The sequence below is a fragment of the Silene latifolia genome, chromosome Y (genome assembly GCF_048544455.1).
Source record: "Silene latifolia isolate original U9 population chromosome Y, ASM4854445v1, whole genome shotgun sequence".
Taxonomy (NCBI): domain Eukaryota; kingdom Viridiplantae; phylum Streptophyta; class Magnoliopsida; order Caryophyllales; family Caryophyllaceae; genus Silene; species Silene latifolia.
The window spans coordinates 208188968-208261056 of record NC_133538.1 but is presented as its reverse complement, the minus strand read 5'-3'; the positions used below and the strand labels follow the sequence as shown (position 1 = coordinate 208261056).

Genomic DNA, 72089 nt, shown 5'->3' with positions numbered 1-72089 from the left:
TAAGAAAAGAGGTACAGAAAATTACTTGATGCCGGTATTATCTTCTCTATATCTGATTCTAAATGGGTCAGTCCTGTCCAAGTTATACCTAAGAAGGGAAGTACAATATTATTAAAGAATGATAGGAATGAATTGATTGCTACTAGACTTGTTACAGGGTGGAGGATGTGCATTGACTATAGGAAGTTGAACACGCCTACTAAGAAAGACCATTTCCCACGTCCTTATATTGACCAAATGTTAGAGAGATTAACATGTCATAGTTATTTCTGTTACGTAGATGGCTACTCCGGTTTCTTTCAGATACCCATTCATCCTGACGATCAGGAAAAGACCACTTTCACATCCCCATATGGTGTATTTGCCTATAGGAGGATGCCTTTTGGTTTATGTAACGCTCAGCGTTGTATGATGGCCATATTTTCTGATTACATAGAGTCTATCATGGAAGTCTTTATGGATGATTTCAGTGTATATGGTACTAATTTTGATGTTTGCTTGAGAAACTTGACTAAGGTTTTGCAGCGCTGTGAGGAGAGCAACCTTGTTCTCAACTGGGAGAAGTGCCACTTCATGGTTACTGAAGGGGTGGTACTCGGTCACTTGTTGTCAGGTAAGGGTATTCAAGTGGACAAAGCTAAGGTTGAGGTAATTGAGCAACTCCCCTACCCGGTTAATATTAAAAGTGTGCGTAGTTTTCTTGGTCATGCAGGGTTCTATCGCCGCTTTATTAAGGATTTCTCTAAAATTGCTCAAACTCTAACTCGGCTACTTCATAAAGATACACCTTTTGTGTTTACTGATGAGTGTGTTAAGGACTTAAACAAGCTCTTATCTCAGCTCCCACAATCCGATCTCCGGATTGGAGCCTTCCTTTTGAGATTATGTGCGACGCCAGTGACTATGCTGTTGGAGCTGTTTTAGGGCAGCAAAAGGATAAGGTGTTACATGCCATCTACTATGCAAGTAAGACTCTTGATGATGCGCAGATCAACTATGCTACTACGGAGAAGGAGCTTCTTGCAGTTGTCTATTCTTTAAACAAATTTAGAGCTTATGTTGTTGGTTCTAAAGTTATTGTTCACACTGACCATGCAGCTTTAAAATATCTTTTAACCAAACAGGAGGCTAAGCCACGACTTATTAGATGGATTCTATTATTACAAGAGTTTGATTTAGAAATTCGTGATAAGTCTGGTGCTGAGAATGTTGTTGCAGATCATTTGTCTAGGCTGAGACTTGCAGGAAGAGAGATCTTGCCCTTTGATGACTCTTTTCCAGATGACCAACTTCTAGCTGTAGCTGCAAATAATCCATGGTTTGCAGATTATGCCAATTACTTGGTAGGAGGTACGCTTCCTCTTGATTTATCTTATCAGCAGAAGAAGAGATTTTTGCATGATGTGAAGCGGTATTTCTGGGACGATCCATACCTGTTCCGGGAGTGCGCAGACGATATCTACAGACGATGTATTCCAGAGGGTGAGGTATGTGCCATCCTTTCTCATTGTCACTCTTCTTCTTATGGTGGTCATCATGGTCCTTCTAGGACATTTGCTAAGGTAATGCAATCGGGTTTTTATTGGCCTACTATCTTAAAGGATACTACTAATTTTGTTCGTTCTTGTGATGCATGTCAAAGAATGGGTAATATCTCGCAAAGGCATGAGATTCCTCAAACTGGAATCTTAGAAGTAGAGATTTTTGATGTTTGGGGCATTGATTACCAAGGGTCGTTCCCTACTTCTCATGGGAATCAGTATATATTAGTAGCGGTATATTATGTTTCTAAATGGGTGGAGGCAATTGCCACCCCCACTTGTGATGCTAAATCTGTTGTTAAGATGTTTCAGAAAACTATCTTTCCACGGTTTGGAATGCCTCGCGCGGTGATTAGTGATGGAGGAAAGCATTTCAATGAGCGTCATCTTAATTCTCTCTTGAAGAAATATGGCGTTACACACCGCAGAGGATTGGCTTATCATCCTCAAACCAGTGGACAAGTAGAGGTTTCTAACAGAGAGCTGAAACAGATCTTAGAAAAGGTAGTAAGCAAGAACAGAAAGGTTTGGAGTCGGAAGCTAAATGACACCTTGTGAGCTTACCGTACTGCATTCAAGACGCCGATTGGAGCATCACCTTACCGTCTAGTCTATGGCAAATCTTGCCATTTACCTATGGACCTTGAGTACAAGGCTATGTGGGCCATAAAGGAGCTGAATATGGATCCCTCACTGGCGGGTGAGAAACGACTGATGCAGTTGAATGAGCTCGATGAATTTCGACTGCATGCCTATGATAGTGCTCGAGTGTACAAGGAGCGTACGAAGAAGTGGCATGACAAGCATATTTTGCAAAGGGAATTTCATGTTGGTGAGAAAGTTCTATTATTTAACTCTCGTTTGCGTTTGTTTCCAGGTAAGCTGAGGAGTAGATGGTCTGGACCGTTCACTGTTGCTGATGTGAACAAATTTGGGTCAGTTACGCTGCAAACTGACAAAGGAGAGACCTTCAAAGTGAATGGGCAGCGACTGAAAGTCTACTATGAAGGAGATCATATTGGGGTAATATAAGCTCTTGACCTCTTTACCATTGATTCTTCTTACTGATGAAGAATTACGATCGTGCGGGACCGCAAAAACCAGCGCTATCGAGAGGCAGCTCGGATATTGTAGTTTATTACTTTGTAAATTAGGATTTAAATTTAAAGTATTGCATTTATTTTCATTGAACTTTGAGAGATGAGGAGAGGGAAATTGATATGATTTCAAGTATTTTGTGCAGATTTGACGGAATTTGAAGTTAAGAATAACAAAGAACGAAAAAAAGACGCCAGCAGTAGGTTCCTCGATTGAGTCAGGCATGGCTCAATCGAGGAACCAACGTGCTCGATCGAGTGCAAGTGGGGCTCGATCGAGGCACCTAGAGAGGAATTAAAATCAAGTTAAAACGAAAGTTGGCTATTCCTGATTTTGGTTCCTCGATCGAGTCACCTCAGGCTCGATCGAGGCACCTAATTGAACCGGGTTCCGCATTTTTCCAAGCCGGTTTTGTGCATTATTTGTTCTTAATTTTTCCAATTTCTTTCTTCATTCCGTCACTTTGTTTGCCTATTTCGACTGCAATACCCCTCTTTCTCTCTTAATTCTTCATCATTCATTATCAAATCTCTCTTAAAACTTGTGTTTGTTTGCTTATTAAGTGCTTACATCAATCTATTGTGCTTATATTTGCAATTTCATTGCTCTATTTGCTAAGGCATGTCCCGATTTGCTCTCTTTTTGTCCCGGAAAATCTGACATTTCTTGCTTAAAACTTGATTTTATTGCTCTGAATCTTCCATTGCTCATATACAATTGCTATTTCCTTACTTTTTAGCCCTTTATTTGTTGAATTTCATGCCTAATTTGCTAATTTGGGAATTAGGGTTCTCCAAAATCCAGGTTGAATTTATGCATTAAATTGGTTAGATATTGTGTTCTTATGCTTAGAATCTTCTTTATTTGATATATAATCATGCTCCCCTAGCTTTTTGGATGGTTTACTTATGATTTTCGGTCTTAAAAATCGATTTTTCGACCCATATTTGCCAAAAAAACGGGACTGTTTTTGTCTTTTGATTGGGGTATGAGTGTATACTTGTCTATTTTGCAGATAATATCTTCTACTAGGCAAGGAAACAAGAGGACACGGGAGAGAAGCGCTCCCATACGTCAACCAGAGGTGATACCGGAGGTAGTGGAGTCTTCCGAGGAGGAGGACTTATCACCTTTTGATGACTATCCTTTTGTTGAGTTCCGTGACAAGGAACAAAGGGACAGGTTCGAGTTTTTGATGACTAAATCCATGAGTGCTACTAGGTGTGTGGATAGGATAATTTTACGAAATTTGAAGATTGATGATATTATGTTAGGCATGTTCGTTGAGATTGGTTTACAGGGTCTTTTTCTGCTTCGTGAGTTGTCCTACCCTGCTCTGACCTTTGAGTTTTTGAGCTCATATGCCTACTTCCCCAATGACCATCTTATTCGGTTTTGATTGCTTAATGTAGAACGGTCTTTGACTTTTGACCGTCTTTCCGAAATTCTGGGGATTGATAAGCACACTGATGGAGATTTATATAATGCTAGTGGGATGTCTGCAATCCGATACTTTCCCTTGTTTACTGGCTACGCGGATGCAGATGTTAGTAGTATGTCTTTGTTGGATGTCCAACATGTCTGTCTTCGATTGTTTCTACGGTATTTGAGCTACTTATTTTATAGGAGGCACGACAAGAGCAAGGCCTCCACCATAGAGGTCTTGATTCTTGCTAGTTACCTGAACCCATTTCAGGAGAGGACATTCTAGTTTTCTCCCCCTGCTCTTGTGTGCTCCGCCTTTGACCGTATGATCGGGAGATATGGGGACCTAGATTGTGGTGCCCTCATCACTAGGATTGCTCGGGTTGTATGTGATTTTCAAGGAGATGACCCCTATGAGCCTATGGATGACGACCACTTGCGTTATGATATATCTTACATTGGCATTACATGAAACATAGTACGACCCAAAGTAACCGAAACAAAGGAGAATAGTAGCTTACGCTACTCAAAATGGTCTATAAATGCGTGCAAAATGGCAATATAAAACATGTAAATGAAGCACGCATCAAAGCTCCCCAAACCAAAACCTTTCTTGTCCCCAAGCAAGCAAAAAGTAGAGATAAAAACAACTAATGGAACGCTAGACAGTCTCAGAGATAAGTATGTTTCATACGCCCAAACCACGTTTAATGCTAGTAGCCAAAACCGAAATACAAATTCAATTGCAAACGAGTTATACGTATGAATCAACTTATTGAACCTTCAACCTTGCAAGACTAATATATATCGGACTCTCACGGGTCGCTCATCACTCGTTAAAGAACATGGTGAGTATATAATGTAAGATAGAAAGAAATATAGCCACTCACCTAACTGCAACCTATAAGAACGTGCATGCAATCTAACATGATAATTGTCTTTACCAACCGTACATATGCATTCCAACCAAACAGGACCAAGTCACATGCCGAGGACTTACAAATATGGTAAAGTGAGGTAATTGGGTGAAAAGGGGCTAACATTTTTGGAAGTGTGGAGATAAGAGCCAAGCTAGTATCAAACGAAACCAAATAGTAAACCCATCCGCCTTAAGAACCTAACTAAAAGGAAATAAACAATGCCAATACAGCATAAACTCACTCACACTATTAAGACACGACTCCCCATAATATATAAACACAACCATGGGAGTGAAAATCAACACAATTTCTTCGCTTTTTCTCCTTTTTTTCAGCCGTTATTTTTTTTATTTTCAATTTTGATTTTTTTTTTTGGCTGATTTTTTTTCTTTTTTTTTTGAATTTGATTTTTTTTCCGGCTCAATTCAACCCTATTCTCATCATTTAATGCAAGTACCAAACTGACGGGCAACACATACCCATAATTAACAAAATAAACTAGCTTGACTAGGGTAGGCTAATTTAGGACTGTAGTTAACATTTGGGTCAACACAAGTCAATTTGGCAAATGTGAGGCTCAAGTGTAGAATAAGAAGAAAAAGGATGCCTCTCCACATGTGACACCGCCACTAACCGAAATGCATACAGGTACTAAGAGACAAAAATCATGTTTATGCAAATTAATGTTACCTTTCTTATAAGGAGTACTACTCTCATCCTAGAATGAAACTGATCATGAATGTCATCAGTTTTATAAGCTGTGTACCTCAGAAATTTTGAGTTGTTTGCCGATATTAAGTCAAGTTTATTCGCAAAGAAAAGTTGATCACAAACTCGTAGATTATGCAATGACTGTACAAAAATGGCAAAGCAAGGCTTAGGCGAAAAATAAAGCACAAATGCAATTTCATCATTGTTATCTAACCGTTCCGACTTGACCTAATATGCAAAAGGAAAAACATGTTTTTGTAATTTTTTAAATTTTTCAATTTTTTTTTATAGTGGAGAAAGAAAAAACAATGCAAACTGAAATGCAATAAACATTCAAACAAAAATGCAAATGGATGCAAACAGACAGATGCATACCCTCCCAAACCAAATCACACAATGCTCTCATTTTGTTCAGCAAACACAAGCAGCATCAAAATATATGGGAGAAAGGGGTACGCAAAACGAGATGAAGTACAAATAAAGCAAAAGAGGAGAAAGACTCACAAAAATGGGGCAAGTAAAGGACCTCCCCAAACCAGCCAACAACAAGGGGAGGTCATAGCCAGCTGCTACTAGTCGTCGCCCGACTCGTAGTCAGCGTCCTCCTCCTCCCTTGCTCGGGAGCGTGAAGAAAGCTCGGCCCGGTACCTCTCCTCCACCTCAGCCGTGTCCTCCGTAGTAGTATGGCGAGGGTAACCGTCCTTAGGGTAGCGGTAGTAGGACTGATGTGGCCACCCAGCTGGTGGCAACCATTCGGCACGGGCGTAGCGATCATAGACAGGAAAGTTGACTAGGGCCTAGTTCAGCTCCAACCTAACTGTACGCCTGCACATGTCAAGTAGAAGATAATCCCGCCCCACCCGATCCATGACCGGTGGGGCGGTAAAAGGAGGTGGACAAATAAAGTGAGCCGGGTAAACCGGCTGATACGTGCATTTTATATAGTCTTATTAGCCTACTTTATGCACGTATTTCTATGCTTTTATCGTGGTTTTATGCTACAAAATGCTCCGAATATGCTACTTTGGTTTGTTTTGTCTTATTTGCAGGAATGAACCCAAAAGTAGTGAAATCAAGCCTTTTACCATCCTTTTAGCATGCATTTGGAGGAAGAGTGAATTTGGAGCGGGAATGAAGCTATTTTGAGGTGCGCATTGGAGTAAGGAAGTTAGGCGAGCCGAGAGAGTGCTTCAATTTGCTAGTTCCTGCTTGTAAGAGCCATATATAGAGTTCTACAACAGACATTCAGGTGATTCCAATTGGAGATGAAAGTTTGTCCTTTTAGCTTTCCAATGCCACCGGAATCACCCTGTTTGACCAAGTAACGAAGAAATGGCAGCCGTTTGAAGTTCAGTGCGCGAAGCAGGAATTACGCGCTGAGAAGTGCTCGATCGAGAACTATTTCTGTTCGATCGAGAGCCCATTTGCTCGATCGAGAGCTACTTCTTCTCGATCGAGTGATTAAAGGGAAATAAGTCTTCGATCGAGAGGAATTCTAAGGAATAATACTCGATCGAGAGCCTTAAGTGCTCGATCGAGCAACAATCTTTGACGGGCTTGGACTTTTTAGTTAATTTCCGTCAATTAGGTTTAGCTAATCCTATTTTCTTATAAATAGGAAGTCAGTATGTCATTGAAAACTCTCTCACACACACTATATACTCTCCCTTTCTCTCTGGTTCGAATACGCTGCTACTCTTTCTACTGTTACTTTTGTTCTTCCATTTCCGGATCATTTATTTACAGTAATTTCTCTTCCCTTTTTCTCCTTAATTTCTTAATGTTGTTTATTGTTTCTCCTTTATTTCCTGTTCTTCCTTTAATTATGCATAGCTAATTCCCGTAGTATGCTAGGATTAGGGAAGCCGTGGTAGCAATGTTTTAATTGTATTAAATAGATTAGCCTTGCGATAGGAATTGTATTAGGCAATTTAATCGTTATCCTGGTCGAATGAATGCATGCAGGAGACCATAAATTTAGTTAACCCCGACCTAGATCGAAAGATTGGAAGGGAAGGCTTGCTTAATTACAATAGGGTATTGCAGTGAGGGCGAAAGTTAAGCTGTTTACGCTCTAGGGCGGTTTAAGGACCGAAAGGTGACGACCATAGCTTTTCTTATCAATAGTCTAATCGCCTTAGTATTCCTGATAGTATAAGATCTGATAGCTGCCACGGTGGACCGACTCCTAGCATACTCCCTTTTCTCTTGCTGTTAATTTCTCTTTTGCATTTCCCTCGCTTTAGTCTCCAGTTAGTTAAATCAAATCAAAACCCCCAATTCTGTGACACCCTGACAGACCGAGTTAAACAGATAGATAGCAACTTAGCCTCCCTGTGGAGATCGACCCTACTTGCCGCTGACTTCTGTTAGCAGTAATCTAGGTTATTTATTTTTGGTGTAGAAACGACCGCATCAAATTTTGGCGCCGTTGCCGGGGAGGCGACGCTTTTTATCTGTTTTATTTTGTTTGTCCTTTCGCCTCAAGGGAAGATTGAGCACCTTGAGGCTGTTCTTATCTTTTTCTTTAGTGCTGTTTTGATAGGCCTACAGGTTTATTAGACAGGCTACTGAGGGAGATTATCGAAGGGAAGGCTTGAGTACCTTCGATCCCTTTTGCCAAGATGACATCTGTCTCCCGACTAATTGCTCGCCTTGAAGCCCAAGTGAGAAACCTGCTAGTTGGGAAAGGAAGAAATCTTGGGGATGTGGTGCTGCTGAGCACAATGCGGCTGTAGTTGTGCCGCCACATCCACCCCATCAATGGCCACCGCATCAAATTTTGGCGCCACCGCAACAAGATCCCCGTGATATACAGAAAAAAGAAATCGCGGAGCTGAGATCCTTAGTTCTGGAATTTGGTAGACATATGGATGCCCAAGTCACCAAATTCTTTGAGTTGCGATCAAAAATTGCTCGGTTAACAATTTGGGTTGGTTGCTCGGCAACCAAAAGAGGTGTGCTCGACCAAGAGTGGTTTTTCCCATGAAGAACCCGATGCCCAAAGTGAAAATGATTTCTATATTTCGGATGACGACTTTCTATCGTATTTCCGAGTGTATGCAAGGATGTCGGCGGTATGACAGGAAAAAGTCCTCGATCGAGTAATATCTCTTCTCGATCGAGTGACATGCATGAGGAAAGTGCTCGATCGAGCGATTTTGTTACTCGATCGAGTGAGATGCGGGAGGAAGTTGGTCGATCGAGTGAGTATTTTGCTCGATCGATTGATTTGGCCATTGGGAGCTTAACTCCGTCACTTGGGTTCATATTGGATGACGAGTTTAACGATGATGAAGGTTACGGTGAACCTCCCTTATTCACACCAAGTCGGATACACTTGAAGTCGCGATTTACGGGATGGACTCCACGAGGAGGTTGATGAAGAAGCGGCTGAGACGGTAATTGCTCCTAGCACGGATGAGGTAATGCATTCCTTTGTCAGTGATTCCGTCGTTGAGAGCGACCAACCCGAGGTAGTAAGCGATAATTTCATTATTGTTTGTTTTAACAGTATGTTGCCTCCTTTAATTTATGCTTCTTCTTTTAATGCTACACCCTCTCATATGTGGACGTTTAAATTAGCAAATTCTCACCGTACATGTCATCTCAAAATTGCTAATCTGAGTCGGGACCCTTATATATTGACTGTTGCTCCCGCGCTCCTTTATTATGTGGATAAATTTAGGAGCTCACATAGGAAATTTGTTAGACTCAAACGGTTGTTTAATTTCATTTCCTATTTCTTGATTCCACTTTGGTGCTACTTATGCTGTTGTGTAGCACATGCGCAGCTATTTGACAGGTTGCTACGCACTTTGAGCTGTTTTGATTGTGATTAATTATAGAGGCTCGAAGAAAAAGAAGGTCGAGCTGGGACCTGACTGAAGCTAGCGCTACCCGGGAGGCAACCCGGAGATTTTATTTTGCACTTTATTTAATTTCAGTTGTAATAAATGGTTTTATACCATAGACTATCTCAAGTATGCTTGTTTTTGTCGATTGCGGGCTGTTTTTCATTGTGTTTTGCAGGTACACGCTGAGGATCGCTCGATCGAGTGGTTTTTCCACTCGATCGAGTACTTTTTCTGAGAAATCCTTTCGATCGAGCTATCATTCCTTTCGATCGAGTGCTGCGGAAGAAATCCACTCGATCGACCACTATTCCAGATCGATCGAAAGCGCTTTTAGACGCCCATTCTTCTCGATCACCACTATACGATCGCTATCGAGTGCTATCGACTTGAATTAGCTTCCTGAGACGGTTTTTTAGGGCCCTTAGCAACCTCCCATTTCATGGTCGGTTTGGGGAGGTCCCCTTATTCGCGCATTTTGTGAGTTTTTTCGCTTTTACTCTCTTTCTCCTTCGCTTTGCATTTCCTTTCCATGTTTTGGTACAATGGGGGCATTGTACGGTTTGGTTTGGGGAGGTTATGCATCCATATCTCGTGTCTCCGCATATTGTTTTTAATGCATTTCTGTTATCACGTTTTATTTATGTTTGCATTGTTGTTTATTTTCGTTAAAATTCAAAAAAAAATTCAATAAAAATCAGAAAATTGATAAAATTCAAAAATTTCACGTTTATTTTAGCATATAGGTTGAGTCGGAACGCTAGATTTCAATGATGAAATTGCACCGCAAATCTTTTTTTTAAGCCTTGCATTAGACTATATATTCTTTTAGCTTTGTCTTTTGCATAATCTACGAGTTAATGTTTAATTTAGCTGAACGAATAGACTTGACCTGAAATTTTGGCAGCCTACTTATAATTTCTAAGATTTAGAGCCGTATAAACTGGTGTCATTTATGACTAGTTTCATGTAGGATCGTGAGTAGTTACTCCTTGCATAGCATGTTCATCAAATTGCACATATATGAAATTCAATTGCTTTTTGCCTGCATACATTCGGGTTAGTGGTTGGTGTCACATGCAGGGAGGTGCTTACAAATTCCCTTTCTTTCATTTTTACCCATTTAACTCCACATTAGCCAAATTTGCCAGTTGACCCTTAACTACATCCCAAATTTAGCCTGCCTTGTCAAGCTAGTTTAGATTGTTCTGCGGTATACTGTTTATTGTATCAAATCTTGGCTCATATCATATTGATTTGGAGTTGGTAATTTATGAAGAAAAGGAGGTTGATGAGAAAAAACGTGAAAAGAAAAAAAAAAAAAGGAATTGAAAAATGAAAAAGAAAAAAATCGAAAAGAAGAAACCGAAAAGAAGAAAAATAGAGAAAGAAAGGAAAAATTTGAAAAAAAGATGGTTAGTTGTTGAATCGGTTTACGCTCCTATGTTCTATCTTATATCACTTGAGGAGTATGTTTGGTTTGGTTTGGTGAGATTTTATGCCAAATGAAGGGCATGTGCTTAATTCATAATTGCTTAAGAATCGGATGTTGATATATGGCTTTGTTTAGGTACTAGCTTGGCCGCCTATACCTCCACATTCCCATAAATGTTTTGCCTTTTCTTACCCATTGCCTCACTTTACCATATTTTTGTAAGCCCTCGGCTGTGACAGGACCTTGTTTGGTTGGAATGTATGTTCGGTAGCTAGAATTGTCTATCATATTAGTTGCATGCATGTTTATGTGGGTCGTAGTTTAGGTGAGCGACTATATTTCTCTCTCTCTCTTACATATATATGTTCACCCTTTGCTTCATGAGAGAAGAGTGACCCGTGAGAGTCCGATTTTAAAGGTCTTGCAAGGTCGATGGTTCAACTTTATTATAGACATCTTACAACTCGTTTGCATTTGACTATTTGCTACAGGTGTTAGTTTGCTTGCATTAAATTGGCTTAAGTGGGCATTTGTAGCTAGCTCCGAGTTATCTTTTTCCGTTCCATTTAGTTGCATTTTAGTTTACTCGGGGACGAGTAAAGGTTTGGTTTGGGAGATTTGATACGTGCATTTTATATAGTCTTATTAGCCTACTTTATGCACGTATTTCTATGCTTTTATCGTGGTTTTATGCTACAAAATGCTCCGAATATGCTACTTTGGTTTGTTTTGTCTTATTTGCAGGAATGAACCCAAAAGTAGTGAAATCAAGCCTTTTACCATCCTTTTAGCATGCATTTGGAGGAAGAGTGAATTTGGAGCGGGAATGAAGCTATTTTGAGGTGCGCATTGGAGTAAGGAAGTTAGGCGAGCCGAGAGAGTGCTTCAATTTGCTAGTTCCTGCTTGTAAGAGCCATATCTCGAGTTCTACAACAGACATTCAGGTGATTCCAATTGGAGATGAAAGTTTGTCCTTTTAGCTTTCCAATGCCACCGGAATCACCCTGTTTGACCAAGTAACGAAGAAATGGCAGCCGTTTGAAGTTCAGTGCGCGAAGCAGGAATTACGCGCTGAGAAGTGCTCGATCGAGAACTATTTCTCTTCGATCGAGAGCCCATTTGCTCGATCGAGAGCTACTTCTTCTCGATCGAGTGATTAAAGGGAAATAAGTCTTCGATCGAGAGGAATTCTAAGGAATAATACTCGATCGAGAGCCTTAAGTGCTCGATCGAGCAACAATCTTTGACGGGCTTGGACTTTTTAGTTAATTTCCGTCAATTAGGTTTAGCTAATCCTATTTTCTTATAAATAGGAAGTCAGTATGTCATTGAAAACTCTCTCACACACACTATATACTCTCCCTTTCTCTCTGGTTCGAATACGCTACTCTTTCTCTCACTTTTGTTCTTCCATTTCCGGATCATTTATTTACAGTAATTTCTCTTCCCTTTTTCTCCTTAATTTCTTAATGTTGTTTATTGTTTCTCCTTTATTTCCTGTTCTTCCTTTAATTATGCATAGCTAATTCCCGTAGTATGCTAGGATTAGGGAAGCCGTGGTAGCAATGTTTTAATTGTATTAAATAGATTAGCCTTGCGATAGGAATTGTATTAGGCAATTTAATCGTTATCCTATCGAATGAATGCATGCAGGAGACCATAAATTTAGTTAACCCCGACCTAGATCGAAAGATTGGAAGGGAAGGCTTGCTTAATTACAATAGGGTATTGCGGTGAGGGCGAAAGTTAAGTCACATTACGCTCTAGGGCGGTTTAAGGACCGAAAGGTGACGACCATAGCTCTTCTTATCAATAGTCTAATCGCCTTAGTATTCCTGATAGTATAAGATCTGATAGCTGCCACGGTGGACCGACTCCTAGCATACTCCCTTTTCTCTTGCTGTTAATTTCTCTTTTGCATTTCCCTCGCTTTAGTCTCCGATTAGTTAAATCAAATCAAAACCCCCACCTCGTGACACACCCGATGACACCGAGTTAAACAGATAGATAGCAACTTAGCCTCCCTGTGGAGATCGACCCTACTTGCCGCTGACTTCTGTTAGCAGTAATCTAGGTTATTTATTTTTGGTGTAGAAACGACCGCATCACCGGCTATGGTCCAGGCTGAGTCTCAGTAGTGGAGGGTGTAGTGCACGGAGATGCATGAGGTGAGTCACGTGGTCCCCTAGAAGACTGACCCGTCTCCCTAGTGGTATGGGAAGCCTGCCTCGACCTAGCAGTAGATGCCCTCGGCATAGTGTAATGCAAGAGGTAAGAGGGTGTCTGTGGTCGAGGTGCTCCACGTCGAACCTCTGTGAGAGGAATAAGTGGGGGTAGAGTGGAGCGAGGAAGGGTCACAGAAAGTGCCGTGGAGATCTTCCACGTAAAGTCAGGCGCAATCCAGTTCACGTCAATCATGTAAAGAATGTCCATTAAGCAAAGACTGTCTAGAGTGGCTGGATCCTCATGGCCTAGAGGCAGCATACCTCGAGGGAATTCGGGAAAAAGTCGGTGGGCTAAGTGAGTAACTAACCCGCCACAAACAATAGTAGATAAATTCCCATCCCCTATGTTCTGAAAGTGATGGGCGGTCCTAGAGGCAACGTTTAGGACAAAAGGAGTACCACTATGAATGTTCAAGTACCCACCTAAGATATTCAACTAATCTTTATTGACATTGTTCGACTCTTTTCGACCAAAGATGGTGTTACCGATCAACCGGAGTCAGAAACGGACAGGGGGGGTGGTGTACAAACTGACCCCTCTTGCGACCCTCAAAGTTGTCCGAAATAGCCCCCCACATAAGTCGGTCCAATTTTCTAGGTGGGTTATGCTCCCCTTCACTGTATAAACCAAGGTAGCCGCCAAAAGCGGCTAACGACATAGCAAATTCCTGGTTGAAAAGACGGAAATAAATACAATTTCCAGTTGGTTCCCTGTCATAGTCTCCTGCGTAGTAACGAAAGGAGCTAAAAAAACTCAAGGGTTGGCACAAGATAAGTATACTCGCGCATAGTGGCCAGCCCTATCATACCCGTTCCATTCAGGAGGTCAAAAACGGATTGATAAAATCCCAAGGTAAGCAAACTCTCCCGGTCTAGAAAACGGGTTGGGGTAATACTCAGACGAGTCAGCATAATAAAGCGGTCTTTTTTAGCCTGTGTCGCTAAATGTACCTCAGGATAGTCAGGTAGACTATCGATGGCCTTATGAACTACCAAATCAGTAATTGGTAACTGTGAACCTTGACTGCTGCTGTTGCCCGTATCGTGGCTCGAAGACTACCCAGATGTACGTCTCCTCTTGCCTTCCATTATTTCTGAAATTTTCTCAAATATAGACCATGAATTAGATAGTCGAAAAACAACACAAAACGGTAACGGAAATCGCACATGTCAGGGACCATGGCTGCACAGAACAGTGACAAGAACAAATATGTGCTGTGAATAAACGATAAACTGCACAGTACAAAAGCAGAAAAAGGGCCTCAAGCCGCACAAAACGCAATAAAATTGCAGAGAAAGACCGTCACAAAAATCTCACAAAAACCCGTTTAATACTGCGTAAAAAAAGTGTGACCATACTCGCGCAAAAAAAAATCGCTCCTGAAATTGCCCTCTACCTTTTTTTTTTGAATTTAAAGCATCACAAACGGTTTATTAAGCATAGAAGACAAGATTAGGATACAAAATCAAAAAAATCCCCAAATTGTAAACCCTAAATCAAAATTAAATCAGTGGGAAATATGGAGTAAAACTACTAAGACTCGATTTTGGACAGAATTAGACTCGAAAATGGGTTGTGTTTGTGACTGAAATGGACACGAAAACAATGCAAGTAACCAAGGATATGACTTGAGCTAGATCACTAAGCAGGCTTAAGACTCGGAATCTCGTTCAAGATCACTAAGCATGAACTAAATTCCTCCTCAAAGACTAAGTAATGAGGGGTTTTCCGCACTAAGCAAGAAGAAAAGAAGTAGAAAACTCAGTTTTCAAACTCATAATTTTAACTCAACATAATCTGATTTTCTCATTAGGTTTGCTTGGTTTATATAGACCAAGCAATACAATCTTGTCCATCCATCATACATACATCTAAGGGCCACGAAAGTGCCTTACAAAAGCACAAAATAACAGCTATTTTAGCTTACACAAACTGAATATAAAGACTAGAAAACAATAAAGCATAAAACATAAAGTAATAAAGCTAAATTCAGTTTTGTTTGCTTGCATAAGGTCAATTTAGATGTGTAAGACCTTGGTGAAGGGACCTTAGCAGCTGCAAATATTCAAGCACAAGAGGTTAGGAGGAGTCCCAAGTCGTACCCAGCCCTTGTTTAGCCAAAAGAAGGAAGTTGAAAGCGACATTTCTCCCATTCTCTAAAACAGCCCAATTTCTGATAGACAAAATGTGTCCTTAAGCTACTTCTTTAATCCTGCATTTTTAGGACCAATGACCCAGATAAAGTTGCTCCAAACTCTCTAAATTATCCATTCTAGGCTTTGGTTTCATGACTTTGGCATTTACAAAGCTCCTGGACCTCAAAACAGAAGACGGACCAAAACCGGGTTGGAGAACAACTCAGGAATTCAGATGCATCTTTTAGAAGCCATATCTCATAGCTCCGGATGAATTTTAAGGCCTATGATAGCTCATTGGAAAGCTAATGAAGTTAACTTTCACCTCAAAAAATAATCACCCTAAAATATGGGGTAAATCTTGAGTTATTCAACGTTTAGTTCACATAGGTCATGGGCTGTCCAATAATGCGTAGTCTGTTTGCATTGGCCATAACTCAAGCTATATACCTGATATGGAGATGATTCAAAATCCATGGTTTGCCTAAGATCCCAAGCTTTCCAATGACATAAGATTCATCGTATTTGCATGAGTAAAACTTGAGATATAGAGCTTGGGAGTTAGGCTTTGTCGTAATGACACTTCAAAAAGCGATGAAATGCATTCAATTGTGAACTCACTTACTTGGACTGTTTCTTTTGGCTTAAAAATGAATCACAATGCAACAAATTTTGTTGCAAACTCCCTTTATTCAAAATAATTTGCCCTCAAATTCTGTTGGATCAAAATAAATAGACTTGTTGGCAAGGTTCGTGTCCTCCTATTCATCAAAAGATCAAGCTCAACTTTAAGAGATGGATTCTCATGACTTCTTCCCGGATCATAGACCAGAATTGTGGATGGCAAGAGAGGGGTTGTACCATTCCCAAAATTTGATGGCTCACTATGCTTCAACTCCTCTTTGATTGGGGTGGATTGTTCAAGGCTTAGGATTGAAACCCTCACTCTTGGTTCTGAAATTTGTGTGCTAATACAAGGCTCATTGATTTTACTTGTGTTCCTTTTTGTTTTACCTTCAATTGAGCTCATGGATCCTTCATCCCAAGGCCAAGGAGCCTTTACTCTAAGCTCAACAACAACTACATCATCTTGATGACAATCTCAAAAACAGCAACCCTACTTAGAAACATCAACAACACCCAAGAAATATACTTCAAGCCTCTAAAGTTCTCAAAATGAATCAACTCATTACTCCAAAACAGTTTAGATATGTTAGCATTCACATGCTTGGATTCCTTGACTAACATGTATGAAATTGCACCCAATTGAACAAGACAAACTTGTAACCTTATCAACATATAAAAATGAAAGTGAGGAGCTGATTTGTGACAAGTTATACCTTCCAAGATGTTGGCTTTGAAGCAAAAGCCATGACTGGTGTAGGAGGTCATATTTGGTACACTTGAGTGTGGAACAATCCAAGACTCTCTTCTTGCTTTACCCTTGCTTGAATCGGAACAAGTTCCACCATTGAACATGACCATGGACTGTCTAAACTCCATGGTTTGAGGGTTAAGTAGTCTTTTGTCGACAATCACTTCTCTAGGCCCCAAATCAGTAGCTTGGTCATTGATGGTCCCATAGGAAAGGGTATGGCTACTCTCCTCCTCACTAGTAGGTTCATGTGATAAGTTGAAGGGGTTTTTAGTTTCAAGATATGGGCTCTCAAAGATAGCACTACATGAGCTATTCATTTCAGCATAAGTGCTCATGACCTTTGGCTCAAGGGGCTTAGATTTAGGACAAGCAATATTTAAGCATGGCATGACAATTCCTTGGTCTAAACTCTCCTCTATCCCAACTGTTTTGGTTAACCCTAAACATTCCCTTTTAGCTAAAACCTCATTGTTTTCAGGCCTTGCTAAGCTCTTCTCCACACACAAAGCCAACTCAAGCAATTCACCATATGAATGCATCATTTCTAATTTAATCCTCCTAGCAATTTCAGATTTCAAGCCATTGTAAAATCTGATTCCCTTTAGAAAAGAACTTACTTCATTGTCACACACAAAGTGTGATTCCTCAAATAATCTAGCATACTCATGAACACTCAAGGAATTTTGTTTAAGGGTCTTAAGTTCAGCCAACAATTTATCCATGGTAGAAGAAGGTAGAAACTTTAATCTCATGTTCCTTTCAAGTTTAAACCAAGAACATATTCTACCCTTCCCTTCCATCCTCCTTGAAAATGTAAGAGTATTATACCACAACAAAGCAACACCCTTTAAAGAAGACACAACCAGTTTACACTTCTCTTTATCAGAAAAACACTTGTTCTCGAAATAGCATTCAACATCAAACAACCAAGACACAAATGCTCTACTGTTTTCACCATTAAAGGAAGGAAGTAATGGTGTGTTACCTTTGCTTCTAAGGGTCGGAGAGGAATTAGAACACTCATAGGGCAGGAGATGTTCTCCTTGATACAAATCAGGAGGTTTTGGTTCCCTTGGAACCCCATGGGTGCTTGTTGCACTCCTTGTATGCACATCACCTTCATACCCTTTTGTTAGAGCTTGCAACTTCATCATAGCTGCTTTTAATGACTTGGAAATGGAACCAAGATCACAAGGCTTCATCTTTGAGCATGGAACATAGGGTACAACACCAATAGCTACTGATTTTCCCATGAAAAATCAGAATCACAACAACTTAAGTAAAACTGATTTTTCAAGAAACAAACCAAAGCTTTGAAAACCTCTCTTCACTCATTGGGTTGTTTTTGTAGTTTTAAATGTAGTTAGGAAAGATGAACACTCAACCAAAGCTCTGATAACCAATTTGGAGTAAAACTACTAAGACTCGATTTTGGACAGAATTAGACTCGAAAATGGGTTGTGTTTGTGACTGAAATGGACACAAAAACAATGCAAGTAACCAAGGATATGACTTGAGCTAGATCACTAAGCAGGCTCAAGACTCGGAATCTCGTTCAAGATCACTAAGCATGAACTAAATTCCTCCTCAAACACTAAGTAATGAGGGGTTTTCCGCACTAAGCAAGAAGAAAAGAAGTAGAAAACTCAGTTTTCAAACTCATAATTTTAACTCAACATAATCTGATTTTCTCATTAGGTTTGCTTGGTTTATATAGACCAAGCAATACAATCTTGTCCATCCATCATACATACATCTAAGGGCCACGAAAGTGCCTTACAAAAGCACAAAATAACAGCTATTTTATCTTACACAAACTGAATATAAAGACTAGAAAACAATAAAGCATAAAGCATAAAGTAATAAAGCTAAATTCAGTTTTGTTTGCTTGCATAAGGTCAATTTAGATGTGTAAGACCTTGCTGAAGGGACCTTAGCAGCTGCAAATATTCAAGCACAAGAGGTTAGGAGGAGTCCCAAGTCGTACCCAGCCCTTGTTTAGCCAAAAGAAGGAAGTTGAAAGCGACATTTCTCCCATTCTCTAAAACAGCCCAATTTCTGATAGACAAAATGTGTCCTTAAGCTACTTCTTTAATCCTGCATTTTTAGGACCAATGACCCAGATAAAGTTGCTCCAAACTCTCTAAATTATCCATTCTAGGCTTTGGTTTCATGACTTTGGCATTTGCAAAGCTCCTGGACCTCAAAACAGAAGACGGGCCAAAACCGGGTTGGAGAACAACTCAGGAATTCAGATGCATCTTTTAGAAGCCATATCTCATAGCTCCGGATGAATTTTAAGGCCTATGATAGCTCATTGGAAATCTAATGAAGTTAACTTTCACCTCAAAAAAGAATGACCCTAAAATATGGAGTAAATCTTGAGTTATTCAACGTTTAGTTCACATAGGTTATGGGCTGTCCAATAATGCGTAGTCTGTTTGCATTGGCCATAACTCAAGCTATATACCTGATATGGAGATGATTCAAAATCCATGGTTTGCCTAATATCCCAAGCTTTCCAATGACATAAGAATCATTGTATTTGCATGAGTAAAACTTGAGATATAGAGCTTGGAAGTTAGGCTTGCTGTAATGACACTTCAAAAAGCGATGAAATGCATTCAATTGTGAACTGTTACTTGGACTGTTTCTTTTAGCTTAAAAATGAATCACAATGCAACAAATTTTGTTGCAAAATAGGGTTATTAAGCATGAAATACATGAATTAATCAATAGAATAAAAAACCCCCATAATATAGAACCTTAATTTCGATTTTTAATTCACTCGAAATTGGGTATCAACAACGAGAAATAAGGGGAAATGAATCATAACATGAAGGGAAAACTTACTTGTATGAAGATTAGATGTAAAATAGGAGGATTAGCACCAAAATAAGTAAGAAAAATGAAGAAGAGAGTAATGAAAGTGATGATGAAGGTCCATTCTTGGCTGTTGCTTGTGCTCTCTTTTTTTTTCTTTTCTTTTTTTGTGTTAAATGAATGGAACAAGGAGTAATAAACTCCCATCGTATAACTTAAAACAAGCAGCCTTATTCAATTTTAGTTGATCAACATATGGATTGGTCGATCGACTTTTTTCGAACTCTGGGCATTTGATTTTCAGTCGATCGACCACAATTTTCAGTCGATCGACTTTTTCGATGGTTCTGCTTTTGATTTTGGTCGATCAACTATTCAATTCAGTCGATCGACTTTTTCTTACCTGAACAGCAGCGTGTTTTCTCCTTTTTGACCGTCCACAATAGGCAGAAGGCGCACGCACAAACTGCAAAAGCACTTGGTGATAGAACTTGAACTAAAAAGCAATAAAAGCACACACACACAAAAGAAATTAAAGAGTTCAAAAACAAAATTACAAAAATGTATACAATCCGGGTTGCCTCCCGGTCAACGCTGGTTTTTAAGGTCCCGCTCGACCTTAGTTACCTCAATCTTCAGGTTCAGACATTGGGTCGAAATACAGCAATTCGACCACTCCAACAAAGTCGTTGGCACCATAATAATGGTTCACTTAGTGACCATTAACCTTAAATTTCTCTCCCGCTGAGTTCTCTAGCTCAACTGACCCGAATTTGGAAACAAATGTTACCGTATAAGGACCACTCCACCTGGACTTCAGCGTACCAGAAAATAGGCGGAGACGGGCATTGAACAGTAACACCTTCTCCCCAACTTGGAACTCACGCGGTATGATCCTCTTGTCATGCCATCTCTTAGTCTTCTCCTTACAGATGCGGGCATTGTCATATGCATTCAGTCTAAATTCCTTCAGTTCATTTAACTGCAATAAACGTTTCTCACCACACAGTTTAGAATCAAAATTGAGCTCACAAATTGCCCACCATGCCTTATGTTCTAGCTCTACAGGCAAATGACAAGACTTACCATAAACTAAACGATACGGCGATGCACCAATTGGTGTCTTAAATGTAGTTCTATACGCCCATAAGGTATCATCTAATTTCATACTCCAGCTTTTTCGTGATTTTGAAACAACTTTACCTAAGATTTCTTTAAGTTCCCGATTGGAAACTTCTACCTGACCACTAGTTTGGAGGTGGTACCCCAAACCCCTACGGTGTTCTACACCATATTTGGACAGAAGAGCAGTAAGTTGTTTTTCTTTAAAATGCATACCTCCATCGTTGATGACAACTCGAGGGACACCGAAACGAGGGAAGATTAACTTTTTGAAAAGTTGGATGACAATCTTTGCATCACAGTGGACCAAAGCAACGACCTCTACCAATTTGGACACGTAGTCAACATCTACCAGAATATACTTGTTGCCTTTGCTAGACGGGAATGGTCCTTGGTAATCGATGCCCCAAACATCGAAAACTCCAACCTCTAAAATGCCAACCTGAGGCATCTCATGTCTCCTTGAAATATTTTTCGTCCGCTGACACGCATCACAAGCTACAACAAAATCTTTAGCATCTTTAAACATGGATGGCCAATAAAAACCAAACTGAAGTACCTTAGCCACAGTCCTAGAGGGACCGTGGTGACCACTGTAAGAGGAATAATGGCATGCTTCTAGGATATCTTTAGTCTCCCACTGCGGTATACACCGTCTGTAAAGACCATCAGCACATTCCTTAAACAAATAAGGATCATCCCAGAAGTACTGCTTCACGTCGTGAAGGAACCGCTTCCTCTACTGATAAGACAAGTCAGGAGGTAGTAGATCACCTACAATAAAATTAGCATAATCAGCATACCAAGGAGTTTCAGCATTAGAAATAGCCAATAAAATATCATCAGGAAAAGAGTCATCAATAGGTAATGAATCTCCCCCTTCTTGCAATGGTAGGCGTGATAAATGATCAGCTACTACATTCTCAGCGCCTTTCTTGTCTTTAATCTCCAAATCAAACTCCTGAAGAAGGAGTATCCATCGCAATAGTCTTGGCTTGGCTTCTTTCTTAGCAAATAGGTATCTCAGCACGCATGGTCGAAAAATACAAGAACTTTTGAACCCAATAAGTAAGACCCGAATTTCTCCAATGCATATACCACAGCTAGCAGCTCCTTTTCTGTTGTTGCATATTTCACCTGAGCCTCATCCAGAGTTCGGCTCGCATAGTAAATAGCACTTAAAGCTTTGTCTTTCCTCTGGCCTAGCACCGCACCAATTGCATAGTCACTGGCATCGCACATAATCTCAAAAGGCAGCTCCCAGTCTGGAGGCTAAATGATCGGTGCTGAAATTAAGGCCTGCTTCAACCTGTTAAAAGCAGAACGACATTCATCATTAAAATTAAATGGAGTAGCCTTAAGTACCAATTGTGTAAGTGGTTTAGCAATTTTAGAAAAGTCCTTGATGAACCGGCGGTAAAAGCCAGCATGACCAAGGAAACTCCTAACTCCCTTAACATTCACGGGAGGAGGTAATTGCTCAATCATTTGCACCTTTGCTTTATCAACCTGAATACCCTTATCAGACACTAAGTGTCCAAGGACGATGCCCTCATTGACCATAAAATGGCATTTCTCCCAATTCAGCACTAAATTAACTTCAATACATCGCTGCAAAACTTTCTCAAGATTAGATAGGCAATCATCAAAATCATTACCTTATACGCTGAAATCGTCCATAAATACCTCCATAATAGACTTTATATATACTCTGAAAATATCCCCATCATGCACCTCTGAAAGGTGGCTAGGGCATTACACAATCCGAATGGCATTCTGCGATAAGCAAAAACACCATGTGGACAAGTAAAAGTATTCTTTTCATGATCGTCGGGATGGATTGGGATCTGAAAGAAACCTAAATATCCATCTAAATAACAGAAAAATTTATGTGAGGCTAGTCTTTCTATCATCTGATCAATAAAAGGGAGCGGAAAGTGATCTTTCTTAGTGGCGGCATTTAATTATCTGTAGTCAATGCACATCCGTCAACCTATTACTACTCTAGTTGGTATTAATTCATTTTTCTCATTTCTTACCACTGTAGTCCCTCCTTTCTTAGGGACTACCTGAACTGGACTTACCCACTTGGAGTTGCCAACGGTGTAAATAATACCTGCATCGAGTAGTTTCATCACCTCTACCATAACAACATTATGCATCTTCGAGTTCAACTTTCGCTGACCCTGCTGGCAAGGTTTATGTGTTGGAGTATGTGTTCTCGACAATAATGCGTTCACGCGTTTAAATCTCATGATGAGAATACATGAGGGAAAGTTATACTTTATTGCAACTGATCCACATTTATCGGTAATGGTTGGCTGACTAGAGTTTGACATTACTGTCGTGTGACGGTGGTGATCAGTTGATCCCTTAAGGTCATACATTTAGGGTAACACTCTCAATCGATAAATTAATTAATTGTAAGATGATACGAGTTAATTAATCCTTTTATTTAGATGATGTCTTTATTGTTTATGAAACAATTATTATTATTAGAATGAATAATGTATTATAATTACAAAATGTTGTGAATTATAATAAATGATCCATTTTAAGTATATTAAGTCATATATTGGTATTTATGTCATTGCAAGTGATTTGTTTTATGTAATGATTTTAATATGTTAAAAATGCATTACATGAACATATGTCTAATAACATGTCACATATGTCACATCTACAATTGATAAAATAACAAAGTTAAAATGGAACACCATTTTATAAATGGAGAACCGATTTCTCCATATAGTGGGAGACAATATTGCTTTTGTCTTAATTGTTTAAGACAACCTAATTATGATTAGGTTTAGGCATGCAAACCTATTTTTCCTTGTGAAGAACAATTTGTAGAAATTAGAAGCATGTATTGGTCTTGGGTAAACCAAGGTGCCGGCACCCCTCTCTCCCCCTTCACCTTATGAGAATTGTTTTCACAATTTTATTCATTCTAATCAAAAACATTTTATTTTGGTTCTCTAACATGATTTTTGAGAGAGAAAGAAAAATAAAAACATCATTCTAAAATACTAATATTAAGATCTAATTAGTAGTAGTAGTAATAATTTATATTAGTAAAATTTAAAGGAACATCTACTAATTTCTAGTAATAAAATTAGTAAATGATTGAGAGGGATTACCTTGGTACAATCCTTGGGGAGAGATTCTACAATTGAATCTTGTTCATTCATAAGGAAAGCTCAAGAACTAGGTAAGGTAGGTGACCTTACTACTGCCCATATTACCGAAATATCAAATGTAAGAAACTATTTTTGCATGCATAAGATCTTGAATTTATTTTTATGACTAAATTAATTATTCACATATTCAATATGTAAACAAATGATATTAATGAATCACTTCAAGTGGTATCAGAGCAAGAGTTTTTGCATGCAAAATCGGGTTTGTTTTTCCGAGTTAATTAGTTAACAAATAAAACTTGTTATTCAGGATTTATGAAGATAAATGCTACAAAAATTTTGAATGATAAACATTCTGGTCCTGAATTGATTTTAGGTCATTTTTAATGATTTATGGTATTTTATTGCACTTTAATATGTTTTTGGTATTTTTATTACATTTTATTGATTAAAATGTCACTTAAATTACTAAAATTAGTTAAACTTCGATTCTGCCCATGAAATTTTTATATGATGTCACATGCTATATTTACACATTGTATGTAAATTTTTAAATGAAATAGTTTTATTATGCATGATTTATGATTTTTAGATGTAAAAATCACATAAATAGTGACTATTTTAGCCAAAAATAGCTAAAATAAATTTTATGGCTTGAAAAATTTTCCTAATGTTGTATATGTAATATGAACATCAGACCTAAAGTTGCATGTCAAATTTCGTTTAATTTGGATAGTTATTAATTTTTATGTGATATAAATTGATAAATAGCAACTTTAATAGTCATAATTGTAAATTCGAATTTTGAGCTTAAACATTTTCCAGGTTCTAGAAACTTGTTAAGAATTTTCAAAAATTTAATTTTGATTTATAGCATATTTTTATAATTAATTTGGAATTAATGGGTTAAAAGTTATGTTTTATATGATTTATTTGTGAAATAAATCGAAATAATCTAAAGACAAATTCTTATTAAAATTTTGGGATTTTGGGAATTTTCCAGAATATAAAAAATTATGATTTTAATTTTTAGAAGTTTTATGACTTTTTGGGAATTATTTCCTTATTATTATTATGAATAATAGTGATTAAAGGGCAATTATATAATATCAAGTTGAATTATTGTCAAATGTTTAGTGAAGACTAAATTTTGAGTCCTAAGAATTTTGGGGTAATTAACTTGGATATAGATTTGATTTATGTAATATTGTGTGATTTTAAAAGGTTAAGTGTCACACTAATCCATAAAACCGGAACGAATGTACGATATTAGCTTAAATAAGGCGATTTGGAACATCACATGGCATGTTACACATATATATTAATGCGGCATTTTTAGTATGATTGTCATATTTTATTTTATATAATTTTGAATTATGTAATTTGTACTTAGTATGGCCTTGGTTTTTAATTGGTATTTCCCAAAATGAATGGGGATAACAATTCGGTTGTAATTAATGTGATCTCGTATCACTTTTATTTTATTTTATTTAGATTAGTTTTATTTTATATTGTATAAAGAAGAAAAGCTATGTAATTTATTTATTCCGGAGTTCCTTGAAGACGGTGCCATTTGAGAAGGTGGTCCGACAAAGACGATGTTACCTTGAAGTGCGTGCCAAATGAAGTTCAAGGGACCAAAGGAGTTGGTTTTGGAATTTGTAAATAGCTTATTTGATTTACTATTTTAGGAAGGCCATACTAGGATTTTATCTTTATGCTTTGCATTTGTTTTATATGTTTGCATGCATAGCCAAATCGCCATAACTTCACATGCATATCTTTTTATCGAGTCATCGACCGTGTCAATTGTAATTATTGTAGTTCACCGCTTTAGTTCACTTAAAACGTGATAGATAATAAATTGACAAAGACCTCTCACTAAATAATAATTGAGAATTAGCCTTACCAAATAGTAGAAACCATGAGTCCCAATTTCATAAGGAAGTAGGTTCGGCTCACCAGGGTGCTAAACTTGTTACGTTGGGTAAGTGGGTAGTAAAATGTTATTACTCAAAATTTGGATTGAGCTCAACGGAAGTATTCGTGACCGTAGTCGCATGTGTTCCGGGCTAAAGATAAATATTAGAGTAATTTTATCGACCGAGAGTTCTAGAAGTAGAATCGATTAAAGAGTTAATCCACCGAGTTATATTGATAAGGGATGAATCGGCTCACCGTGCCCGAGTTAATATGAATTTGGATCTCGAGATCATTTATAATAGTTGGATGGAGGTCACTATATAAATGTTTAAAACTTGTTTAAAATGTTTGCAAGTATGATTAAAATGACAAATGTTAATATTTACTTTACCTCCATGTTTGTAGTTTATAAATCGCAATGGATCCTACCAAAGCAACAACACCTATTACTATTGAGTCTTGTCATAACTTATTTGACGATATTTGCTCCAACAACAATTTCGATACTACTAGAGAGCTTCATTTTGGGATTGGTTCCGATGGAAACCTTAATTTCGTTACTTCCTCCATTCCACCTACTATGACTAGATCTTTTGTGAATGTGTCTCGGGAAGACCATCTCACTAAATCTATGGGATCCTTATCTTTGGAAGAAAGGGATATCAAAACTAGTGGGAGTCCTAGAAAGCAAGCTCTTGCCACTAAAGGAAAATGGTTCAAAAGGAAGGGAAAGAAAGGTAGAAAATTCAACAATGGAAACAAGATGGGTAGTGGGACTACAAAGGAGCCAAAGTTGATGATGAATGTCATTATTGTCATGGCATGGGACATTGGATGAGGAATTGCTCCATATATTTGGGAAATATTAGGGATGGACTTGTTATTCCACTTGGTAAAATTCCTTCTGAAATTTATGTTATTGATGTAAATTTTACTTCCACCACAACGTGGATATTAGATACCGGTTGCGGTTCTCACCTTTGTAATCATTTACAGGGGCTAAGAAACATGGAAAAGCTGAGCAAGGGCAATGTGGATCTCCGGCTTGGGAATGGAGCTAGAGTAGCGGCCACCTCCAACGGAACTTATGTACTTGTTTTGGCAAATGGATTTGAGTTGTATTTGCATAATTGCTTTTATGTACCTTCTCTTTCTAAGAACATTTTTTCAATTGCTATGTTAGACATAGAGGGTTCTAATTTTGCCATTAAAAACAATTGTTGTATTATTACTAGAAATGACTTGGTTATAGGCCGGGGCTCTTCTATTAATGGCATTTATGTTCTAGAAATTTCAAATCCAAGTAAAGACATCTATAACATAGAATCTAAGAGACTCAAATCAAGTGATCCAAATGAATCGTACATTTGGCATTGTCGATTAGGTCATATTAACGAGAATCGCATAAAAAGATTAGTCTCAACTAATGTCATCAAAAAGTTTAATTTCCAATCATATGGTATATGCGAATCTTGCCTCCTAGGCAAAATGACTCGTAATACTTTTAGTGGTAAAAGGACTCGAGCTAGTGAACTATTGGGTCTTATACATACCGATGTATGTGGACCAATGACTCTCACCGCTATGGGTAATTATGACTACTTCATTACCTTCACCGATGATTTAAGTAGATATGGGTATATCTACTTAATGAAGTACAAGAGTGAAGCTTTTGAGAAATTTAAAGAACTTCAAAATGAAGTAGAAAACCAATTGAACAAGAAGATAAAAGCACTACGATCCGATCGTGGTGGAGAGTATCTTAGTAATGAATTTGATTCACACTTAAAAAGTTGTGGAATTGTGTCACAACTCACTCCACCCGGTACACCACAACTTAATGGTGTTGCTGAAAGGAGAAATCGAACTCTACTAGATATGGTTCGATCTATGATGAGTCAAACCGAGTTACCCGACTCGTTTTGGGGATTAGCAATCCAAACCGCAATCAAATCATTGAACAATAGTCCGACCAAAGCAACCGAAAAGACTCCATATGAGATATGGAAGGGACGGGTTCCAAATATATCCTATATGGAGATTTGGGGATATGAAGCTTACGTCAAAATAAAAACCGACAACAAGCTAGCCCCACGATCCGAAAAATGCATCTTTGTAGGTTATCCCTGATGCGATCCCGCTAAGTGTTCATAAATTAAGATGTGGTCGTTGGGTCACGGTCGAATCAAAACAAAATTTATAGCTTCACAAACAACTCTACAATTAGTAAAGAGGCAAGTAAAGGTCAGATCCCAAGGGACGGGTATTGAAATGAGATTTCTGTTGCAACTAGTGGTGTCTAAGGGGTGTCACAAATTGGGTTGATGTAGAAGGTCACTAAACTAAAATAGCAATGAAAATAAACAAGTAAGATGAATTAAAGGGGTGTAAACAATTGATTAAAGGCACTAGGGTGTCATGGGATCATAGGGGAATCATGGGATATGATCATACAAACATGTTCTCAAATTATAAGCAAGCAATTATTGTTGTGATGGATTGAGTTGGGTTATATCTTACAATCCTAGGAAAGTTTGGGTCCCGGAGCCGAATCGATTAGATTGTACAACACCTACAAGTCGACTTAATCTTCCCTACTCAACAACATGCATGGTCTAATGAGACTCGAGTTGGGTTATGTCTTACAAGTCTCATTGAAAAGATAGAAGATGATAGTAAATGCAAGGATTCATAGGCTTAGCATTTCATCAAATATAACATGTGCATGAGTTGAGATCAAAACAAGCAAGCAAATAAAACATGAAAGCACATTAATTTAAGCATGAATCATTCCCCATGTTGGTTTCCCCTAATCACCCATTAACCCTAGCTAAGAGACTACTCACTCATTATCATGTTGATCATGCTAGCAAGGTTGTCAATCATACCAACAATATGAAACATGATGAATAAATGAAAGTAATTAACAATAATTAAAAAGGGATTAAGAGATTATACCTACTAATGATTCCAATAATAAAGCAAAGATAAAAGAAGTACTTGAATGCTTGATTGAGAGGTTGTCAATCTCCCAACAATAACCCAAATAATCTTCAATTACCCAAAATAAAGGATGAACAAAAGAGAGATTAAAGAACTAAAACTTGGATTAAAACTTGATTAATACTTGATTACAATATTAAAGAGAGATTTGATTGATATTAACTACACTAATTATTGATAAGAAGAACATTCCCCTCTAATTAGACTAATGGGGTATTTATAGTGGAAATTAGGGAGGATGCATTAGGGTTAACTAAGGGCTAAACTAGTAATTACACTTTTTAGATTGAGCAAGGAGGAGCCGGTATTTTCCGAGAGAAGGGCTTCTTTCTTCGTAGCTTGGAGAAGACAATCCGTGCTGTGCTGGAATCCGGGCGGAATAGAGTCGGGACGGGCGGATTCTGGCGTTGGAATCCGAGCGGATTCAGGGGAATCCGGACGGATTGTGGAGGTGGAATCCGAGCGGATTAGGGCAAAGCCGCTCGGATTGTGCTGCTGCGGGACGGACGGATTGGTGACAATCCGTTCGGATTGTCAGTCAGCAACAAATCTTCTTCTTTTCTTCCCTTTTCTTCACAAATTCCTTGGGGATTTCTTTGGGGACTCAAGGATCCTTTCTCAACTTTGCTCTTCTACTATAATATGTACAAAGACCTTCTAATCTTGTCTTTCCTTGATGCTTGGTCATTGAATTCGATCAATTTAGTCTCGTTTTGCCATGAAAATGCAAGATTCTTACTCCTTTCCTACCAAGGGATCAAAATCTCAAAGAATATGCAAAACAAAGAACTAAAGATAAGAAATGACCCAAATAAGCACTAAAAAGCATGGGAACAAGGCTAATTCGGGGGCTAAATATGCGCCAATTATGGTCACATCAAATATCCCCAAACCGAACCTTTGCTCGTCCCGAGTAAAGAGGTGACAAAGACTAGGACCAATACTAACCTATCCTAATAATATAGCCGATATGAGACAATTAGCGGGTCTCACTCCGCCCCTTCAACTCACAACAAGACAACCATGAGGTAGGATGCCTTCTTGCAAGGCAAGGTGGGTCTTGCCAAAATGGCGACACATCCAAACTTTAAGCACACAAAAACACATAATGGATGCATTTACAAAAAGAATAGCCACTCCCTCATCAAGTGGCGGAGGCACTAAAGAGGAACAAATTTAAGAGCATGTAATCCTTCACAAATACTAGTTCAACAAATTACTAAGTCTAAGAGGATGGCACTAAATCACCTCCAAATGGTGTTAAACTAGACTACTTTCGTCCTCAATTTCCAAATGCTTTCGTCAAGAGCGATCGGATGGTGGTGGAATGATGATCCCTATGATGCTAGTAGCATATGACATGACAAGTCTCGAATTCTCTACAAAAGTAAAGGTCATGGATCGTCCCAAACTCGACCAAGTGGTTTGACAAAAGGCTTTTTGGGAATGAAATGCTCAAATCTTTATTCACAATGGGTGGATATGACTAGTATTCAAAATTGTCCTCATTTCACTTTCACATTTCAAATATTTAAGATGGGGTTTGTCCCTTCCGGGCTAGTGTCCTTTGCTTTCGCCAATCGCTTATTAGGCAACCGGTTAACCTCTAGACAATAGCTTTTCGGGGTGATAGTCACTCTGTCTCTGGGCGGCCGAATTCACAACCGTATGGGGGCCCAATTCAATGGATCCCGCACCAAAGCACATCGAAGTGGTACGCCTCCATCACAACAACTTAGATTTCTCAACAATTCATAACATTTGAAGTTTCCTTGGCATTACATTACTTCCACATGACAAAATTTCTTTGAAATGAGCACTTCAAGCTTATTGATAGAAAATATTTTTGGGTTGCCTTACCACAAGGTCAAACAAGGTCACCTAGATAAGTTAACCAAGTCCACATCGCATCACGGGGTTGGATAGGTGACTCACATGCAAACCCTTGACTAGGCCTTGGGTCATGGGTCAAAAGACACTAGTATGACACTATCTAGGGTGTTTTACAACCATTCTAGTAGGCAAAGTCTTAAGTTGAACAAGTATTTGTAATGGCTTAGTTGCTCTTGTCAAAGTTCCTAAATAGGCATTTTTCAAAACATTTCTAACATGCAACTACATGCCATGATGCAACTAATATAAACATCCTAATGCAAGTAGTTCTATCAACTAATATGACATATAAACTAAATGCAAGTCCTAAATTCACATTGTTATACCGCATCAATCAAAATAAAGCCACATAGTCATTAACATAAAGAGGAAAAAGGAGATTGGAAAGATCATACCATGCGGTCTTCAATATCCTCATGTCTCGGATGTGGCGTAGTCAATCAATGTGAACAAGGATAGAACAAACACAATATATACAAGACACTATATACAAGACTACAAAAGGAAATAAACATGTTTTTGGGTTTTCAATTTTCAAGTTTTTATGATTTTTTTTTTTTTGAAATTTTTCAATTTTTTGGATTTTTGAATAAGAGTTAAATGTTAGAATTCCCATCCCCACACTAATATGGGCATTGTTCTCAATGGCCAAAATGATGGAAATTATGCAAAGATGATGCATGATTTCTATACTAAATGCAATCTACACTAAGCTATACTACATGATGCATGGTTTTTGTTATGACGGAGAGGATAATTTAGATTACCTCCCGTTGTGTATGCATTAACTTCCCCAAACCGAGTGAGACACTATTGCTAATGTCCAAGGATGGGTGTAGTTCATGCACACACTATGCTATGCATGAAACTAATTTGTCATTTTGGATTTTGAAAATGGGAACAATAAAATGAGAACACCTCAATGGTACCGAGGTGTGAGTCCTCTAATGGGGCTAGGACTACTCCAACAATGATCAAAATTAAATAAAATACAAAGAGAGAAATAGACAAACCATGAGAGGGTAGGAGTCTCCAAGGCTTGCTAATCTTCCATCATGCTATCATCATCACTTCCCTCATTAGAAGTGGCCATATTGCCACTTCCCTTGTCATTTGCTTCTTCACTTTCTTCCTCATCTTCCTCATCATCATCTTCACTATCCTTTTCTTCTTCACTTGCTTCTTCCTCAATATTATCATCAACTTCTTCATCATTTCCAACAACCTCATTGTCACCCAAAACGACCCTAGATGCACCCGGAAAAAGGACTTCTCTATCCGCCCAACTAGGCAAAGGACAAGATGGATCAAGTAGTCCTTGCCTAGCTAAATGTAGGAGGGGTGGATATTGAGCCAAGTAGGCATTTTTCTGATCTTCATAGGCTTGCTTGTGCATTGCTTGCATGAGAAGAGTCACATAGTCTTTCCCAACTTCAACTCCTTCCTATTGAACTCTTCATACTTAAAGGGGTAAGGTGGTATGACAATGGAAGAGGAGGGCATTTCAAGATCACCCTTTTGTTATTGAATGATATACTCGGCCTCTTTGGAAAGGGGAAGTAGATAATTGGTCCGGTGGACGCTTAGACGACAAATCTTCGAAGGCAAGGTGAACGATCTAGCTTCACTAGTGAGCCATCCATACTTAGTGTCAAGGGGGTTATGGGAAACCCACTTGAACTTGTGAATCATAGTATGCATATCAACAAGATGGCCACCCTCCTTTGCTTTGTACTTGTTATCCTTATTGAAGTTAGGATCAAAGTGCTTGGCTAGGATAGTGACTAGGCCGCCATTGACAATAACGGTCGTGCCCTTCTTCCCACAATCAATGTTGAGCCATCTATCTACTAAGAGCCTCAAAGAATTGTAAGGCTTGGTGTGTACTCTTCCGATATTCAAAGCCGATTCAAGGAGAATAAAATCAAGTCTTGTGAAATGGTTGGTATCTTTCCTATCAATTATGGTGTTACCCACGACCTTGTGCCATACTCTTATGCCCGGATGGTGGACCAAAAGAGCACGACTCGCATGAAAATCCTCAAATTTCTTCCCGGAGATTGCCTCCCAAAGAGGTTCGGGGTCATACTTTCCATAACTCTTAAAATAACTCGGTTCATCACTAAGACCCAAAATTTCACCCAATTCCCTAAAGGTAATGCGTCTACTAACATTAGCTAGACGAAACTCGAGATTCTCTCTATTCTCAACTTTGGTGACTTTCAAGGAACTTAAAAATTCCAAGGTAAGGGAGGGGTATGTCAATTCCCTTGTTTCAAACAATTTCTTCAACCCCATGGCATTGAAAAAGGCTCTAGTTTGCTCAAGAACACCCAATTTTTCTAAGGTATCTTCACATATAAATTTGGTGGATTGTAATGACTTCATAGCAAACTTGACAAAGGTATTTCTATGGGTATCGGAAATAAAAGTTACCTCCGGATAATGCAAAAGTTGATCAATTACCGGAGTAGAAGGTGTTGTTGCTCCCATAGAAGGTTGTTGTTGTTGTTGCACTTCCAAGTTTGGTGTTGCTACCACCATAGCCAATGCTTTCTTTGTTTGAAGAGCCTTTTGCCTTTGTGAGAGTGCCTTAGCCTTTGGTGCCTTTGTTGCCTTAGTTGCTCCCTTAGTCCTTGCCATTGATGAACTAGCCAAGAAAAGAATAAAAAATCTTCAATTTGTAGTATGCCCAAATCGATTTGAAGGTGAAAGGCTTTGCCTTTATGAAATCAAAAATCGACTCAAAGGTTGAAGATTTTGTGCTTGGTTTTGATTTTTGTTGAAGAAGGAGTGATTGATTTGTTGTTGGAAGGATGGTTTGATTTGTATTTGGTGGATGTTGTTGAGGGTTTTTGTTTTTGTGATGGAGAGGATGAGGGTTTTGATGTTGTGGGTAGTGTTTATGAATGAATGAATGAAGGTGGGAGGGGTTTTAAAGAGACCGAAATTTTCGAATCTGCAGGGGCAATCCGTGCGGATTCTGCCCAATCCGTGCGGATTCTGCTCTTTCTGGACTTTGCAAAACTCGCCTAAAGACGGGCGGATTCAGTAGAAGACGCTCGGATTTGCTGAACACGGGACGGGCGGATTTGCTTAAAGACGGACGGATTTCAGTCCAGAAAATTTTGCTTGTTTTCCTCACCAAAGACGGACGTCTTTCTTACAAGACGGGCGGATTCTTCAAGACGGGCGGATTCTTCACAGGACGCCCGGATTCATCACGATCAAGAAATTTTCAAAATTCAGCTCGATTCGACGGGCGTCTTTTCTGCAATACGCTCGGATTACTGAAGACGGGCGGATTCTCAGGAATCCGCTCGGATTCTTCCCCTGTGTACACGGATTCAGTTCCATCCGTGCACAATGCATTTCCCTTACCATTCTTCCATTCTTTCTTCAAGTCTTGTGTTCGTCATTGTGGGGGCACTACTAAGGCATGGATAGCCTAGGCAATTGCCATCCCCACACTAAGCTAAAAGCACTACACATCAATTGAAATTGTTAGTCCCTCCCTCACTTCTCTCAAACATGACAATTTTTTTTTGATCAAAGTAAATAAAGATCCAAAGATGACAAAAAATGCAATACAAGAATTGAAATGTAAGTTAGGGAGTTAGAAATATTTACAAGTGGTGGTTTAGGGAGGACTCCACCAAACTCTCATTCTTGATGAGATGTCAAGGGGGCATGTCCAAGGTGTTGTTGATGTTGCTCAACACCTTGAAGAAGTAATCAAAAGCTTGTTCATTATCATGGTAGAGGTTCTCAATAGACCGTGGCCCTTGTTGTTGGTCTTGATCGATGACATTACCAATGTAGGGATTAAAAATCCCTTCAAATTCGTCGTCCCAAAGACCACAAACTTCATTAAGTTGATCATTGAAAATCGCTTGCTTAGATGGAGACAACTCTCCCAATTTCTTCTCTTGGCCAATGAGGCCATCCTCTTCTTCCTTGGTTGATTTTGATGAGCTTTGCAAGCTCTCCTTGTCACAATTCACTTACTCTTTGAATGGAGCATCTTCAATTCTCTTCTTCCATTGGAGTTCCGATTTCTTCCTTTCATCCTTTCGGCTATAATGATCAATCATGAAACATGGTTCATGCAAACGAGGAGCTCTCATAGTCTTGTCAAGATTAAAAGTTATGCTTTCATCTCCCACTTCTAGAGTGAGCTCACCATGTTTCACATCAATCACCGCACCCGCGGTGTGTAGGAAAGGTCTTCCTAGGATGATTGGAATGTTGGAATCTTCCTCCATATCAACAATGACAAAGTCCAACGGGATGAAAAACTTCCCAATTCGCACGGGGACATCTTCCCATATCCCTAATGGTGTCTTCGTCGATCTATCGGCCATTTGGAGTGTGATATTGGTGCATTTAAGCTCTCCCATCCCCAACCTTTTACTCACCGAGTACGGCATGACACTCACACTAGCCCCTAGATCACATAAGGCTTTGTTGATCGTCGTGTCGCCAATGGTACACTTTCTATTGAGAAGCTTCCCGGATCCTTTAACTTTGGAGGTGAACTCCCTTGAAGTATTGCATTACTCACCTTAGTGAAGGCGATAGTCTCAAGCTTCCGGATCGACTTCTTCTTTGTGAGGATATCTTTCATGTATTTCGCATAGGCCGGCACGTGATTGATTAATTCCGTGAAAGGAATTGAGACTTCCAAATTCTTCACAATTTCCATGAATTTTCCAAGTTGATCATCAAATTTGGGCTTGGCTTGACGACTTGGAAAAGGGAGTCTAATCACAATGGGCTCCTTCTCCTTGGCCTTGTCTTCATTTTTCTTTGAACTTTCTTCTTTTGATGATTCTCCATCTTTGGAGTTTTGCACAATTTCTTCCTTTTCGCTAGATTCCACAACTTCATCCTCAACTTGCTTCTTCGGTGCTTCATACCTTGTACCACTTCTCAAGTGAATGGCACTAACCGATTCATGTCTAGGGGGATTACTTTGAGGTGGTAATTGCCCCTTTTGTCTTTGTGAGCTTGAAGATGCTAGTTGAGTCAATTGTGTTTCCAACATCTTGGTGTGAGCTAGAATGTTGTTGATGGTGGTTTCCTTTGCTTGGCTATCTTTTTGCATTTGAGTGAAAAATTCTTGTTGATTCTTTTGCATTTGGAGGACCGCTTTTTAGACATCAAAACCTTGGTCATTTTGGTGATTGTATGGATTTTGATTTTGGTAACCTTGGTTTTGATTGTAAAAGGGTCTTTGATTTTGGTTTCTCATGGGTGGTGGAGTGTATGTTGTTTGAGGGTTTTGAACATTTTGGCTTTTGTATGAGAAATTTGGATGGAATTTGGTGTTTTCATTGTAAAAGTTGGAATAAGGGGTACCGCTCTTGTATGCTTGGAAAGCATTCACTTGTTCATTTGTTCCCCTACATTCACCTTGGTCATGTCCCAAAGTTCCACAATTCTCACATATCCCACTTAGGATTGATGAGGATGCCGTCATGGCATTAACATGATGCTTTGATGATTTTGAGTTTTCCTCAAGTCTAGCCATAGCTTGTTCAAACTTCAAGTTGATTGTGTCAATGTGAGCACTAAGTTGAGCACCCAATTGAGTAACGGAGTCCACTTCATGCTTTCCTCCTCTAGTAGCCTTGTGAGGTCTACTATATTGTGAGTTATGGACCGCCATTTCCTCAATCTTGTTCCATGTTTGATTGTCATCAATTTCGGTGAACATTCCATTTGATCCCATATTGAGAATGTTCCTAGAATCTTCATATAAACCATTCCAAAATTGTTGTACCAAAAACCATTCGCTAAGTCCATGGTGAGGACATGAGTGACAAATTCCTTGAACCGCTCCCAAGCTTCATACAAAGACTCTTCATCCCTTTGCTTAAAACCCGTAATTTGAGCTCTTAGCATGTTAGTCTTTTCCGGTGGGTAGAATTTTTTGTAGAAAGCTAGAGCCAACTTCTTCTAAGAATCTATTCCAAGGGTGGCCTTATCAAGGCCCTTCAACCATTGCTTTCGTGCCGATTAAGGAAAAAGGAAATAAGACCCATCTAATTTGGTCTTGAGTCACGCCTGCTTTGAGAGATAACATCACAATAGTCGCAAAAGGTTTCCATATGAGAATGAGGGTCTTCACTAGGCATCCCCCAAATTGGCTCCTCTCAACTAATTGGATGAAGGCGGACTTGGCAATAAAATTTCCGGTTAGATGTTGCGGTGTAGGAGTACCATTTGGTAGATTCTCCTCGGTGGGTACGGAGTGTGACGAGAATTTAGGCATTGTAGGTGGATTTTGTGGGGTATTGTGTAATGGGTTTTCTTCTCCTTCTATTGCGAAAGGATTGACAAACTCACTAGTGGGTTGAACAACTTCACTAATACCTCTTAAATTCCTCCTAACAAGTCTCCTATTGTTCGTCAAGGTTCTTTCGATTTAACGGTCAAAAGGTAACAAATCACCTTGTAACCTTCTAGACATGCAAAATATCAAACAACTCGAAAACAATTAGAACAAACCTTGAGGAGTTTTACTTCCTCAAGGCGAAGAAAGACACAACTAATAACAATGAAAAGAAATCTAAATCAAACAAACACCGTCCCCGGCAACGGCGCCATTTTTGATGCGATCCCGCTAAGTGTTCACAAATTAAGATGTGGTCGTTGGGTCACGGTCGAATCAAAACAAAATTTATAGCTTCACAAACAACTCTACAATTAGTAAAGAGGCAAGTAAAGGTCGGATCCCAAGGGACGGGTATTGAAATGAGATTTCTATTGCAACTAGTGGTGTCTAAGGGGTGTCACAAATTGGGTTGATGTAGAAGGTCACTAAACTAAAATAGCAATGAAAATAAACAAGTAAGATGAATTAAAGGGGTGTAAACAATTGATTAAAGGCACTAGGGTGTCATGGGATCATAGGGGAATCATGGGATATGATCATACAAACATGTTCTCAAATTATAAGCAAGCAATTATTGTTGTGATGGATTGAGTTGGGTTATATCTTACAATCCTAGGAAAGTTTGGGTCCCGAAGCCGAATCGATTAGATTGTACAACACCTACAAGTCGACTTAATCTTCCCTACTCAACAACATGCATGGTCTAATGAGACTCGAGTTGGGTTATGTCTTACAAGTCTCATTGAAAAGATAGAAGATGATAGTAAATGCAAGGATTCATAGGCTTAGCATTTCATCAAATATAACATGTGCATGAGTTGAGATCAAAATAAGCAAGCAAATAAAACATGAAAGCACATTAATTTAAGCATGAATCATTCCCCATGTTGGTTTCCTCTAATCACCCATTAACCCTAGCTAAGAGACTACTCACTCATTATCATGTTGATCATGCTAGCAAGGTTGTCAATCATACCAACAATATGAAACATGATGAATAAATGAAAGTAATTAACAATAATTAAAAGGGATTAAGAGATTATACCTACTAATGATTCCAATAATAAAGCAAAGATAAAAGAAGTACTTGAATGCTTGATTGAGAGGTTGTCAATCTCCCAACAATAACCCAAATAATCTTCAATTACCCAAAATAAAGGATGAACAAAAGAGAGATTAAAGAACTAAAACTTGGATTAAAACTTGATTAATACTTGATTACAATATTAAAGAGAGATTTGATTGATATTAACTACACTAATTATTGATAAGAAGAACATTCCCCTCTAATTAGACTAATGGGGTATTTATAGTGGAAATTAGGGAGGATGCATTAGGGTTAACTAAGGGCTAAACTAGTAATTACACTTTTTAGATTGAGCAAGGAGGAGCCGGTATTTTCCGAGAGAAGGGCTTCTTTCTTCGTAGCTTGAGAAGACAATCCGTCTTTGTCTTTGGAATCCGGCGGAATAGGGTCGGGACGGGCGGATTCTAGCGTTGGAATCCGAGCGGATTCAGGGGAATCCGGACGGATTGTGGAGGTGGAATCCGAGCGGATTAGGGCAAAGCCGCTCGGATTGTCTTCTTTAACTGAGACGGACGGATTGTGACAATCCGCTCGGATTGTCAGTCAGCAACAAATCTTCTTCTTTTCTTCCCTTTTCTTCACAAATTCCTTGGGGATTTCCTTGGGGACTCAAGGATCCTTTCTCAACTTTGCTCTTCTACTATAATATGTACAAAGGCCTTCTAATCTTGTCTTTCCTTGATGCTTGGTCATTGAATTCGATCAATTTAGTCTCGTTTTGCCATGAAAAAGCAAGATTCTTACTCCTTTCCTACCAAGGGATCAAAATCTCAAATAATATGCAAAACAAAGAACTAAAGATAAGAAATGACCCAAATAAGCACTAAAAAGCATGGGAACAAGGCTAATTCGGGGGCTAAATATGCGCCAATTATGGTCACATCAATCCCACAAACTCCCGAGGCTATTACTTCTACAAACCTCATGAAAACAAAGTGTTTGTGTCTAGTGAGCCTGTCTTCTTAGAAAGCGAGTTTATTTCTAAGAGACAGAGTGGGAAAAATTTTGAACTTGATGAATTTCAAGAGCCACAAACCGAAATAGAGACGCAAGAAGACGTTCCTTCGACGTCTAATTTTGTTATCATTCCTCAACCGAGGAGGTCGGGTTGAGTTTCTCGACATCCTGATAGATATGTTGGACTTATCCAAGAGGATGGGAGTCTTGATGTGTTACTTCTTGAAAGTGACGAACCCGCCACCTACAAAGCCGCAATCTCTAGTCCAAATTCAGCTTTATGGCTTGAAGCCATGAGATCCGAAATGAGTTCTATGCATAAAAATCAAGTTTGGAACTTGGTGGATTTGCCTGAAGGGGAAAGACCTCTTCAATGCAAATGGATCTTTAAGGTAAAGAATGGCATAGAAGGACATGATGATGTCTACAAGGCTAGGCTAGTGGTAAAAGGTTTTACTCAAGTTCATGGTCTTCACTATGACGAAATGTTTGCCCCTGTAGCCATGCTGAGATCCATTCAGATACTATTAGCGATTGCCGCATTTTATGACTATGAAATATGGCAAATGGATGTCAAGACCGCTTTTCTAAATGGGCATTTAGAAGAGGAGGTGTACATGATACAACCTGAAGGTTTTGTAGATCCTAAAAATCCTAACAAAGTATGCAAGTTTAAGAGATCCATCTATGGTCTTAAGCAAGCATCAAGAAGCTAGAATCATCGATTTAATCATGTAATAAAAGAAAATGGTTTTACTCGAAGTGTTGAGGAACCATGTTTATACATGAAGTTCAGTAGGAGCAATGTTGTGTTCCTAATATTGTATGTGGATGACATACTACTTATTGGAAATGATGTTCCCATGTTGTCCTCCGTCAAAAGGTGGCTTGGAAATCATTTCCAAATGAAGGATTTAGGAGAAGCACAACGCATATTAGGTATCTGGATCTATAGAGATAGACCCAAAAGGATATTGGCATTAAGTCAAGAATCTTATATTGACAAGATTCTTCGACGCTTCAACATGTACCAGTCTAAGAGAGGCTTGATTCCTATGCGAAGTGGGATAATTTTGAGCAAGTCTCAATCGCCCTCCGAACCCGAAGATGTTGAACGCATGAAGTTGATTCCCTATGCTTCCGTTGTTGGATCAATCATGTATGCCATGATATGCACTCGTCCAGATGTCTCATATGCTTTAAGTATGACAAGTAGATATTAAGAGAATCCAGGTGAGAGTCACTGGATAGCTGTTAAGAATATTCTTAAGTATTTGCAAAGGACTAAGGATTCTATCTTAGTGTTTGAAGGAGACTCCGAGCTATGTGTTAAGGGTTACACAGACTCGAGCTTTCAAACAGACAGAGATGACATGAAATCACAAGGTGGATTTGTGTATATACTCAATGGTGGTGCCGTCAGCTGGAGAAGCTTCTAGGAAGCTGTGATTGCGGATTCTACTATGGAGGTTGAGTACGTTGCAGCATCAGAAGCTGCCAAGGAAGGTGTATGGATTAGGCAATTCGTGGAAGGGCTAAAAGTAGTTCCTACTGCCAAGGATCCCATTACTCTCTATTGTGTCAACAATGGAACCATCTTCCAAGCTAGAGAGCCAAAGTCTAGTAATAGATCTAGACATGTACTCAGAAAATTTCATATTATTAGAGATTTTATTGAAAGAAAGGAAATTGCGATTTGTAAGGTTGGGACGGATGATAACTTAGCTGATCCGCTCACCAAGCCTTTATCGCAGGCTAAACACGATGGACATGTTATATCCATGGGGCTTAAATGTCTGCCCAGTTTGTACTAGACTATTTGATATGAAATAAAATATTGTTTTATTTGTTCATATAGAATAATCGCATTTGTCTTTTAAATTTTAATTTTTATTACTTTGTCATATCCAAATGGGTTGTTGAGACAATATTGAACCCCATTAAAGTGAACTAGATTGACATAGTAATCGCCCATAGTTACTTACATGAGGTGACATCTCGAAGTAACTAGAGTGTGATGCGATTAATGGCAAGTTCAAGTGCCATAGAGCCATAAGAGATGACTAGTCGATCACATAGCGGACTGTATGGGATACTCTGTCGGGCTTATGACCGCTTATAGAATTCTGGCAATTTTTATAGCTTGGTCGTGGCGAGAGCTACTATGGTATTCTCATGAGTCGATTCTTTGACTAATTACTGTTCACCTAAGATGGCACAGTATCAGACTGACTTTGATTTATGTCCCGCAACCTTCGTGATTGGGGTCTAATGGGCATGTTTTGGGTCATGATGAGCTGTGGCTGATAGAAGGGAAGAGTGCAACAGGAATTGTCCATCCCCGTCAGGGTTATCTTATATCTCAAGGCCACTCGAGGAGCAATGAACTGGAAATGTGTGGCCACGCTCGGAAGGTATCTATGGTAGATAATTCCGGTCAGACAGTTATTCTCCCGATCGAGAAAACCATTCATGATATGATCAAATGCAAGTACGACCTGCAAGACACCTTGCATTGAGTGGGAGATAGTAATAGGACAAGAGAATTGGTGACACACAGTTATCTCGGACGAGTGGGAGATTGTTGGAGTATGTGTCCTCGACAATAATGCGTTCACGCGTTTAAATCTCATGATGAGAATACATGAGGGAAAGTTATACTTTATTATCAACTAGTCCACATTTATCGGTAATGGTTGGCTAACTAGAGTTTGACATTACTGTCGTGTGACGGTGGTGATCGGTTGATCCCTTAAGGTCATACCTTTAGAGTAACACTCTCAATCAATAAATTAATTAATTGTATGATAATACGAGTTAATTAATCCTTTTATTTAGATGATGTCCTTATTGTTTATGAAACAATTATTATTAGAATGAATAATGTATTATAATTATAAAATGTTGTGAATTATAATTAAATGGGCCATTTTAAGTATATTAAGTCATATATTGTTATTTATGTCACTGCAAGTGATTTATTTTATGTAATGATTTTAATATGTTAAAAATGCATTACATGAACATATGTCTAATAACATGTCACATATGTCACATCTACAGTTGACAAAATAACAAAGTTAAAATGGAACACCATTTTATAAATGGAGAACTGATTTCTCCATATAGTGGGAGACAATATTGCTTTTGTCTTAATTGTTTAAGACAACCTAATTATGATTAGGTTTAGGCATGCAAACCTATTTTTCCTTGTGAAGAACAATTTGTAGAAATTAGAACCATGCATTGGCCTTGGGTAAACCAAGGTGCCGGCACCCCTCTCTCTCCCCTTCACCTTATGAGAATTGTTTTCACAATTTTATTCATTCTAATCAAAAACATTTTATTTTGGTTCTCTAACATGATTTTTGAGAGCGAAAGAAAAATAAAAACATCATTCTAAAATACTAATATTAAGATATAATTACTAGTAGTAGTAATAATTTATATTAGTAAAATTTAAAGGAACATCTACTAATTTCTAGTAATAAAATTAGTAAATGTATTAAGAGGGATTACCTTGGTAAAATCCTTGGGGAGAGATTCTACAATTGAATCTTGTTCATCCATAAGGAAAGCTCAAGAACTAGGTAAGGTAGGTGACCACTAGTGCCCATATTGCCGAAATATCAAATGTAAGGAACTATTTTTCTTTACTCTTGTAATTTTTTTGCATGCATAAGATCTTAAATTAATTTTATAACTAAATTAATTATTCACATATTCAATATGTAAACAAATGAGATTAATGAATCCCTTCATTATGTCCTTCCTCTAGCTCAATTTTGTGCATACAAATATCAGGACTGATGCCCTTAAGGTCATCTAAACTGTATCCTAGAGCCTTCCTGTTTTTCGTAAGAACGACCAACAAAACAGAAAGTTGGTTATTATCAAGTTTAGCATTAACAATAACAGTATATTGTTGAGAATCATCTAAGAACACATATTTAAGATGAGAAGGAAGAGGTTTACGCTCTGGTATCTTTACCTCAGCAGCATAAGAGATTTCCATAATGGCGTTTACCGTCTCACCTTTCTCAATAGTGAACTCCTTACCTTTTAGAGCAGCTTTCATCGTCCTTTAATCAACCTATTCATCCTCTGAAAAATCATCAAAAGCTATCAAAGCTTCTAACGGGTCCCCAAGAAGGGATCCCGTCCAATAATCAAACATAGATTCATCTACAATGTCTACAGCATAACATGTATCCTCTATCATAGGCTTAGCCAGTGTGCTAGCCAAATTAAAAGTAACCTTATCATCTCCTACCTCGAGAGTCAAACGTCCCTGTTTAACATCAATAATAGCTCCTACAGTATGCAAAAATGGCCTACCCAAAATTATAGGAATCTGAGTATCCTCGACCATATCTATACAATTAAATCAACAGGTATAAAGAATTCACCTATCTTAACAGAGAAATCCTCTAATACACCTAGAGGTCGCTTGACTATTTGGTCAGCCATATGTAGGGTGACATTGGTAACTTTAAGATGCCCCATATTCAGTTTCTCGCAAACCGAATAGGGCATGACACTGACACTCGCACCCAAATCACATGAAGCTTTATCTATTACATGAGTGCCTATTGTACAGGGAATTGAAAAACTACCAGGATCCTTCAATTTTGGTGGAGACTTGCTTTGTAGGAGTGCACTACACTCTTCTGTAAAAGCAATGGTCTCGGCCTCGATATATCCGGGTCCGGTCCGGACCGGACCGAAGACCGAAAACTCAAAAAAAGAGGACCGAGGACCGGACCTAAAAAATTCGGTCCGGGTTTGGTCCAGACCAAATGGTCCGGTCCGGTCCAGTCCAGTCCATTTTTCTGGTCCGGACCTAAACTTGCGCACCCCTAGTCCCAGTACTACTAATAAATTCAATTTACAGCATCAAAGCCAAGCAAATCCCGTTAAATACACAAGCAGGGTCAACTACATTGATTAAGAAAGACAAATAAGAAGACCTATATTAATTTATACCCAATTGAGTATACAAAAGAACAAACCATGGAACCTTAAATTTTACTCCCTCCGTCGGTCATTTGTTTACCTTTTTTATTCTTTGTGGCGGGTATTTTAGTTGAAGGTAAACAAATGATTTGAGACGAAGGGAAGGAGTAGTATTGTACCTGAAAGAAGGGTCATACGGATTACTATTTATCACGTCATCTTTATAATTCAAGTAGAGCTGTACTAATGTTGGAAATAATTTACTCTAGAAGCAAAACGGGAAGTAAGCTCAGCCATCAACGATTTTACTGATTTACCAAATAACATTACTGTTAATGTATACTCAAGAGAGCATGAAAAAGATACGAACCTCCAATCTAAACTATGCCTTATGAACCTTGCTAGAATACAAGAGCAAGACAAAGCAAAAATAAAACATCATCTATCTATATCTATCTATCTATCTATCTATATAAAAGTATAATACAAGAACCATTACCCACTAAACTGTACACGTGTCCTCTCCTTATTAAAAATTTTCCGCCTAAGAATTTTTGTGCTTAACCCTAAAAATACATCATTTTCGTACAATTTTGTCAGCCGTCATTCTACACACCTCTTTCTCTCATCTCTCAAATTCATAATCTGCCCAAATCAATATCAATCTGTTCTCTTCATTGCATAGTCTCATTATCTTGATTCTCTTTATTAAACTCCTATGAACAATCCCATGTAAGTCGTTCTCCCTCTTAATTTTTTTTTTTTGAAATTCCCTCTTAATTTTTTTAATTCATCTAAACATCTACACCCTAAATTTTCATCGTCTCCCTGATTTGTCAAGAAAGCAAAAAACTATTCAATTACAGTAGCAGCTAAACCAAATGAAGATTGAAGGTGTGTTGCGTACAATCGGGTTAGAATATGGCATATGAGTTACTTTAATGAACATTCACTAAATTTTGAACGCATCAATTTCGCTGAGTTCTCTTTTCATCTAGCAATTTCATTGTTGATTACTTCTAAATTGATTTATATGAAGATAATTATCGACTGTTTTTCGATTATTATCTATTATTATCAGTTTCGAACCTGTTAATTTTGAGAGGACAATGTTTTAGTCTCTGTTTATTATCAATACCAAATGAAGCATGCAGTCAATATGTGTTTTTTTATATTATTGTCAATATTGAGCAGTATCAATTTCACTTTGTTCTCTCTTTATCTTACCTTTTTGTGCATCTACCTATTATAAATTTCGATTAGTTCTCGCTTTTCGATTTAATGAAGGTTTTTCACCCTCGATTTTTTTTTTATACAAGTGTCTGATTCAATGAAGTGTTTAGCCTGTTGGCAAAGACAAGCAAGGTATGAAAGGTTACATTTGTGGTTAAAATAGGAGTGCACATGTCCCTTATTTTCCATTTCATTTATTTGTTTACTTTTATATAAAATACGATTAGTTAATTCCGATAATTATGGGTGAAATACTTTGAAAATTTAGGTATTGGAGTGGAGAAGAAAATGTTTGGGCGTTTGATACCTCACAAATTTCAACATTCTCATGAAACTCAAAGTGAGTGGTATGCTTTTCATTTTTTCCATTTTCTCCCTTTTAGAAGCAGTAGTAATCTCATACCTGTTTGTTTGTTTGCAACAATCAGCAGACCCAAAGTTGAATAAGGTAGTTACATTGCAGAATCTCTCTTTTCTTGCCATTTAGTCAGTGTAACTACGGAGTATATCACACTATATCACTTTGCTAGCGCTGTTTCTCAACATCAAAATTTGCTTAACTGCATACCTTCAGATCAGGTAACAAAGAAGATGCCCAATGCCGAAATTCCCACCCATGTACGCACATAAAAAATCAAAGGGAGTATACATGATGCTTTTTGACTTTTCAAATGATATGGGATTGGAGTGACATAGTAGGATGAAAATGGAACGGAGTAGTATCCAGCTAACAATCTAGGCAATAATCTAGCAAGATCTAATTTCTTTACCTCTCTCTAGCAATTGGTCTTTCTCGGTAAATAATCCATCCATTCTTACAGCAATATTTTGTGCTCTCTTAATTCCATCCCTTTTAACTAACAATCTTTTTGCTAGGTATCATCGTTTGGGACAGTTATATTCACTGATATTCCATCTGAATAAATAATTTACATTTTCTTTATCCCCCTCTCACCAAATAAAGAAAATGTAAACTATTCACCACGACAGAGAGAGCATTACTCATTAGAATGCATTTATAAATTAAAATTTTCAATGTAGATTTGTAAATAAAGCTATTGTAGTCCTCTAATTTTCAGTAAATGAATACGCTTACCGCTTATTTGCTACATGGTTTTATCAATTTATATTAAGTATTAGTGAGTATTGAGGCTTAACACTTTATATTGTATGCTCATTGTCTATGCTATATTTTCTTTATGTGTATGAAGCTCTGATGTTCTAACAACTACCCACCTTCTATGCTATATTTCTTGTGGGTTTATTTCTTTTTTTTTTGGTAGAATGTAAGGATATATTATATCAACACCGAGCAATCATTACATCGACTCATACAATTTGGAATATGACAGCTTACATGTAAGCTAAGTCATAAACATAACCACCTAGCACTAGTGTAGCCAAGAGAAGGACACAATGCCCTGCCATCTATCCCTACATCTAGTCCTGATCACATTTTGAATGGTACTTGCAACATATTCAGGTCTAAACATCATACTGTTAACCCGGCACTGATTTCTCACCCACCAAACATTATAAAGAGTAGCTACCGAATGGCGAATAAAGATCACCTATGACCTAGATCGGAATGTCCGCTGCTCCACCAGTCCTCAAAATTTGATGTAGGCAGCTGTATCATACAACAGGCAGAGATCAGCTGAATACACCTTTTGCTATATGAACATTGGAAAAAGAGATGATCATGTGTCTCCTTATCCATCCCACACAAGTCACACCCATCCTCAGTACTACCAAGCAATCTTCAAAGTCTATCCTTAGTGAGTAATCTCTTCCTCATAATCAACCACCCAATGAAGCAATGTTTAGGGAGGTTAATAGTGTTCCAAAGCCAAGAATGCCATGACAGAGCTGGTAGCATAGCTGGTAGCATCCCTCTGAGCCATTTATATCCACTAGCCACAGAGTAAATGCCATCCTCTTCAAGCCACCATGTATCAGCATAACCAGGGAGCATTTGATTTTTGCATCTGGAAATACTATGCCAGGACCAGCTAGCCCCAGCATTAGGTTCATAATCTTTCCAATCTGTTTGTTTGATATAGATACTATGGACCCAGTTAACCCACAAGTGGTCCTTCTTCTGCATAATCCACCAGATATACTTCCCCATTGCTGCACGATTCCAGAGAGTAATGTCAGTAATACCCAGACCTCCTTGTTCCTTAGGATAACAAACACTCTCCCATGAAACCAGAGTTGGTGCATTTGCATGAATATCCCCTTGCCACAGAAAGTTCCTACAAATGCACTCAATTTTCTTCATAATAGTAGAGGGGAGGATGAATATTCTGGCCCAGTAAGAATGGAGCGTGCTTAGGACTGATTTAATAAGCACTAGTCTACCAGTATAAGAAAGTTTCCTAGTACCCAAAGCCCTAATTCTATCTACTATCTTTTCAACCAGAACATTACATTCAAGGACTGAGAGCTTCCTAGGAGCAATTGGGACCCCCAGGTATTTGAAGGGCAATGTCCCAATTTTCAGGCCAGAGAGATCAACAATCTCCTGCAGTAGTCCTTGAATCATCCCATTACCATAGATATTAGACTTACTAGCATTCATTCTCAGACCTGAGGCAGCTGAAAATGTAGCAAAAGCTCTAAGAAGCAACACAATAGATCTCCTATCACCTTTACAAAAAAGAAGTAAATCATCTACAAAACACAAATGAGAGAGTTTTAACTTCTTGCAAAGGGGGTGATACTTAAACTCCTCATATTCCTGAACCACATTCAGCACTCTGGTTAAGTATTCCATGCACACTGTAAAGAGCAAAGGGGATAAAGGATCCCCTTGCCTTAACCCCCTCTGCCCCTTGAAGAACCCAAAGATTTCTCCATTAAGAGACAAAGAATAATGTGAGGTGGAAACACATTCCATAATCATGCTGGTGAATTTAGGAGGAAAATTTAAAGCCTTCATCATCTTCTTAAGAAAGCTCCATTCGAGAGAATCATAAGCTTTTTAAAGGTCCAGCTTCATGATGACTCTAGGAGAGCAAGAGGATCTATTGTAAAGCTTTGTCAAGTCCTGACAAATCAAAATATTTTCCACTATATCCCTACCTCTGATGAATGCACTTTGGTTCTGACTAATCACCTCAGGTAAGACCTCCCCCAGTCTCTTGCAAAGAACTTTAGATATTGCTTTGTTGAGGACATTGCAGCAAGAGATAGGTCGAAATTGATTCACAGAAGTAGGTAGCTCCACTTTAGGGATCAGGGTAACCACAGTGTTGTTTACTTGCTTTAGCATCTTCCCACTGCTGAAAAAGTCAAGTATGGCATCAGTTACCTTCTCCCCAATTTGAGGCCAGGCATCCTTATAGAATTGGCTATTATACCCATCAGGGCCAGGGGCTTTAGTACTAGGGATAGAAAAAATTGCTTGCTTCACCTCCTCCCTAGTCACAGGTTTATTAAGAATAGAGTGTTGTGGGTTTATTTCATTTCATTGTAATTTAACTTAAAATTCACTCATATGTACATAGCTTGCAAAAATTGGCCATGTTGACTATACACATATTTGAGTCATTTGAATTGTCTAGAAGATCTAATGTTACGTAAAAAAGAGTGTCAGTTGGTTTTATCGCCACCTCTAATTGATACATTTTCAGCCGTAGGACTTATTACTTGGAATATAGAATGTGTAGTGCTTACTCTCAACATATCATTGTCTTTCTCTTCTATTTTACAAGCATATCTTTGCTTTTATTATTTAATGATTGTGTTAGACAATTATGCAAAAAAAAAAAATTGGTCTTAAAGTACTACATACGGTATCTTCTTAATATTTTTTAATGAATTTATAGTTTGCCATCCTTTTCGGGTTGTATTTTCATCTTGATGAGCCATTATTTGGTAATGTTTGCAAATGATTTTGATACAGTGGTGATGTTCCCTTAACTTTTAGGTTAGAATCATGGTGACTCTGAAGAACAAAGGATGCTCATAAGTGTAACCAGCTTACATTCACCGTGGTGTAGCCTATATATCCAGCACAAACGAATCTGAAACCTTTCTGATTGGTTCCGAAGAGTCTACTAAGATTTCAGTAAGGGAACTTATCCAAATTCTTATAAGCAATAGACTTTAAAGTCATAAAAGTCGATTATCGATCACCTTGATAACATTGTACATTTTAATGCTAAGAGGATTTGGTTGGAAAAAGACATTTAGGAGTTAAATTCATTCGAGTTCTAAGGTGATTTTTAGTTTCTCATAAGTAAGTTATGTAATATTGGTAAGGTAATTGTTGTGTAAGTCTTTTCTTTTAGAATTATTCTGTAGAAAATAGCCATGATTTTTTACATTTTTCAATATAAGTCGACGCAGTGTTACATTACGACATATTATTACTTCCTTTGCCAAATTCCTCCTTATTTTTGCCACATTTTCCTGCTTTACTTTCCTCCCATAAGTAAGCACATGAGTTCTCATTTTTGACATCATTAACATGATATCGATCAATCATATACATTGAAGAGAATTCAACCGAGGAAGCTCATTTAGAACCCGGTTTTGGACCTTGCACAAGATTGAGGTCTAACATGAATTCCGTCTAAGAAGTCGTGCCTTTTTCCATCTTGGGACTATTCCTTGGTGAGTTTAGGACGTTTTTGTGTAGGAACTCGTATCCCAAAGCTTTTCCTATCAAGAGTTGCCAAGCTAAACAAAACCGAGTGCAACAAGGACCACGGCTGGAGCATGCTTAGGCTTTTGTGCATTATGTCGCTATCAACATTCCTCTTTTGATCAAACATAGCTCAAGGGCCCTTAGAAGAGTTTTTGCAGCATTGCCAAAGTCTTCCAAGTGAGTCCAAGTGTGCATAAACAAGACTTGAGCTAGTAAACAAGGGATTGTTGTACTATTAGTTTACTTTCTATCTTTTATGCTTTATGTCCTTTTCTTTTCTGATTTCTTGTAAGGTCTTGGCTGCCGTGTTTGGTGTTATTAGCAGCCCCTTTTGTGGCCATAGGATGCTATCTTAGATGAAGGGAGGAGATTGTCTTGCTTGTCCTATAAAAGCAAGCACAACCCTTAGCCAAAATCAGATTATTTTGAATGAAAAAACCCTAAGAAGCAACCTGCTTTCTTTCTTATTTATCTTTGCTTTGTGCTTGATAAAACTCCCTTGCTTAGTGCTAGGAGGTTGGATAAGTCCTTAGCTAAGTGCTTGGACGAATCCTAGGCTTAATTCATTGCTTTGTGTTCGAATTAAGTCATACCTTGAGTCCTAAACAAGCTGAGTTTTCTTTGTTTGTCACTTGAGTATTTTCGTGTCAAAACTTGCTCAAATCTGATAGTTTTAGTTCAAATTGGTTATCAGAGCTTTGGTTAACAACACAAAAGCCTTTCTTTGTGAGTTCATTATACCCTAACCACATTAAAAACACAAAAAACAACCCTGAGTGAGGAAAGGCTTGCTGGAATTGAAACACAAGTTACTCAACTTTCTGAAAAATGTGATTTGTTGCTAGATTCTTTCAATGTTTTCATGGCTAATATTCCAACACCACCACCAAGAGGAGGATAACCACCTAGAGGGAGGGGTAGAGGCCGTGGCCTCATGGGAAGAGGACGAGCTCATGGTGGCCGTGAGGAAGAGGAGCTTTCAGATTCAGAGGACTCCATGGCCGAGGCATTTCAAGGAGAGCACAACAAAGACTTAAAGGTAGAAATTCCTGATTTTCATGGTAGTCTAAACCCCGAGGATTTGTTAGATTGGTTTAGGACCATTGAAAGAGTCTTTGAGTTTAAAGGTTATTCCGATAGAAAAGCTTTTAAAGTTGCAATCTTGAAACTCAAAGGCTATGCTTCCCTTTGGTATGAGAACTTAAAAACTCAGAGAAGGGATGGTAAGGAACCTATTAAGTCTTGGTTAAAACTAAAAAAGAAGCTTAATGAGAAGTTTATACCTAAAGAGTCCACTCAAGACATTTTCATTAAGCTCACACAACTTAAACAAGACCAACAACCACTTGAGTCATATCTTAGAGACTTTGAACAACTTACTTTGCAATGTGAACTCAATGAGAAGCCCGAACAGAAAATTGCTAGATTTGTTGAAGGTTTAGATACCAAGATTGCTCATAGGGTTAGAATGCAACAAGTATGGTCCTTTGATGAAGCCGTTAATTTGGCTTTAAGGGTTGATAAAATAGGTAAAGGGAAGGCTACAACCACCAAACCAACCACCAAAACAGCCACCTTTAAACCCCCAACCAGTTTTAAAATTAATGAACCACCCTCTCAAAACAAAACCACCATACTTAACAAGGGAAAAGCAAAAAACCTCACAAAAAAGACCATGCCTCTCAAAAAATGTTACCAATGCCAAGGTTATGGTCACTTTGCCAAAGAATGCCCAACCAAGAGAGCCCTTAGTAGCTTTGAAGTGGTTCATTGGGGTGATGATGAGATCCTTGTGTGTGATGAGGAAAGGGAGGGAACGGACCATGAAGAGGATGATGTGGTTATGCCGGATGCGGGTCTTAGCTTGGTTACTTGGAGGGTGATGCATACCCAACCCCAACCCTTGGAAATGGACCAAAGACAACAAATCTTTAGGTCTAGGTGCACCATTAAAGGAAGGGTTTGTAATCTTATCATTGATGGAGGGAGTTGTACCAATGTTGCCTCTAGTACTCTCATTGACAAGCTATCATTGCCTACACAAGACCATCCTAGTCCTTATAAGCTAAGGTGGCTCAACAAAGGGGCTGAAGTAAGGGTTGATAAGCAATGCTTGGTTCTATTTTCCATTGGTAAGAACTATGTAGATGAACCTCTTTGTGATGTCCTTCCAATGGATGCTTGTCACTTGCTACTTGGGAGACCTTGGGAGTTTGATAGGGACTCGGTTCATCATGGTAAAGATAACACCTACACCTTCAAATTTGGCTCAAGAAAGGTCATCCTAGCACCTTTACCACCTGTTCTCAAGCATATTCCAACACCTTCCATGCTTGAACCATCAAAGGAGGTGTTGCTAATCAATGGGGCAGAAATGTTGCGAGAGTTAAAGGAGGATAGGGATGTGTACGTGCTTATAGCCAAGAGAGTGGTGGGAGAACAAGAGAAGGGGCTGCCTAGTGAGGTCCAACGTCTACTCAAAACCTATGGTGATGTGTTTCCAAATGAGCTCCCTAGTGGCTTGCCTCCTCTTAGAGGAATTGAACACCAATATGATTTCATTCCGGGAGCTACTCTACCCAACAAGGCAGCCTATAGAAGTGACCCTAAAGCTACTCAAGAGTTGCAACAACAAATTGGAGAGCTTATGAACAAGGGTTTTGTGAGGGAGAGCCTTAGCCCTTGTCAGTTCCGCCCTTGCTTGTGCCCAAGAAAGATGGGTCATGGAGGATGTGCACCGATAGTAGAGCCATTAACAACATAACAATCAAGTATAGGTTTCCTATACCAAGGCTTGATGACATCCTAGATGAGCTTAGTGGAGCCAAACTGTTTTCAGAGATTGATTTAAGGCAAGGTTATCATCAAGTAAGAATCAAAGAAGGAGACGAGTGGAAAACCGCATTCAAGACAAAGCATGGGTTGTATGAATGGCTTGTCATGTCATTTGGTCTTTCTAATGCACCAAGCACTTTCATGAGGCTTATGAATGAGGTGCTTAGGCCTCACTTGGGCAGCTTTGTTGTTGTATACTTTGATGACATCTTGGTGTATAGTCCTAACAAAGAAGAGCACCTCAATCATTTGCAAATATTGTTTGACACTCTTAGGGAACACAAGTTGTATGGGAAGCTTGAGAAGTGTTCTTTTATGCAAAGTGAAGTCCAATTCTTGGGTTTCATCATTTATGACCGTGGCATATTGGTTGATCAAGAGAAGATTAAAGCAATCAAGTCATGGCCTATTCCTAGGAATATCAAGGATGTGAGGAGCTTTCATGGGTTAGCATCATTTTATAGGAGGTTTATCAAGGATTTTAGCACTCTCATGGCTCCTATAACGGAATGTATGAAGAAGGGGGAGTTCAAATGGGGAGATAAAGCTGAAACTTCCTTCAACACCATCAAGGAAAAGCTATGTGAGTCTCCTATTCTTGCTTTACCAAATTTTGATAAGTTGTTTGAAGTTGAGTGTGATGCTAGTGGCATTGGCATTGGGACTGTCCTTGTTCAAGAACACAAGCCAATTGCTTACTTTAGTGAGAAATTGAGTGGTGCCAAGCTAAATTACTCAACTTATGACAAAGAGTTCTATGCCATTGTAAGAGCCTTAACTCATTGGAGCCATTACCTCAAGCCAAGGCCCTTTGTTCTTCATTCGGATCATGAGGCTCTTAAGTACATCAATGGGCAGCATAAGCTCAATCATAGACATGCCAAATGGGTTGAGTTCTTACAATCATTCAACTTTGCAAGCAAGTACATAGAAGGGAAGGATAACGTGGTTGCGGATGCTCTATCAAGAAGGTTCATTATGTTGAGTTACATGGAACAAAGAGTGCTTGGATTTGAGCACATGAAAGAGTTTTACAAAGAGGATCCAGATTTCAAGGAGGAGTGGGGGTCATTGCAAAATGGACGAGCAAAAGGGGGTCATTACTTGGTCCAAGAGGGGTTCTTGTTTCGTGGAAACCGTTTGTGTGTGCCAAAGAGTCCCTATAGAAGCTTGTTAGTAAGAGAGGCACACTCCAATGGTCTTGCCGGGCACTTTGGCATTCAAAAGACTTATGACATACTCCAAGAGCATTTCTATTGGCCTAAGATGCTTGGGGATGTCCAAGATATTATCAAGAGGTGTGCTCCATTTCAACAATCCAAGTCCTACTTCAAAACAGGCCCCTATACTCCTTTACCCGTCCCAAATCAGCCATGGGAGGACATTAGCATGGATTTCATAGTTGCTTTGCCAAGAACTCAAAGAGGCAAGGACTCCATCATGGTTATTGTGGATAGGTTTAGCAAGATGGCTCACTTCATTGCTTGTAAGAAAACGGAGGATGCATCTAGTGTGGCTGATTTATACTTCAAAGAGGTGGTTAAGCTCCATGGAGTTCCCAAGTCTATTGTCTCGGATAGGGATTCAAAGTTCATGAGCCATTTTTGGAGGTCCTTGTGGAAGCTACTCAAGACTAGGCTCTTATTTAGCACCTCCCATCACCCCCAAACTGATGGACAAACGGAGGTGACTAACAAGACTCTAGGGAGGATCCTAAGGTGCACGGTTTCTAAGTCATTGAAGGATTGGGACCTCAAACTAGCTCAAGCCGAGTTTGCCTTCAATAGGGCTCCTTCTACAAGCACGGGCAAGTCTCCATTTGAAGTTGTTTATGGCGCCAACCCCCTCATGCCCACTGATTTGGCACCCATCCAAAGGAAAAAGATTGATTTCGATGCTAAGAAAAGGGTTGAGCAAATGCTACAAATCCATGCTCAAGTTAAGAAGCAAATTGAGAAAACAAATGAAGCATACAAAGCAAGGACCAAGGGTCCTAAGCAAGCCACAAACTTTGAAATAGGGGATCTTGTTTGGATAAACCTAAGAAAAGAAAGATTTCCAGCCAAAAGGAAGAACAAGCTCATGCCAAGAGCGGATGGTCCATTCGAAGTCCTTGAAAAGATTGGGTCCAATGCCTACAAGATTAACTTGCCCGGAGATTATGAGATCCATGGCACATTCAATGTTGGGGATTTAAGTCCTTATTATGAAGAGATTGAAGATGATAATGGCCTGGATTTGAGGACAAATCCTTTTCAAGAAGGGGAGATTGAAGAGAATTCAACCGAGGAAGCTCATTTAGAACCCGGTTTTGGACCTTGCACAAGATTGAGGTCAAACATGAATTCCGTCTAAGAATTCGTGCCTTTTTCCAGCTTGGGACTATTCCTTGGTGAGTTTAGGACGTTTTTGTGTAGGAACTTGTATCCCAAAGCTTTTCCTATCAAGAGTTGCCAAGCTAAACAAAACCGAGTGCAACAAGGACCACTACCGAGCATGCTTAGGCTTTTGTGCATTATGTCGCTATCAACATTCCTCTTTTGATCAAACATAGCTCAAGGGCCCTTAGAAGAGTTTTTGCAGCATTGCCAAAGTCTTCCAAGTGAGTCCAAGTGTGCATAAACAAGACTTGAGCTAGTAAACAAGGGATTGTTGTACTATTAGTTTACTTTCTATCTTTTATGCTTTATGTCCTTTTCTTTTCTGATTTCTTGTAAGGTCTTGGCTGCCGTGTTTGGTGTTATTAGCAGCCCCTTTTGTGGCCATAGGATGCTATCTTAGATGAAGGGAGGAGATTGTCTTGCTTGTCCTATAAAAGCAAGCACAACCCTTAGCCAAAATCAGATTATTTTGAATGAAAAAACCCTAAGAAGCAACCTGCTTTCTTTCTTATTTATCTTTGCTTTGTGCTTGATAAAACTCCCTTGCTTAGTGCTAGGAGGTTGGATAAGTCCTTTGCTAAGTGCTTGGACGAATCCTAGGCTTAATTCATTGCTTTATGTTCGAATTAAGTCATACCTTGAGTCCTAAACAAGTGGGCTTTTTAGGTGAACTTTAAAAATTTGCGCTTCTTTTACTTAGTATATGGCGGTTTTCCCAAATATTAAATTGGAGAGTTAATAATGAGGTCGACGGTTTATACAAGCATCAATGCAAAAGCGTCATTAATTTAAGGGATTTGTAGTGGTGATCAGAGACGTAGAAAGATGAAGGTCGACGATGACGGATAAAGGGGAATGTCGTCGACGACAGAGAAGAGGACGTTTGGATCAACAGCGTTCGTAGGTCGATGACGCTTGTATGTCGTTAACAGGGCCGGGGTCGACAACAGGGGGAGGGTGATCACAGCTGGGAGAGGGGGTCGACGGCGTGAGGGAGGGTGGTCGGCGCCGGATGTAATGGTGGTTGGGGCCAGGGGAAGAGGAGGGTGGGTTGTCGGAGATGGGTTTTTTGGGTTTTTTTAAAAAGAATTTTTTGTATTTTCCTTTTTTTAAGTATAAAGGGTAGTAATGGAAAAAATAGGAAATATATGTAGGATAAAGCAAAATGACGTGTTGTATTTAACAATTACGATCTTTTATTTGGTTTGGAGTTATTTAACGTAATATACTAGTATTAGTGAAAAAAAATACTATAAGGGGTTGTTTGGTGCCTTCCAAATTCATAGAAATTGGAAAATCATGGGAAGTAGCTAAATGAAGGTTTGGTTGGTTGCCCAATTCATGGGAAATAGAACTTCCTATGGAACTCCAATTTCTACATAATGTAGGAAGTCACTTATCTAGCCGCCCCTAGGTAAGTGGGAGTTCCCACATGAATTCAAGTTCTCGTATCCAACCAAACAAGATTTCTACAATTCACATGATTTTCAACTTCACATGAATTTAATCTTCCCGGGAATTCTATCTTCCCATGGTGAACCAAACGACTCCTAAGTAATTTTCTCATCACTTGTTTTTATTGATATTGACCTAAAAAAATAAGCAATTTTCTCATCACTTGGGTTCAAATGGGACTTAGGGGGCGTTTGGTTAGAGAAAGGGAAAGGGAAAGGAAATTAGAAAGGGTAAGAGGGGGAAAGGTAAAGGATTACCTAAAACTTAACTAGTTGTTTGGTTACATCAGAAAAATGAAGTGTGGTGGGTTGCGGTTTGTTTTGGTGTGCGAGTGGTGGTTTAGGTGGGGTGGTTGTGGTGGTGGTGGTGGTGATGGTGGTGGTGGCGGTGGCGTCGTGGTGGTGGCAGCAGTAGGGTGGCTGTGGTGGTGATGGTGGTGGCGGCGGCATGGTGGTTGTGGCGGTGTAGTTATGGTGGTGGTTTATGTGGGGTTGCTGTGGTGGTGGTGGCGGCGGCGGCGATGGCGTCTTGCTGGTGACTGGTGTGGTGGGAGCCGCAAGTGTGGTGGTAGGTAAATAAGGTGGTTGAAGGGTAACAAGGATAATGAAATCTCATACCTTGGGGTGGGGGTAAAGAATTAGATGGATTGAGGGGTAAGGAAGGGAATTTCATTCTCTTTGTTTGTGTCAAACAAACACCAATAAAGGAAATCAATAACTTTATTTCCCTTTCCCTTTCTTATAGACCTCCAACCAAACGCCCCCTTACTGGAGACAGAGGGGGCGAATGAAAATTTGAATGAAATGAATTTTTATAAGGATAATAACAACGAGGATGTTGATCATGGAGCTCTAGTTAGAGATTTTACTCACATCCATAAACTAGTATATAACATTAAATAAAAATTGTCCAATATAAGGATAGAACTCATAACCTTTAGGTAAGAAATAGTCTAAGTAACAACTATACTCACATAATTAATGTGCTCCTTTACTAAACAATATTATAATTATTTTTCGGAAAAGGGGTGCAGGTGAACCCCCTGCACCCCCGCCAAAAACGCCCATGCGCATACTAAAGACCCCACACCGTGACACTCAAGTGTGGAAGGAATGATAAGCGTAAAGTCGTGTCCCATAAATCAAAGTAAACCTAGCTCAGTACTAACTAATAGTCAGCGATAAGTAGGGTATCGAATCCATAGGGAAGCGGTAATTAACTATTTGCTTATGTAATAATTTGTCTTAAAGGTAACAATTTTTGAAGATTTGGTTGGTTTAGCTACAACTAATTGCAATGAAGTAGTGAATTCAATAATATTAATGAGTGTAGGGTTTAGGTTCACTAGGTCAGTTTTTCGGAGGTGTAGTTTAATTAATTAAAAGGCCAATTTAGGTTGTTTAAGGTCATATGATCAGTCAACTCTAATATGCCCTTTAAATCTAAACTTAACATGCAGTCACTATCATTAAGCTAGTCTATTCAATTGTCGTAGCCTATATTAGTCTTAACCCGGTCGGTGATAATCCTAATTCGCAAAACTAATTAACATTTTCTGGCCAAAATTAATTAATTTGATTCAGGACAACAGTTGAACAACCATAACAATTTAGCAATCAATTTATTAATTAACCCCTTTCTAACAATCTAAATCCTCTTTCACCCTAGATAGGAAATTTAGCTACTCATACTAACAAGATCAACGACAATAATATTAAGGGAAAATATAATTGAAAGCAATAAAAATGAACAAAGCAGTTTAAAGAACTAAATAAAGATTGAATGATTATCGGAAAATAAAGATTCGATGAACAAGTTCTTAGATGTAGTAACAATAATACCCAAACTAATTCTAGGAATTTTCTAAGATTTTATGTAACACCCCTTCTTACCCGACCGAGGTAATTGGGAGATATTGTAACAACCCGGATTATATAATAAATAATGACATGATATAAATGAATAATCACAGTCTAACATTATGAATAATGTCTAGGTGGCGGAAACACCTGACTAATCCGGATCGATACTAAATCCAAAATCCAAAAGCTGCTACATTATTCAATGTATCTCAACTGAAAACGACATAAATCCTAAGTTGTTTATTAATCTCGCTTCACACAATTCCCCATGCAAACATCATCCAAACATCAACGTCATGAATAACCTGAGAATGGGGGTTGACAATTAGTCGAGAGTAACTAGATGCTCTCCCAATCATGTTTACAACATGCTGAATTAACTAACAATTAATAACAATTGAAAGTAGACTAGAGACATGTGAAGACATATATACATCATGACTTGCAATCAAACATACAAAGACTTACCAACATCGGACGGATGCAATTGTAATACCCCGGATTTTAGGGCTTAGTCAAAGGTTAGTCAATGGTAAATGAGAAAATGTATTTTATATTAATTATATTTAAATATATTTTATTAAATGGAATTATGTTGTAGAACGAAAATAATAAAAGAAAATGAAACGGACTGATTAGTTAGAATAGGCGTGTGGAATTGGGTGGTACAAGGGAGGTACTTCTAGTGTAGGTAGGATACAATAGAATAATAAAAAAATAATAATATATAATAATAAGAGGTAATCAATGTATCTATTTATATTATTAAAGGAAGCTTTTTCCGAGCGATTACAAAGTCTCCAACTTTTCCGAACTACCTAAAACAAAAGATAATATATAAAATTCTCCTATAAAATTAGATAAAAGAAATACAAATAATATAAGATAGATTTTATGAGCAAATAAACGATATTATATTCGGGACTCCAATCGTATAAAACTACCTAAATTTAAATTTATCAATTAGCAACAGCAAAACAAACAGCATAGTCGGCTAATTTCTATCGTATTCTATATTTATTGTTAATATAAAGTGTTTGAGTTGGAATTGTGTACCTAAGTGGTAACTCTATATAAAACAAAAGTTTTGCATATGTTGATATTGGTGTATCTTATTTATACCATGAGTACGATTGTAATATATTATAGTTGTTTCCCACTTTTATTGGTTTTGTCGCTTTTGTAGTTCCTTTTCCTTTATCTTATTATTATGCATCCATGGTGATTGAGTTGCTTATGTCGTGAATATAATTTTTTGACAGCTTTTTATGTATCATGTATATCCCTTTGGTTGAATAAGTATTAGCTTTATATTGAATGCTTTTGTGTATTTTTATAAAAGATAAATGTTTATCAATAATACTATTCATCGAAAATATAATTTTTTTTTGTTTTTTTATGCAGATTAAAGATTCCTAGGGTTAATGCATGCAGATGGAGAAAACGTTTTGCAGACGTTAAGATTATACTAAAGTATGTTGTAGTCATTATATTTACATACCTCCGTGTAGTGTTATTTCAAGTTAGATTTGGAAGTATATTATAGGCTTTTGTATTTATGTTCCTTTAGCCTCATGAATCAGAATGGTAGAAGAAGTAAGATGCAACTCAAGGTGTTTTTTTCGTTCTTTCTGGTAGAACAAAGGTTATGCATTGATCTCATTAAAGACATTGACACAAATTAAAGTCGGTATTCACAAAAATCGACGGTAGAAAAGGTGCTTGTGTTATGAATATGTAATATTCCTTCGTATTTTTTTATTGATTCTAAATATGTATACATATATTTTATATGGATCAGGATGTGCTTTGTATTGTATATTGTCAATAGGTATAAAAATTGACCCTGCTAATACGTACGTAGCATCTTTTACAAATCGAAGTAGAAGCACCTCGAAGTAGGAGGAGCAATATACAACTAATGAACTTATTATAGGGTACTTCATCGATCTATTCATATCATTTACATGTATTTGTTTTAAATACTCATCATCACATTAAGAGATAACGAAGAGAGTACTACTCTTATACTCCCTCCATTCAACTTCACTTTGTATGTTTCTCTTTTGTACACTATTTATAAGCGGACATTCAACTTCAATTTTCTCTCGATAATACATAAGTTAAAATATATTCACGTGGGATCTTAGTTGATTCGTCTTTAAGAGTACATTAAAAATATCAAAATATCTAACTTTTATAATTTTTGCAAATACGTAGCTAAAGATATTTACCGCGTAAAAATCACGTTGGCAAACGTGATAAAGCAAACATGTAAAGTGGAGTTGAATGGAGGGAGTATACTGTAATAAGGATTGAGGTCCAGCCGTACAACATAAAATTAAGATAAGTACACATTGACAACAAATCACCATATTATCTAATTTCTTTAGATAAGTACAAATTGACAATAAATGAGCATATTATCTATGTAATTTCTTCTGGAGTTCTTTAAGAAGAAAATAACTTTCCTACAAAGGGTATAGAATTTTTCAAATTAAAAAACAGTTTAGAATTATTGAACAAATAAAGATTCAAATCTTTGAATATACTATGAACTATTGAACTAAGAATATTGATCAAAGCGTTTTAGCTACACTTCGATGTATATTGTACCATGCATCGAACGAGGATTGTTAATATCATTGAGAGCAATTAGATGGTTTTGGTACTCCAAATTCAAATAAATGACCGGAATGGAGGGAGTTATAGTCAAACTAGACTAGATTTTAAAATGTGTGCATACATGTCTTTGAATACAGAGTACGATAACACGAGTACATGTACCTACTTAACTATCTATATATATAATGGGAGCTCTTTTTTTCTGAGCGAATACAAATACAACTTTTAGAAAATATTTTGAACAATATTAGAATTCAATTTGATAACTACCTGATAATATTTTAAATGAAATTATATTATTATCAAAATACGATATCTCAAGATTATAGTATATTAGGATGCAACTTCATAAAACAAATAAAAAAGGACTTCAATTCCTAACGAAGGACTTAACTAACCAATTCATACGTTCACTATGCAAGCTACTAATAAGGTTTAATTAAAGTCTTACACGGTTTCTGAAGCCCCCAATCAGTCCATATAATCATAAATAAGAAGTTGAGCTACAAACAAGGAAGATTGGACTATTAGTTTACTTTCTTTGCTTTATGTCATTTTCATTTCAGCATTGTCATAGTCCTTGGCTGCCGTTTTTTTGGTCTTTAGCTGCTCATTTTGTGGCCCTTAGATGCAACTAGTAATCAAGGGTCAAGATTATAAGCCTTGGTCTATATAAACCAAGCTAGGCACTTGAGAAACTTCAGATTTGAATGAACATTAATACAAGTGAAAACCTAGTTTTTTTCTCTTAAAATTCTTTGCTTTGTGCTAGAAGAACCTCCTATGCTTAGTGCTAGGGGTTGAGTGAGTTATTTGCTAGGTGCTTGAACAAGCTCTTAGTCTTAAACCTTGGCTTAGTGCTTGGTTTAATTCATATCCATTTCACTCGATCCTTAGCATTTGAGTCACGGTTTTCAGCTTCATTTCTGTCCAAATTTCGAGTCCTAGTAGTTTTATTCCAAATTGGTTATCAGAGCTTTGGTTAACAACACAAAAGACTTTCTTTGTGAGTTCATTATAACCTAACCACATTAAAAACACAAAAAACAACCATGAGTGAGGAAAGGCTTGCTGGAATTGAAACACAAGTTACTCAACTTTCTGAAAAATGTGATTTGTTGCTAGATTCTTTCAATGTTATCATGGCTAATATTCCAACACCACCACCAGGAAGAGGACAACCACCTAGAGGCAGGGGTAGAGGCCGTGGCCTCATGGGATGAGGACGAGCTCATGGTGGCCGTGAGGAAGAGGAGCTTTCAGATTCGGAGGAATCCATGGCCGAGGCTTTTCATGGAGAGCCCAACAAAGACTTAAAGGTAGAAATTCCTGATTTTCATGGTAGTTTAAACCCCGAGGATTTGTTAGATTGGTTTAGGACCATTGAAAGAGTCTTGGAGTTTAAAGGTTATTCCGATAGCAAAGCTTTTAAAGTTGCAATCTTGAAACTCAAAGGCTATGCCTCCCTTTGGTATGAGAACTTAAAAAATCAGAGAAGAAAGGATGGTAAGGAACCTATTAAGTCTTGGTTAAAACTGAAAAAGAAGCTTAATGAGAAGTTTATACCCTTTCCCGTCCCGTTTTAGGACACCCGGGCCTCTTTTTAAAATTCCGTCCCCAAAAAAAGGTTCACTCGCCCCCTTCTAGGGTGTCTTTAGGTTTTCCTGTTCGAATGACAATAGCAAGGGAAAGGGTTTAGGGTTGGATTAGGCGGACCTGCGGTAGCGGTCCGCCTAATCCAACCCTAAACCCTTTCCCGTCCCGTTTTAGGACACCCGGGCCCCTTTTTAAAATCTCGTCCCCAAAAAGGGTTCGTTCGTCCCCTTCTAGGGTGTCTTTAGGTTTTCCTGTTCGAATTACAATACCAAGGGAAAGGGTTTAAGGTTGGATTAGGCAGACCCGCGGTAGCGGCCCGCCTAATCCAACCCTAAACCTTTTCCCGTCCCGTTTTAGGACACCCGAGCACCTTTTTAAAATCCCGTCCCAAAAAAAAGGGTTCACTCGGCCCCTTATAGGGTGTCTTTAGGTTTTCCTGTTCGAATAACAATAGCAAGGGAAAGGGTTTAGGGTTGGATTAGGCGGACCCGTGGTAGCGGTCCACCTAATCCAACCCTAAACCCTTTCCCGTCCCGTTTTAGGACACCCGGGCCCCTTTTTAAAATCCCGTCCCCAATAAAGGGCGTCTTTAGGTTTTCCTGTTCGAATGACAATAGTAAGGGAAAGGGATTAGGGTTAGATTAGGTGGACAGCGGTAGCGGTCCGCCTAATCCAACCCTAAACACTTTCCCGTCTCCTTTAAGGACACCCGGGCCCCTTTTTAAAATCCCGTCCCCAAAAAAAGGTTCACTCGTCCCCTTCTAGGGTGTCTTTAGGTTATCCTGTTCGAATGACAATAGCAAGGGAAAAGGTTTAGGGTTGGATTAGGCGGACCCGCGGTAGCGGTCCGCCAATCCAACCCTAACCCATTTCCGTCCGTTTAGGACACCCGGACCCCTTTTTAAAAACCCCGTCCCCAAAAAAAGGGTTCACTCGTCCCCTTCTAGGGTGTCTTTAGATTTTCGTGTTCGAATGACAATAGCAAGGGAAAGGGTTTAGGGTTGGATTAGGCGGACCCGCGGTGGTCCGCCTAATCCAACCCTAAACCTTTTCCCGTCCCGTTTTAGGACACCCGAGCACCTTTTTAAAATCTCGTCCCAAAAAAAAGGGTTCACTCGTCCCCTTCTAGGGTGTCTTTAGATTTTCCTGTTCGAATGACAATAGCAAGGGAAAGGATTTAGGGTTGGATTAGGCGGACCCGTGGTAGCGGTCCACCTAATCCAACCCTAAACCCTTTAAGTCCCGTTTTAGGACACCCGAGCCCCTTTTTAAAATCCCGTCCCCAATAAAGGGTGTCTTTAGGTTTTCCTGTTCGAATGACAATAGCAAGGGAAAGGGATTAGGGTTGGATTAGGCGGACCTGCGGTAACGGTCCGCCTAATCCAACCCTAAACCATTTCCCCTCTCTTTTAAGAACACCCGGGCCCCTTTTTAAAATCCCGTCCCCAAAAAAGGGTTCACTCGTCCTCTTCTAGGGTGTCTTTAGGTTTTCCTGTTCGAATGACAATAACAAGGGAAAGGGTTTAGGGTTGGATTAGGCGGACCCGTGGTAGCGGTCCGCCTAATCCAACTCTAAACCCTTTCCCGTCCCGTTTTACGACACCCATGCCCCTTTTTAAAATCCCGTCCCTAATAAAGGGTGTCTTTAGGTTTTCCTGTTCGAATGACAATAGCATGGGAAAGGGATTAGGGTTAGATTAGGTGGACCCGCGGTAGCGGAACGCCTAATCCAACCCTAAACACATTCCCGTCTCTTTTAAGGACACCCGGGCCCCTTTTTAAAATCCCGTCCCCAAAAAAAGGTTCACTCGTCCCCTTCTAGGGTGTCTTTAGGTTATCCTGTTCGAATGACAATAGCAAGGGAAAAGGTTTAGGGTTGGATTAGGCGGACCCGCGGTAGCGGTCCGCCAATCCAACCCTAACCCATTTCCCGTCCCGTTTTAGGACACCCGGACCCCTTTTTAAAACCTTGTCCCCAAAAAAGGGTTCACTCGTCCCCTTCTAGGGTGTCTTTAGATTTTCCTGTTCGAATGACAATAGCAAGGGAAAGGGTTTAGGGTTGGATTAGGCGGACCCGCGGTAGCGGGTGCGCCTAATCCAACCCTAAACCTTTTCCCGTCCCGTTTTAGGACACCCGAGCACCTTTTTAAAATCTCGTCCCAAAAAAAAGGGTTCACCCGTCCCCTTCTAGGGTGTCTTTAGATTTTCCTGTTCGAATGACAATAGCAAGGGAAAGGATTTAGGGTTGGATTAGGCGGACCCGTGGTAGAGGTCCACCTAATCCAACCCTAAACCCTTTCCCGTCCCGTTTTAGGACACCCGAGCCCCTTTTTAAAATCCCGTCCCCAATAAAGGGTGTCTTTAGGTTTTCCTGTTCGAATGACAATAGCAAGGGAAAGGGATTAGGGTTGGATTAGGCGGACCTGCGGTAACGGTCCGCCTAATCCAACCCTAAACCATTTCCCCTCTCTTTTAAGAACACCCGGGCCCCTTTTTAAAATCCCGTCCCCAAAAAAGGGTTCACTCGTCCTCTTCTAGGGTGTCTTTAGGTTTTCCTGTTCGAATGACAATAACAAGGGAAAGGGTTTAGGGTTGGATTAGGCGGACCCGTGGTAGCGGTCCGCCTAATCCAACTCTAAACCCTTTCCCGTCCCGTTTTACGACACCAATGCCCCTTTTTAAAATCCCGTCCCTAATAAAGGGTGTCTTTAGGTTTTCCTGTTCGAATGACAATAGCATGGGAAAGGGATTAGGGTTAGATTAGGTGGACCCGCGGTAGCGGTCCGCCTAATCCAACCCTAAACACTTTCCCGTCTCTTTTAAGGACACCCGGGCCCCTTTTTAAAATCTCGTCCCCAAAAAGGGTTCACTCGTCCCCTTCTAGGGTGTCTTTAGATTTTCCTGTTAGAATGACAATAGCAAGGGAAAAGGTTTAGGGTTGGATTAGGCGGACCCGTGGTAGCGGTCCACCTAATCCAACCCTAAAATCCCGTCCCGTTTTAGGACACCCGGGCTCCTTTTAAAAATCCCGTCCCCAATAAAGGGTGTCTTTAGGTTTTCATGTTTGAATGACAATAGCAAGGGAAAGGGATTAGGGTTGGATTAGGCGGACCTGCGGTAGCGGTCCGCCTAATCCAACCCTAAACCCTTTCCCGTCTCTTTTAAGGACACCCGAGCCCCTTTTTAAAATCCCGTCCCCAAAAAAGGGTTCACTCGTCCCCTTCTAGGGTGTCTTTAGGTTTTCCTGTTCGAATGACAATAGCAAGGGAAAGGGTTTAGGGTTGGATTAGGCGGAGCCGCGGTAGCGGTCCGCCTAATCCAACCCTAAACCCTTTCCCGTCCAGTTTTAGGACACCCGGGCCCCTTTTTAAATTCCCGTCCCCAAAAAAGGGTTCACTCGTCCCCTTCTAGGGTGTCTTTAGGTTTTCCTGTTCGAATGACAATAGCAAGGGAAAGGGTTTAGGGTTGGATTAGGCGGACCCGCGGTAGCGGCCCGCCTAATCCAACCCTAAACCTTTTCCCGTCCCGTTTTAGGACACCCGAGCCCCTTTTTAAAATCCCGTCTCCAAAAAAAGGGTTCACTCGGCCCCTTCTAGGGTGTCTTTAGATTTTCCTGTTCGAATGACAATAGAAAGGGAAAGGGTTTAGGGTTGGATTAGGCGGAGTCCGCCTAATCCAACCCTAAACCCTTTCCCGTCCCGTTTTAGGACACCCGGACCCCATTTGAAAACACCGTCCCTAAAAAAGGGTTCACTCGTCCCCTTCTAGGGTGTCTTTAGATTTTCCTATTCGAATGACAATAGCAAGGGAAAGGGTTTAGGGTTGGATTAGGCGGACTCGCGGTAGCGGCCCGCCTAATCCAACCCTAAATCTTTTCCCGTCCCGTTTTAGGACACCCGGTCCTCTTTTTAAAATCCCGTCCCCAAAAAAGGGTTCACTCGGCCCCTTCTAGGGTGTCTTTAGATTTTCCTTTTCGAATGACAATAGCAAGGGAAAGTGTTTAGGGTTGGTATAATCCAACCCTAAACCCTTTCCCGCCCAGTTTTAGGACACCCGGGCTCCTTTTTAAATTTCCGTCCCCAAAAAAGGGTTCACTCGTCCCCTTCTAGGGTGTCTTTAGGTTTTCCTGTTCGAATGATAATAGCAAGGTAAAGGGTTTAGGGTTGGATTAGGCAGACCCGCGGTAGCGGCCTGCCTAATCCAACCCTAAACCTTTTCCCGTCCCGTTTTAGGACACCCGAGCACCTTTTTAAAATCCCGTCCCAAAAAAAAGAGTTCACTCGGCCCCTTCTAGGGTGACTTTAGGTTTTCCTGTTCGAATTACAATATAAAGGGAAAGGGTTTAGGGTTGGATTAGGCAGACCCGCGGTAGCGGCCCGCCTAATCCAACCCTAAACCTTTTCCCGTCCCGTTTTAGGACACCCGAGCACCTTTTTAAAATCCCGTCCCAAAAAAAAGGGTTCACTCGGCCCCTTTTACGGTGTCTTTAGGTTTTCCTGTTCGAATGACAATAGCAAGGGAAAGGGTTTACGGTTGGATTAGGCGGACTCGTGGTAGCGGTCCACCTAATTCAACCCTAAACCCTTTCCCGTCCCGTTTTAGGACACCCGGGCCCCTTTTTAAAATCCCGTCCCCAATAAAGGGTGTCTTTAGGTTTTCCTGTTCGAATGACAATAGCAAGGGAAAGGGATTAGGGTTAGATTAGGCGGACCTGCGGTAGCGGTCCGCCTAATCCAACCCTAAACCATTTCCCCTCTCTTTTAAGAACACCCGGGCCCCTTTTTAAAATCCCGTCCCCAAAAAAGGGTTCACTCGTCCCCTTCTAGGGTGTCTTTAAATTTTCCTGCTCGAATGACAATAGCAAGGGAAATGGTTTAGGGTTGGATTAGGCGGACCCGCGGTAGCGGCCCGCCTAATCCAACCCTAAACCTTTTCCCGTCCCGTTTTAGGACACCCGAGCACCTTTTTAAAATCTCGTCCCAAAAAAAGGGGTAACTCGGCCCCTTCTATGGTGTCTTTTGGTTTTCTTGTTCGAATGACAATAGTAAGGGAAAGGGTTTAGGGTTGGATTAGGCGGACCCGTGGTAGCGGTCCGCCTAATCCAACCCTAAACACTTTCCCGTCCCGTTTTAGGACACTTGGGCCCCTTTTTAAAATCCCGTCCCCAATAAAGGGTGTCTTTAGGTTTTCATGTTCGAATGACAATAGCAAGGGAAAGGAATTAGGGTTGGATTAGGCGGACCCGTGGTAGCGGTCCACCTAATCCAACCCTAAACCCTTTCCCGTCCCGTTTTAGGACACCCGGGCCCCTTTTTAAAATCCCGTCCCCAATTAAGGGTGTCTTTAGGTTTTCCTGTTCGAATGACAATAGCAAGGGAAAGGGATTAGGGTTGGATTTGGCGGACCTTTGGTAGCGGTCCGCCTAATCCAACCCTAAACCATTTCCCCTCTCTTTTAAGAACACCCGGGCCCCTTTTTAAAATCCCGTCCCCAAAAAAGGGTTCACTCGTCCCCTTCTTGTGTGTCTTTAGATTTTCCTGTTCGAATGACAATAGCAAGGGAAAGGGTTTAGGGTTGGATTAGGCGGACCCGCGGTAGCGGCCCGCCTAATCCAACCCTAAACCTTTTCCCGTCCCGTTTTAGGACACCCGAGCACCTTTTTAAAATCTCGTCCCAAAAAAAAGGGTTCACTCGGCCCCTTCTATGGTGTCTTTTGGTTTTCCTGTTCGAATGACAATAGTAAGGGAAAGGGTTTAGGGTTGGATTAGGCGGACCCGTGGTAGCGGTCCGCCTAATCCAACCCTAAACCCTTTTCCGTCCCGTTTTAGGACACCCGGGCCCCTTTTTAAAATCCCGTCCCCAATAAAGGGTGTCTTTAGGTTTTCATGTTCGAATGACAATAGCAAGGGAAAGGAATTAGGGTTGGATTAGGCGGACCTGCGGTAGCGGTCCGCCTAATCCAACCCTAAACCCTTTCCCGTCTCTTTTAAGGACACCCGGGCCCCTTTTTAAAATCCCGTCCCCAAAAAAGGGTTCACTCGTCCCCTTCTAGGGTGTCTTTAGATTTTCCTGTTCGAATGACAATAGCAAGGGAAAGGGTTTAGGGTTGGATTAGGCGGACCCGCGGTAGCGCCCGCCTAATCCAACCCTAAACCTTTTCCCCCCGTTTTAGGACAGTCGAGCCCCTTTTTAAAATCCGTCTCCAAAAAAAGGGTTCACTCGGCCCCTTCTAGGGTGTCTTTAGGTTTTCCTGTTCGAATGACAATAGCAAGGGAAAGGGTTTAGGGTTGGATTAGGCGGACCGTGCGGTCCGCCTAATCCAACCCTAAACCCTTTCCCGTCCCGTTTTAGGACACCCGGACCCCATTTGAAAACACCGTCCCCAAAAAAGGGTTCACTCGTCCCCTTCTAGGGTGTCTTTAGATTTTCCTATTCGAATGACAATAGCAAGGGAAAGGGTGTAGGGTTGGATTAGGCGGACCCGCGGTAGCGGCCCGCCTAATCCAACCCTAAACCGTTTCCCGTCCCGTTTTAGTACACCCGGGCCCCTTTTTAAAATCCCGTCCCCAAAAAAGGGTTCACTCGGCCCCTTCTAGGGTGTCTTTAGGTTTTCATGTTCGAATAACAATAGCAAGGGAAAGGGTTTAGGGTTGGTATAATCCAACCCTAAACCCTTTCCCGTCCAGTTTTAGCACACCCGAGCCCCTTTTTAAATTCCCGTCCCCAAAAAAGGGTTCACTCGTCCCCTTCTAGGGTGTCTTTAGGTTTTCCTGTTCGAATGATAATAGCAAGGGAAAGGGTTTAGGGTTGGATTAGGCAGACCCACGGTAGCGGTCCGCCTAATCCAACCCTAAACCCTTTCCCGTCCAGTTTTAGGACACCTGGGCCCCTTTTAAATTTCCGTCCCCAAAAAAGAGTTCACTCGTCCCCTTCTAGGGTGTCTTTAGGTTTTCCTGTTCGAATGACAATAGCAAGGGAAAGGGTTAAGGGTTGGATTAGGCGAACCCGCGGTAGCGGCCGCCTAATCCAACCCTAAACCTTTTCCCGTCCCGTTTTAGGACACCCGAGCCCCTTTTTAAAATCCTGTCCCCAAAAAAAGGGTTCACTCGGCCCCTTCTAGGGTGTCTTTAGGTTTTCCTGTTCGAATGACAATATTAAGGAAAAGGGTTTAGGGTTGGATTAGGCGGACCCGTGGTAGCGGTCCGCCTAATCCAACCCTAAACCCTTTCCCGTCCCGTTTTAGGACACCCGGGCCTCTTTTTAAAATCCCGTCCCTAATAAACAGTTCACTCGTCCCCTTCTAGGGTGTCTTTAAATTTCCTGTTCGAATGATAATAGCAAGGGAAAGGGTTTAGGGTTGGATTAGGCGGACCCGCGGTAGCGGCCTGCCTAACCCAATCCTAAACCTTTTCCCGTCCCGTTTTAGGACACCCGGGCCCCTTTTTAAAATCCCGTCCCCAATAAAGGGTGTCTTTAGGTTTTCCTGTTCGAATGACAATAGCAAGGGAAAGGGATTAGGGTTGGATTTGGCGGACCTGCGGTAGCGGTCCGCCTAATCCAACCCTAAACCATTTCCCCTCTCTTTTAAGAACACCCGGGCCCCTTTTTAAAATCCCGTCCCCAAAAAAGGGTTCACTCGTCCCCTTCTTGGGTGTCTTTAGATTTTCCTGTTCGAATGACAATAGCAAGGGAAAGGGTTTAGGGTTGGATTAGGCGGACCCGCGGTAGCGGCCCGCCTAATCCAACCCTAAACCATTTCCCGTCCCGTTTTAAGACACCCGAGCACCTTTTTAAAATCTCGTCCCAAAAAAAGGGTTCACTCGGCCCCTTCTATGGTGTCTTTTGGTTTTCCTGTTCGAATGACAATAGTAAGGGAAAGGGTTTAGGGTTGGATTAGGCGGACCCGTGGTAGCGGTCCGCCTAATCCAACCCTAAACCCTTTCCCGTCTCTTTTAAGGACACCCGGGCCTCTTTTTAAAATCCCGTCCCCAAAAAAGGGTTCACTCGTCCCCTTCTTGGGTGTCTTTAGATTTTCCTGTTCGAATGACAATAGCAAGGGAAAGGGTTTAGGGTTGGATTAGGCGGACCCGCGGTAGCGGCCCGCCTAATCCAACCCTAAACCTTTTCCAGTCCCGTTTTAGGACACCCGAGCCCCTTTTTAAAATCCCGTCTCCAAAAAAAGGGTTCACTCGGCCCCTTTTAGGGTGTCTTTAGGTTTTCCTGTTCGAATGACAATAGCAAGGGAAAGGGTTTAGGGTTGGATTAGGCGGACCGTGCGGTCCGCCTAATCCAACCCTAAACCCTTTCCCGTCCCGTTTTAGGACACCCGGACCCCATTTGAAAACACCGTCCCCAAAAAAGGGTTCACTCGTCCCCTTCTAGGGTGTCTTTAGATTTTCCTATTCGAATGACAATAGCAAGGGAAAGGGTGTAGGGTTGGATTAGGCGGACCCGCGGTAGCGGCCCGCCTAATCCAACCCTAAACCTTTTCCCGTCCCGTTTTAGTACACCCGGGCGCCTTTTTAAAATCCCGTCCCCAAAAAAGGGTTCACTCGGCCCCTTCTAGGGTGTCTTTAGGTTTTCATGTTCGTATGACAATAGAAAGGGAAAGGGTTTAGGGTTGGTATAATCCAACCCTAAACCCTTTCCCGTCCAGTTTTAGCACACCCGAGCCCCTTTTTAAATTCCCGTCCCCAAAAAAGGGTTCACTCGTCCCCTTCTAGGGTGTCTTTAGGTTTTCCTGTTCGAATGATAATAGCAAGGGAAAGGGTTTAGGGTTGGATTAGGCAGACCCACGGTAGCGGTCCGCCTAATCCAACCCTAAACCCTTTCCCGTCCAGTTTTAGGACACCCGGGCCCCTTTTAAATTTCCGTCCCCAAAAAAGAGTTCACTCGTCCCCTTCTAGGCTGTCTTTAGGTTTTCCTGTTCGAATGACAATAGCAAGGGAAAGGGTTGGATTAGGCGAACCCGCGGTAGCGGCCCGCCTAATCCAACCCTAAACCTTTTCCCGTCCCGTTTTAGGACACCCGAGCCCCTTTTTAAAATCCTGTCCCCAAAAAAAGGGTTCGCTCGGCCCCTTCTAGGGTGTCTTTAGGTTTTCCTGTTCGAATGACAATATTAAGGGAAAGGGTTTAGGGTTGGATTAGGCGGACCCGTGGTAGCGGTCCGCCTAATCCAACCCTAAACCCTTTCCCGTCCCGTTTTAGGACACCCGGGCCTCTTTTTAAAATCTCGTCCCTAATAAACAGTTCACTCGTCCCCTTCTAGGGTGTCTTTAGGTTTTCCTGTTCGAACGATAATAGCAAGGGAAAGGGTTTAGGGTTGGATTAGGCGGACCCGCGGTAGCGGCCTGCTTAATCCAATCCTAAACCTTTTCCCGTCCCGTTTTAGGACACCCGGACCCCTTTTTAAAATCCC

The 72089-nt window shown here is 39.8% G+C and overlaps 2 protein-coding genes, 2 long non-coding RNA genes and 1 other non-coding gene across 6 annotated transcripts; 4 read left to right on the top strand and 1 right to left on the bottom strand.

Moving 5' to 3' along the window:
- The first annotated feature begins 36428 nt into the window (after nt 1–36428).
- LOC141634569 (small nucleolar RNA R71) lies at nt 36429–36534 on the top strand. The gene has a single exon (XR_012539296.1). It is a non-coding gene; the product is annotated as a small nucleolar RNA R71 (small nucleolar RNA).
- Nucleotides 36535–43164: 6630 nt separating this feature from the next.
- Nucleotides 43165–43577, bottom strand: LOC141629991 (uncharacterized). Its single transcript, XM_074442894.1, has 2 exons — nt 43481–43577; nt 43165–43385 (listed from the first exon to the last, which is right to left on the bottom strand). The coding sequence occupies exons 1-2, from the start codon at nt 43575–43577 to the stop codon at nt 43165–43167; spliced, it is 318 nt and encodes a 105-aa protein (XP_074298995.1).
- A 1008-nt stretch (nt 43578–44585) lies between these two features.
- LOC141626751 (uncharacterized) lies at nt 44586–49631 on the top strand. 2 transcript variants are annotated; one of them, XR_012536337.1, is made up of 3 exons: nt 44586–44759; nt 45529–45607; nt 49195–49631. It is a non-coding gene; the product is annotated as an uncharacterized LOC141626751 (long non-coding RNA). The 2 variants fall into 2 exon arrangements; XR_012536336.1 differs by having other exon boundaries at nt 44590–44759; nt 45529–45600.
- Nucleotides 49632–52090: 2459 nt separating this feature from the next.
- LOC141629990 (uncharacterized) lies at nt 52091–52681 on the top strand. Its single transcript, XM_074442893.1, has one exon. It carries the CDS (start codon nt 52091–52093, stop codon nt 52679–52681), a length of 591 nt encoding a protein of 196 aa, XP_074298994.1.
- Nucleotides 52682–59832: 7151 nt separating this feature from the next.
- On the top strand, nt 59833–60467 carry LOC141632902 (uncharacterized). Its single transcript, XR_012537837.1, has 3 exons — nt 59833–59923; nt 60089–60168; nt 60282–60467. It is a non-coding gene; the product is annotated as an uncharacterized LOC141632902 (long non-coding RNA).
- The last annotated feature ends 11622 nt before the right edge of the window (nt 60468–72089 follow it).

Coding starts and splice junctions, on each gene's coding strand:
- LOC141629991 (XM_074442894.1), bottom strand. CDS start 43,577: ATGGGGCATCTTAAAGTTACCAATGTCACCCTACATATGGCTGACCAA. Junction 43,386..43,480: donor GGATTTCTCTGTTAAGATAG/GTGAATTCTTTA, acceptor TGCATACTGTAG/GAGCTATTATTGATGTTAAA.
- LOC141629990 (XM_074442893.1), top strand. CDS start 52,091: ATGGATGCTTGTCACTTGCTACTTGGGAGACCTTGGGAGTTTGATAGG.